General features: G+C 41.2%; 4 protein-coding genes and 1 non-coding gene across 11 annotated transcripts in view; 1 reads left to right on the top strand and 4 right to left on the bottom strand.

Annotated features, from left to right (window-relative positions):
* Positions 1–802: 802 nt before the first annotated feature.
* Positions 803–12638, bottom strand: Rbm23 (RNA binding motif protein 23). Of its 5 annotated transcripts, XM_048798833.1 has the most exons (15): positions 12440–12638; positions 10305–10374; positions 7209–7284; positions 6534–6646; positions 5999–6046; positions 5570–5749; positions 5095–5148; positions 4677–4794; positions 4432–4584; positions 4213–4350; positions 3113–3178; positions 1427–1622; positions 1228–1344; positions 1047–1131; positions 803–962 (listed from the first exon to the last, which is right to left on the bottom strand). In XM_048798833.1, exons 3-15 carry the CDS (start codon positions 7272–7274, stop codon positions 959–961), a joined length of 1338 nt encoding a protein of 445 aa, XP_048654790.1. In that variant the 5' UTR covers positions 7275–7284; positions 10305–10374; positions 12440–12638; the 3' UTR covers positions 803–958. The 5 variants fall into 5 exon arrangements, with proteins under 5 accessions (XP_048654790.1, XP_015348312.1, XP_015348328.1 ...); XM_015492826.2 differs by lacking the exon at positions 10305–10374; XM_015492842.2 differs by lacking the exons at positions 7209–7284; positions 10305–10374; positions 12440–12638 and adding an exon at positions 6207–6365 and having other exon boundaries at positions 6534–7202.
* Positions 12639–14134: 1496 nt separating this feature from the next.
* Prmt5 (protein arginine methyltransferase 5) lies at positions 14135–22316 on the bottom strand. Of its 2 annotated transcripts, XM_015492813.2 has the most exons (17): positions 22121–22316; positions 21399–21517; positions 21014–21099; positions 20698–20832; positions 19857–19969; positions 19663–19712; positions 19299–19462; positions 18691–18852; positions 18442–18519; positions 18291–18349; positions 18086–18208; positions 17822–17997; positions 16864–16973; positions 16555–16648; positions 16280–16396; positions 15854–15918; positions 14135–14690 (listed from the first exon to the last, which is right to left on the bottom strand). In XM_015492813.2, the coding sequence occupies exons 1-17, from the start codon at positions 22228–22230 to the stop codon at positions 14538–14540; spliced, it is 1914 nt and encodes a 637-aa protein (XP_015348299.1). In that variant the 5' UTR covers positions 22231–22316; the 3' UTR covers positions 14135–14537. The 2 variants fall into 2 exon arrangements, with proteins under 2 accessions (XP_015348299.1, XP_015348305.1); XM_015492819.2 differs by lacking the exon at positions 21399–21517 and having other exon boundaries at positions 22121–22264.
* A 270-nt stretch (positions 22317–22586) lies between these two features.
* Trnar-acg lies at positions 22587–22659 on the top strand. Its single transcript has one exon. It is a non-coding gene; the product is annotated as a tRNA-Arg (tRNA).
* Positions 22660–40194: 17535 nt separating this feature from the next.
* Positions 40195–50061, bottom strand: Haus4 (HAUS augmin like complex subunit 4). 2 transcript variants are annotated; one of them, XM_015492789.2, is made up of 10 exons: positions 49711–50061; positions 48040–48116; positions 45185–45327; positions 44965–45096; positions 44412–44546; positions 42345–42441; positions 41511–41656; positions 41243–41373; positions 40817–40885; positions 40195–40673 (listed from the first exon to the last, which is right to left on the bottom strand). In XM_015492789.2, exons 2-10 carry the CDS (start codon positions 48092–48094, stop codon positions 40490–40492), a joined length of 1092 nt encoding a protein of 363 aa, XP_015348275.1. In that variant the 5' UTR covers positions 48095–48116; positions 49711–50061; the 3' UTR covers positions 40195–40489. The 2 variants fall into 2 exon arrangements, with proteins under 2 accessions (XP_015348275.1, XP_015348282.1); XM_015492796.2 differs by having other exon boundaries at positions 49892–50055.
* Positions 50062–60430: 10369 nt separating this feature from the next.
* Ajuba (ajuba LIM protein) overlaps positions 60431–61516 on the bottom strand; it is a 10168-nt gene continuing 9082 nt past the window's right edge. Inside the window, exon 8 of the mRNA XM_015492779.2 lies at positions 60431–61516. This exon is cut by the window's right edge and continues 311 nt beyond it. The gene's annotated coding sequence lies outside the window, so the exon portion shown is untranslated.

Here is a 61516-nt window from a genome sequence, read left to right as displayed (position 1 = left end):
ATATATATATATATATATATATATATATATATATATATATATATATATATATATATATATATTTATATATATATATTTATATAATTTTTTCTTTTATATGTACATAGACACAAGGATATAAAATCAAGTGAGAAGGGCTCACCCATACTCAGGTAGGGGATGGGAGTGGCTTTAACCACCAAGGTTGAAACATCAGTAGAGGCACATAGGAAGTGGTGGAAAATAGCAGCCTCCCCTCCATCCTCACACCCTAGGCCAAAGGGAGGACTTGAGAAGAAGGACAAGTGTACAAAGGAAGATGGGAAGGTATCCCACCTTTTACTTAAACTCCTGAAAGCCCCTGAGGCTTCATCCCAATTGCCTGGCAGGATAGATCACTACTGTGCCTCCCAATAAGATGATGAGCCTACAGTAGTAGTTCTGGCTTCAAGCTATAATTAAGCTGAGGCCTGAGCCAGGTGTCATAATGTACATGTCCATATCCATGCTATCTGCCAGGGTCCTTAAAGCAAAAGTCCAGCACCTTCAAAGTGCACCCCGTAACTCCAATGTCCTCTATATTCAGAGATCCTGTGATAGTTTATAGGGTAAAAATACAGGAAGAGAGGTTAGGTCCTATAGTTAATGCCCTATGGCCTTCCCAATGGAGGAAGAATCATTCAGAAGTGATGGGAAAGGGAAAGAAGGTGGTCTTGGTAAAAGATACACAAAGACAAAAGTGTTCAATGCAGGTGTAGATTGTTCTCTTCAACTGGGGGCTTTGCTCAGCAAAGTCCATTCCCAGTGGGGCATGGGCAGGAGCTCTTCTTGTTGTCTTAAGAGTGGCCCCAAGTTCCTCCGGAATCAATGTCCATGCCCTCAGGATGGCTTGGTCCACAAATGGAAGACAGGGCAGTAGAAGGAGAAGAGAGTGGCAGGACCCAGAGGGTACAGAGAGGTAGTGCGCTGTGCCACTGATTTACCTGTGACAAGGAAAAGAGGTAAATGAGAAGCCCAAAGAAAAGAGAATAACCAAACAATAAAATGAGCTAAGCCTTGAGACTCACATGGTTTGGGGGGTAAAGAGGCTGGAAAGCTGGAAGCACTGGGATGCAATTGCCTGGGAGGCAAGGTTCAAAGCCGGACTCAGAGCTAAAACAAAGACATGTAGAGTAATTTGAGTGAGCAAAAAGCATTCCTTTCTTCCAAGCACCAACCCTTCATTCCCTTTTCCAAGCCTATGTCTACCAGTCAGAGCTGCTGGGTTCAGGGCCCCCAAAGGAACTGCTCCATTCAGTTGTAAGGCAGCAGCTTGGGCAGCAGCAGCAGCAGCAGCAGCTGTGGTTGGCAGCTGGATTCTTGAGCCTAAAAGAAGAAGAGGTGGGATTAAGTACCAATCCTTGATCTAAAATTCAACCCTGTGTTCTCCACCCAGCAGATACTCTACCTTCTGCCAGTTTGGCCACAAGCTGCAAACGTCCACCTGCTGATCCCAGATCCAGCTCTTGATCCCCATCAGGAAAAGTGATGTCTGTGCCACCATCCAGCCGCTCAGTCACTTGGCCAACCCTCATAGGTCGACCAGCAAGTTCAAAACCATTCAACTGTTCCAGGGCCCGCCGGGCACACTCAGAGTCAGAGAACTACAAGAAACCCAGGCTGTGTCAGTCAACTCCTGGTCAGACATGTTCTCAAAGCCCCACTTAACATTCCCTGGTCCCGCTATCACAGGAAACTTACATATTCACTATAGTACAAAATTTTCTTTCCCAGGGAATGTAACCTAAGATCCCCACTGCCTCAAAATTATCGTCTGAAAAAGACTGAGTGGCAACCACTTTTCAATATTCCAGCTCCATTAAGATATCTACCAATGCAAAAAGTATATCACCTGTAAGGAATCTAGCCTGACAGGCTGTTTTACAAATGGGCATGTAAAATGGAAGTAAAGTCTTCTCAGTTTTTCATTCATCCCTCAGGCTTAGTAAGTTTTAGTTCTCAATCAAGTACTAGGAATCCGGGACTCCAGAGCCCAGACTCTGGGACTCCAGAGCCCAAGCCTAGGAAGAAACACACTGTGGTATTGAGAGAAGACAGTATCCTCATCCCTACCCAGTGCTGGCAATTAAATGATGGGCAGACAGTCTCTGCTCTTTAGTCCTTTTTTATCAGCCGCACCCGCAGTACCCAGTTTGAAGATTCCCAGTTGGCTGTTGGTATGTCAAGGCTGTTGACCAAAAGGCAGCAACAGAAGCCTTTCCATGTGTGAGTCACACAGAATTAGAAATGGTTACTTGCCACTAAGGAATCATCAACACCACAGCTGGCTTTGTTTACTCTGGTATTCCTTGCTGTAGGGCCTGGCATGTGGTACTGACAGTACCTAGGTGGTGGTGTAGGTGGCTTGCTTTTACTGGATACTTCTAAGGTGAGCAATTCCCATGACAGAACACAACCTACTGCTCTCTGCCCTGTAGGCAACTGTGAGGGCATACACTGTCTGGATTAAGCCCAGAAAATACCAGTTTCTATCCAATTTTGTGGCTGGCAGCCAGTTCTCAAACTGGAGTCACAAGAGGCTGGAAGAACCAGTTATAGGAAGTAGAAACAATTTTGTTGGGAGAGTCAGGAAAAGGCTGCCCATTACTAGGGCAGCCTCACTATTCTTCCTACAGTGTTGTTCCTATAGTGGTGTTGTTCTCAATGGAGAAACTGCTTCAAATGAGGTAGTGCCAGGGGGAAGTATTAACTTCCTATTCCCATCCTTATCATAAGAATGCACTGATTCTATAAATCTGTCTTTAAACACCCATGCCTAACCTCCCTCATGCCCCCAACCTTTTAGCTGCAGCCTGGAAACATTACTATTACCCAAAGAGCAAGATGCAGCACCAGGGAAGCTGGTTGAAATTCCTGGACACCCCCATACCAAGGCCACTGACACAGTGTAGGAGCAAAGCCAAGATCTCAAGCAATGCACTCATCTCAAGGGGCAGAAGGCTAGTCCAAGCTTCAGGCACCAGGATTTATGGGTCACTTAGTTCCTAAAGGAGGAGGATGAAGCTAAGCTGCAAAATCAGACAAGTGGAAAAACCCAAAGAAAAATTTAAAAACTAGAAGACAAGAGACTCACCGTAATAAAACCATAACCTTTAGAACGGCCTGTATCTGAGTCTTTCATCAGGATAATATTGTCAATCTGCAGAGGAACAGGAAGGAATTATTAATTATATTTTCAGTAGCCCACAATCTTTCATCTCTCTTACTCAAATTATTCTAAATACCTCTCTCTACTTCCGGATAACAAATTATATCTTCCCAAATCACCTCCTTTTTTTTTAGTCATCAATGAACCTTTATTTTATTTATAAGCAATGCTGAGATCGAACCCAGTGCCTCACACATGCTAGACAAGCGCTCTCCCACTGAGCTACAACCCCAGCCCCCCAAACCTTCTTTTAAAAAGAGACAAAGGCAGGGTGTGATGGTGTGCACCTGTAATTCCAGTGACTTGGGAGGCTGAGGCAGGAGGATTGTGAGTTCAAGGGCAGCCACAACAACTTAGTCCCTCAGTCACTTAGCAAGAACCTATCTCAAAAAACTTAAAAAGGGTTGAGGGGCTGAGGCTGTGGCTCAGTGGTAGAGCATTTGCCTAGCACGTGTGAGGCACTGGGTTTGATTCTCAGCACCACATATAAAAAATGAATAAAATAAAGGTCCACCAACATCTAAAAAATAAATAAATAAATAGGATTGAGAATACAGACCAGCAGTAAAGTGCCCCTGGGTTCAAACCCCAGTATCAAAAAAGACAAAGGCCATCTTTTTCAAAAACACTTTTTCTAACTAATCTTACTTAATCTGGACCCTCTTATTTGATTTTATTGTGCCTGACTTGGTTTTCTACTGATCACCATGATTAGAGATAGAACCTAACTTTCATGCCATGGACCCATTTGCCAAGGACATATGCAATGAGTTAATCATAATTAGACAGAAGAGCAGTACATGCACCTACTCCACATTTTTCTCCTTCTTTCTTTCTATCTTTTTTTTTTTTAAGTTGTAGATGGACACAATATCTTTATTTCATTTATTTATTTTATTTTTATGTAGTGCCAAGGATCGAACCCAGGGCCTTGAACATGGGAGGCGAGCACTCTACCACTGAGCCATAACTCCAGCCCCATCCACATTTTTCAATCCCCTTCACAAGTTTTCCTTTCTACTCACCTTGCCAAAAGGCTCAAAGATGCCCCGGAGCATGTCCTCAGTGATATTAAAGTGCAGGGAGCCCACATAGAGGCGCATTGGTCCACCAGTACCCTTCTGCAGATTGTTGGCCATGGCTGCCAATCGGTTTTTCTCAGCCTAAAAAAGCAGAAATACATGATGGGTTGTGTTCCACTTTCCTACCCACCTTTTATTATGTCACCTTCTTAACCTGCTCACCTGTGAGGCCTGTACAATGATAGGTACTCCCAGAAGTCGTTGCCCAGTCAGCCCAATGGCCAATGGCACAGACTGCATTTCACAGAATTCCACATACGCAATGCCTTTAGAACGACGTGAGTTCCGATCTGAGATGATACGCACATCACGAACCTATCCCGGGACACAAAGAAAATCCTGCTGAGACTAAAGGTAGATAGATAGAAGATAAATTACTCAGAGGAACACTGAGTTGGGAAGGTTACCTTGCCAACAGCAGAAAAAAAGTCCTCCAGGTCTCGAGGCCGGATACGGGCAGCTAATTGCATACAGAAAACTGTGCGGGCATCACGCTCCTCAGGGCTCAGATTATCAATTGGCTGCCTAAAACATAAAACATGTTGAGACTGCTCCTCTCAATCCTTTTTTTTTTAATATTTATTTATTTATTTATTTTAGTTTTAGGCGGACACAACATCTTTGTATGTGGTGCTGAGGATCGAACCCGGGCCGCACGCATGCCAGGCGAGCGCGCTACCATTTGAGCCACATCCCCAGCCCTCCTCTCAATCCTTGGTTACTATTCTCCAGTTAACCCTCAAGTAAAACACATTCCTATAGTTTGGCTCTACCAACATTTTATTCATATTTCACAATCCCTAAAAGTGCTCATTATTAACCTACCTGACCGGGCTCTTCTCTTTGAAATGAGGGCTCTTACTATGTCCATACCTACGTCTAGAAACAGAGAAAAACAAAAATAAAACTTTATTCAATGCTGGGTCTTTCATTATGAGAAAACCAGATTCCAGCACCTCATCTCATATATGAACTAGTAATATAGGTTGAGCACACCTAATCTGAAAATTGAGGATTGCAGTCAAAACATAGGCATACTAAAATGCATTAAAGTTACCACCAATCCCATAGTATCTCATTATGTATATGTAAATATTACAAAATTGAAAACAATCCAGGATCCAAAATACTGCTGGTATCAAGCCATTTCACCTAGGTGTACTCAACCTGTACCATCCCTCCAGTGACTGTGCAACCTGCCTATCACAGTGGGTGATAAGCACCCTCAGGCAGGATCCACAGTACACTTGTTGTAGCCAGAGTAAGACAGAAGGGTGACATTGTTTAGAAATGGTGATACCCAGTGGGAAGAGGAGGACTCCTATAGCGCACACGATCTTCACGTCGCCGGTCTCGACTTCGCGACTCACTATTATGTCGCCGATCCCAGCTACGGCTGCGGCTGCGGTGATGACGCTGCCGATCTCGACTTCGGCTGCGACTATTTCTCCGTCTATGCCGATCCCGTTCTCGGCTACGACTACAGATAAAAATAACCTCTTCTGAACTTTAACCTATAGCCTTCCATGCTATCTTCCCATTTTAACAATTCCCCAAATCTGGGCTGGGGTTGTGGTTCAGTGGCAGAGCACTTGCCTAGCATCTGTGAGGCACTGGGTTTGATTCTCAGCACCACATATAAATAAATGAATAAGGTCCATCAACATGTTTAGAAAAAAAAAAAAAAAAAAACAATTCCCCAAACCCAACAGTTCCCAAAATCACACACCTGCGCTTTCTATCCCTGCTTCTACTATGACTCCGACTCCTCTTCTTCCTGTGAAAGAGCAGAAATTCTTACTACTGAGAAAGTTTTATTATCTTTCCCAAGGAAAAAGAATTAGAATAAGGACAGAGTGAAACAGAAAGCACCAAAAGACCAAAGCCCAGAAGATGATCTGGCAGTAGTTCACAGTAACTGCACAACACCAACTTACACAGAGCCCTGATTGCTGTCAGTCATCTGAAGTGGCCAATTTCCCCCCAAAGCCAAGCAAAAGCTGGTGTTTCCAAATCAGGGGTCCTCTTGCTATTTTATTCAAATGAAATATATCGATGCTAGGACTGATCCACAAATCTACACTGGAAAGCGAAGACTAGAAGATCATTAAACCAACTCACCAATGTTCCCATGACCCAGTGGAGCCATTACTAAATGTCAGCAGTCTTAAGAGCCATCGCCTCCCTATTCTGGCCGTTTCTCCAATGGATGCCGTTGTTTCCCTTCCCCAAGTTGCCAACCCGTTTCTTCACCCCACACTCACTTGCTTGTCTCCCCAGTGGTGGTGCTCACACTGGTACCACTGCCACTGTTGCCGGTGTTGCTGGTGGTATTGCTAGGACTGTCCTTTTTAACCTCTTTCCTTTGCTGCTCATCCTGAGGAGTTCGCCAGGAAAATATCACAAGGTACAAGGTGGCAGACACACAGATTCCATTGGGCAAAAAGAACAAAGGTGGACAAGGAAGAAATCAAAAGCTCTCGATTATCTAGCCAGTTTTGGAGCACCTGGATCTCCTAACAAGGGGAATAATAGAGGAAGCAAGGAAACTACCAAAAAGGAAGAGATCAGAATGACAGACTTTGATGTCAAATGTCAGCTACCTAACATCTGTTTCACTGACATTATGTCCCAGGAGAGTGAGAAACTGGCGCTGGTCTGAGGTTCACTGACTTTCTACTGTCACTGAGAGTTACCAGCAAAGCACATGATACCACCACCACATTATGTGCCCACCCCTGGCTTTCAGGGTCCTCACTAAAAGAATGGTCCTTGAGTACAGGTCCCCAGCAAAGATTACGAAAGACTATGCCTTTTAAGAATAGTCACTGAGCATAATAAACAAGCAGGGAAAGAAGATTCACAAAATGTTTCAACCGATGATCCACAACTGCTCTTTCTTATTAACCCAATTCCAGGAGTGAGGTGGGGAATATTACCTCCTCTTTTTTATAGGGAGCTTCCAGCATGGCCTCAATCACTATATCAAAGTCATCAGATGCCATCGTGTCAGATCTGAGGAGAAGATATTAAAACATAAAAATCTGATTTATATTTTTCCTTCCCTTCTAGCACCACATTCCTTTCCCCCTCCAAGAAACAGACTTCAGGAATACAGTTCTTTTTCTTAAAAATTTAAAAGGATCTTACCAGCTATTGTTTATCCTACATTTATTTTTACACCCTACAGATCTAAACTAGTTATGCTTTGTGGCTTAGAAACAGTCAAGGGTCTATACCACAATGTTAAGGAAAATAAGTCAAATTCAGAAGGCTAAAGGTCATATATTTTCTCTCATACTGGGGAAAAGGAAAAGAAAGGTAGGGGCGGATCTCTTGAAAATCAAAAGGAGATCTGTAGAAGAAAGGGACCGATGTTTGGTAGGGTGCTGAGGAGTGACACTGGCCAAATTATATTGTTATATTGTGTATCTTGTGCATGTATGAACATGTAACAAATCCTACCAATATGTACCACTAAATATGGGGAAAAAAAGAAATGGTCATGGGTCTAGAAGGAAACTGAATACCCAGGTAGAGACAAAATACAATATAACCCTTATTCTGTGAAGAGAAAACACTGTCAAATGTTTGTTTCATTTTGGGGGTACTGGGGACTAAACCCCAGGGTATTCTACTACTGAGCTATATCCCAAGTCCTATTTTATTTTATTTAAGACAGGGTCTCACTAAATTGTCCAGTCTAGCACTGAACTTATGATCCTTCTGCCTCAGCATCCCAAGCAGCTGGGATTCCAGGCATGTACCACCACACCTAGCGGAAAATATTGGTACTCAAAATTACTATTCACTTTACAAGGGACATTAGGCTTCCATTCTACTGTTCAAAATTCCCACCTGGCTAACTGGCTTAAATTTATAATGTAAAAAGAGACTAATAGGGGCTGTGGCTGTGGCTGTGGCTCAGTGGCAGAGCACTTGCCTAGCACATGTGAGACACTGGGTTCAATCCTTAGCACCACATAAAAATAAAGGCATGTTATCCATCTACAACTATAAAAAGTTTTAAAAAAGATACTAATAAACTTAAATCATAAAAATAGGCACACATTTCCAATAAAAAAGTAAAGGCGCAAGACCAAAAATCAGAAGCAAGACAAGGCAAAACCAGAATGATGCAAATGTGCCTTAAGCTCTTCCGCACATGACCCAAACATCAATAATTAGGGCCTCATCACTAAGCATTTTCAGTGCAACATAAACTAGAGTTTAAGCAAGTCAGAAATATATTATGATTAAGTCAGGCATAATAGCACACATCTATAATGTCAGTGACTAGGGAGGCTGAGGCAGAAGGATCGGCAAGTTCAAGGCAAACCTCAGCAACTCAGGCCCTAAACAGGACTTTGGCTCAAAATAAAAAATTAAAAAATAGATGGGGATATAGCTCAGTGGTAAAGCATCATTTGGTTCAATCCTTAGTACCCACCCCAAAATACATATATGTGCATACGTGTTTGTGTGTGTGTGTGTGTATTTTTTTCTTTCTTTCTTTTTTTTTTTTTAGTTAAAATCGCTTAACCAATTCCACTTTGAAGCCTTTCTGTCTGGAAGACATGGAAAAAGTGCTCACATCCCCCAAGCTTTCACATCTAGCATCTGTCTTCACTCAGGTTGTTTATCAGAGGTCTTTCAAATCAGAAAAGCAAAGATACCAAACAACATTAATATTAAAAATTATTGCTTTGGAATTATTGGATGAATCTACATGGATGATTCACAAAATAATGATGCTGAGTAAAAGAAATCAGACCAAAACACTGAATAATTCCATTTACATAAAATTCTAGAAAATTCAGACAAATCTACAGTCACAAAAAGCAGATCAGTGGTTGTGTAGGTACAGGAGCAGGTGAAGAAGGGCTGGAAGGAAAAGATTTTAAGAGGGCATAAGAAAACGTCTGGGAGTAATGTTTTATGGGTGTTTACACATAATAAGACCCAACCAACTGCACATTAATGTCTACAGTTTTACTGTAGACATGTAATTACTTATACATCAATGATACTGTAAAAAGAAAACTAACCTGAGGAATTTCTATCAAAATCACTTTCCATATCCACAAAAGCTTTATCTTCCTTAAAGCAGGTAATGCACAATCCAACAGTACTATTCTGATTGCCCTCAAAGCCCATACCCTACATTGATGCTTCAGTATGTGTAATGATTATACCTACCTACCTCATATGAATTGTGATTTCTAGGCACTGTTTTAAGTATATTATAGAGATAAGAATCTTAGAAGAAGATGAAAGAGGATGAAAATCAAACCAAAATCAAATAGGTGTCTAAAACCCAGTGAATTAAACTCTCATAACAGCACCTAATGATTATTTAGCAATCAAAGGTAATATATGCTGCAGATAATATCTGACCCATTCACAGATTTTTTTTTAATGAGATTTTTTTCAACTGTATAAAGTCAAAATAGCTCAAATAAAGGGGTTACTTCTTGATTACAGAGGTCTTCTGACTCCAAATCTAACAATTATATCAGGTTACCTCTTTCGTTTGGTTTAAACTTAAAAGAAATAAAAAACAAAACAGCATACTGAAATATTTAGTTTTAAATATAGATCACTGAACATAAATGTTCTGATAGGTTTATCAAAACAGTCCCATTTGTCACACCTTCACAGCTTCTATATCTGTGGCTATACAGTATATGTTTCAAAATATCACAAACTACACTAATGACAACATGTATTATCTGGCCCACTGTGGAAAAATGGGTCTAAAAATAAGTTCTCGACCTTAAAATCATTTTTCAGTTACTTTGCCTGCCAAATCTACAAAATTTTTTTTTAATATTTATTTTTAATTGTAGTTGGATACAATACCTTTATTTTATTTATTTATTTTTATGTGGTGCTGAGGATCAAACCCAGGGCCCCCCATGTGCTAGGTGAGCACTATACCACTGAGCCACAACCCCAGCCCCAAATCTATACAAATTTTCTAAGTGTTAAAAACTCTTGGGCTGGGGATGTGGCTCAAGCGGTAGCATGCTCACCTGGCATGTGTGCGGCCCGGGTTCGATCCTCAGCACCACATACAAACAAAGATGTTGTGTCCGCCAAATACTAAAAAATAAATATTAAAATTCTCTCACTCTCTCTTTAAAAAAAAAAAAAAAGATTAAAAAAAAAACTCTTCTTTACAATCCGCTTTTTCCTCTCTAAATTAAATGCTTTTAATTTCAAGAACTGCTATCATTGAGTGGAATCATAAAGCACAGGTAACAAAACATACAAAAACTTTCAGTTAGGGGGCTGGGTGTAATACAATGTGCTTAGAATTTTAGCATGCTGGAGGCCCTGGTTCAATCCCCAGCACCAAAAGAAAAACAAAAACAAACAACAAAAACCCCAGAAATTTCCACCAAAGTTGATAATCCTCTCCAAATGAACTCTATGTATGAAATTTTCATCCCGAAACACATCTAAGTACGGACATATTGTCATGTGCCATATAAAGTTGATTCTGTCAATGGACCATATATAAGACATGGACCATAAGATTATGCTGTTTAATAACAGTAGGGGCTGGGGTTGTGGCTTAGTGGTAGAGTACTTGCCTAGCATGTGTGGGGTACTGGGTTTGATTCTCAGTACCACATAAAATAAATAAAGGTCCATTGACAACTAAAAATATTTTTTAAAAAATAACATAGTAGCCCTCCTAGTTTGTGAAAGTACACTCTGATATTTTAAATGGGAGGAAATTGCCTAATAACACATTTCTCAGAACATACCCCATTGTTAGGCAATGTATGACTGTAGAACATGTTAATGTGAAACTGGCAGTCTCTCTGGGTTGTGTCTTTTTAGATGTCCTAAAAGCAACAAGGTGCCAAATATACATTTTTAGTTTGGTAGTTTTCCAATTCTATATCCCAGTTTATGGGTCAAGGTGCACTCAATCCCATCCATATATACACACCAGTGTATGCTTCCATCTCTGATCAAAAAACTACATCAGAAGCTTACAACCACTGCTGTGCTTGAACTTTGTAAACACCACTGTTGAAGGGGCAGAGAAGAACCACTATTCAGGAAGAATACACCAAATCCTGGAGTCACTGGACTGATGGAAGCACCATTTCCTGGATTAAATCACTGAGGCGGCATAAACAACTCCAAAACGAAAGGCAGGTTAATTAATAACAAGAATTAGACAAAAAGGACTACCCTCCCCATGTTGTGTAATGATCCAAAATTGCTCTTTTAAAAATGGTCCTATAGGGCTGGGGCTGGGTTCAGCGGTAGAGCGCTCGCCTAGCTTGTGCGAGACCCTGGGTTCGATCCTCAACACCACAAAAAAAAATAAAATAAAATAAAAAATAAAATAAAATAAAGGTATTGTGTCCAACTACAACTAAAAAACTTTTAAAAATAAAAAATGGTCCTGTAAGGGCTGGGGTTGTAGTTCAGTGGTAGAGCACTTGCCTAGCATGTGTGAAGCGCTAGGTTCCATCCTCAGCACCACATAAAAATAAATAAAAAAATAAAAAAGGTATTGTGTCCATCTGCAACAAAAAATAAAATAAAATAAAATGGTCCCATAAGTAACTTGTACCATCGTTGCAAATGCCAGCGTCCCAGTGCTCCAACCTCATGAGGTCTCACCATAAGCCTAGAGAATGTGTGTAGTCGAAAGTTAAAAGCTCACAGAGGCCAACACATTAAACATAAGTTTTCAAGGAACTGGGAATTGAGGAAGAAATCTCAATCCCCTTATCTCTGAGTGGTGGCACCAGGCACCAATGGTAGAAAGATTATATGGGTCTTCTCAGACTGCGGAGGGTCAAAGCTCCCTCCCCAGAATGAGCGACCTTAAGTGCCACGGCAGCGAGGTCCGGAAAAGCGATGTCACTGGCATCCTTGAAGCCGCATCTTTACCGGTATAAGTTACAACCATGAGATGCCGATATCTAAAGTCACGCCAGTGGGCTACATTTAGATAGTGAACGTTTCCAGAACAAAATAAACAAAAAGTTGGGTTTTCTGTTTTTGTTTTTTTAATTTTAAGTTTGCCTGATTTGCTCATGACGCCATTTTCTGCCTGTGACGTCAGGGGGAGGCGCCGCACAGCAACGTCACACATAGGTGACGTAGCGGCGGGGGACACAGTTTCGGGGTTTCTCACCAGTTCCGGGTCCCCGCAGGGGGGTCCCGGTTCTCTCCGTTCCTTTAGGTGTGTGTGGGGCGCGAAGCTCAGCTATATCCTACGGTCTCCGCTAAAAAAGCAGCACAGCAGTCAGACCTGCTCCTCTTCCCGCAAAATGGCGGCACCTCCGCTATCTTCCAGAACCTTCCGCAATCTGCGCATGCGCCGGAAACAGGCGCTGGACCTCATCTCTCTGGTTTCGCGGCAACAGTCCAAAGTGAGGGTTTTCATTGGCTAAAACTCTTAAGTACGGGTGGAGCGAAACGTAAATGTCTCTTAGCAACCATCAAGTTACCACTGATTGGCCAGCTTCTGAGAGACTCAAGGAAAGTGAAAACCCTTTTCGTAGTTGCCTTCACTCTCTCATTGGCTAAGTGACTTGCGGAAGGTGGGGAAACCAGGTCCAGAACAAGAGGGAAGGGCCCACCTGTCCCATTCTGGGTACTAGCACGGACTGGGCCAAAGCGGCGGGCGGAGCCAACGTGGAGGGACAGAGGGTGGAAGGATGTCCTTGGCAGTCTCTACTGATTTGCGAGTGTCTGTCCTCCCAGAGACTGTTTTGTGGAGAGTAATTGTGTTGTTTTCTCATGGGGGATGTAGGCCTGCACACCCCCTTTCTCAGGCGGCTTTTTACCCAACACCTCCTGACTCGGGTACTTGGGACCTGTGAAACGTAGTCGTGCGAGATTTGTCTGCCATGTTCTGCGTAGTCCCACACATTCAATTCAAATCATTGCTGGCCCCCGCCCCCCCACCACCTCCCACCACAAGGTAAGTTTGAGACTGTTTCTCAGTATATTTCCTTGGATTCAGTAGTATTTTGCCCTCTGACCAGGGATAACTGAGCCTACTCACACTTTCCAAGGGCTTCGACACAATGGCTGCCTAACATAGCTGGTATAATCAGCTGGTTATATCGCGGAGTCAGAGGACCTGATGAGTTCTGATTCAACCCCTTTCAAATCCAGGGACGCTTTACCACTTAGATACATCCTCAGCTCTTTGAGCCAGTCTCTCTTAAATTGCTGAGGCTGGCTCTCAGCTTGGGATTCTCCTGCCTCAACTTCCAGGTCGCTATGATTACAGGCAGGTGCCAATAAGCTTGGCTAGATTTGATTTGGATATTTAATGTCATTGCATTTATTTTTTCTTCTTCAAAATGGAAAAAAATGGACTAACGATCCCAGGTCTTCAAACTGATTTTATTTAAAAAAAATAAAAAATAACTTCTTGCTGAAGATACCTAGAGCTAGGCTTTCAGTGTCTCTTCTCCCAAGAGGTAACAAAAGGAGCTGGCAATGCAGCAGCTCAGGAAGGCAGAAGCCTTCATGTTTTTCCAAGGTGGTGAACTATGCCTCCTCCCCAGAGAAAAACCTAACCCCAGGTCTTAGTGGCAAGAACTCCCTGTAGCTAATCAGAAAGGACTATATGTAGGAGTCCAAATGTAACCACTTAGCATTTGAGGGTTTTGTTATTTCTTGTGGTGCCAGGGATGGAACTCAGGGCTTCATGTACTCTAGACAAATGCTCCACTGAGCTCCACCCCCAGCTCTCACTCAGCTTCTTTAGTGGAGAATAAAGCTAGACCCCTTTGGATCTTAGGATAATGGGACAGATCTGATTATGCCTGCATCTGAGTGAGGTATGGGAAAACAGAGGCTGGGGGTAGGAGGGTAGAGCAGGAAAGGGCCATAACTTCACTTTATTTGTACTTCCTCTTACACAAAACCATCAAAACAGGAATAGAGAAGGCAGGGAAGAGCTGAAAATTTGTTTAATCCACATGTTCTCAGGGCTATTCCACGAAGCTCTTGAAGCCGAATGCTTGTTGATGTAACTTCAGATCCAGCACTACTAATTTCACACACCCTGGTCTGACGTCTTCACAGATTGGTGACTTGGGCTCTGCAATTTTTAATCCCTTGCCCACCTTGATATAAAGTAGGTAAACAAATGGAAATGCTCCTCTGATGGACAAAGAATTCGTAGATGTACTGCACCCACAGATGTACGGCACCTTCTGTGCTATAGGAGAACCCAGAGCTGCTTCCAAGGCTCTAGACTCTTGCACACAGGGCTAGAGGCCAATAGTATATGAGCGACCTGTGGGGTTGTGAATAGCAGAACAGACTGGTGCTGTCACAGCCCACTCATACCACACCTTCTTGGAATTGCTGCATCTCCAGAAACGCACACAGATGGTCTGGCCTTCACGCACCGTAATGGGCTGCTGTAAGAAGAAAGAAAAGAAGGTTCAGGGTAGAGCTAATGAATTTTAAGTGGCAATGTATCAGGGTAGGTGTGGTAAATGACACAGTAAGCCATTCCAATCCTCATAAAACTTATTTGAAATCTATCAGAATACAGAACAATTGAACATTGAATAAACAATTACCAGTGGAGATATTGAATAAATAAAGGTTGGATGAGTGCTGTGAATGTGTACAGGGTGCCAGAAAGCATCTATGAAAGAATGCTACTGGGCACAGTGGTATACAATGTACACCTGTAAGGCTCAGAAGGCTGAGATAGGATAGCAAGTTCAAGGCCAGCCTGGGCAATTTAGTGAGACTCTGTCTAAAAATAAAAAGGGCAGGGGACATAGCTCAGCAATAGAGTGCCCCTGGGTTCAATCCCCAGTACTTAAAAAAAAAAAAAAAAAAAAAGGGGGGGGTGGTAATAACCTAGGAGGCCAGGGAGTTTTATCTGACACATGAAATATTCAAGTAGATCTGAAAGATGGGTGAAAAGATGAGCAAGGCAAAGAAAAGAGATGTGAAAACCTGTACATAGGGCTGAGGCAGTGGAAGCCAGGGAACAGCAGCTGAAAAGGTAGCCAAAAACTAAATCATACCAACTCTTACAAGCAGTTTCAGATTCTGACCTTTATCCTATAGGGCAGTAAAAAGGCATTTAAGTGTTTTAAACAGGAGAACAATAAAATCAGATTTGAGTTTTTAAAACATGACTCTTGCTTTAAGGTAGAGAATAAAAGAGAAGCCAGAGTAGATGCGGGAAGGCCAGGTTGAAGGGTACTGCAGATAACCCTACGAGGACCTACGAGGACCAGAACAACACAACATAGGTCATAGCAAATATCATCCTGAGAAAAGGAAAGAAGCAAGCACCAATGGCAGAAATTACTCCTTAACCTAGTCTCCCCCCTCCCCAAATGCCTCCCAGGACTGGGAATTAAACCTAGCGAACTCTACCACTGAGTTAATATCCCCAGCCTCCCAGCCTCTTTTTTTTTTTTTTTTTTAAAGAGGGTTTCACTAAGATGCCAAGACTGTCTTGAACTTGCAGTCCTCCAGCCTCAGCACCCCGAGTTACTAGGATTACAGGTATGCCCCACTATACGTGGCCCTACAAAGTTTTAACAGCAATTCCTACCTTAATGGGGAATAGGATGGGAAACCACGAGAACATCCCAGGAGAGTGAGTCTCTGGACGAATACCTGTGCCAACAAAATAAAGAAAACAATTGATATATACATGACTATGCCTTTTGCTGAAGTTGAAAAGTGTCTCTTCTATGATCATGGAAACAAGTAATCAAAGATTTCCACTGACTCTGGGGATTACTATGAATCTAAATGAGACATGTAGGGCTGGGGATGTGGCTCAAACGGTAGCGCGCTCGCCTGGCATGCATGCGGCCCGGGTTCGATCCTCAGCACCACAAACAAAGATGTTGTGTCCGCCGAAAATTAAAAAATAAATATTAAAAAATTCTCTCTCTCTCACTCTAAAAAAAAGAGACATGTACACAAACTCCCCAGACAGCACAACCTAATACCCTAGTCCCCAGACACTCACTCAGAGTGATGTCCTGATAAAGCACAGTCTCAAAGTAGCCTGCAAACCCATGTAGCACAGTGTTCACTTCCACAGGAAACTCCAAGGTACAGTAACGGTTGTTGTCAATCATAGGATCTGATAGGAAAGATTATGGGGGTGATGAGGAGTCAGAAGTCCTGGAAAACTTGGACTAAAGCATGAGAAGACCCAGAAGGGAAACCTAGATAGGGCAGACTTAAGAGAGCAAGTGGAGAAAGCAGGAGGGTGGGTGAGCTAACCATGCAGGAACCTACCTCTGTTGGGATGGCTGAAGGTGAAACAGGGCTGGGGCGCAGACAGCTGGTGAAAGTTGTGCAGCCGTACCACATAAGGCATCTCAAACTGGGCCTGTCCCAAGTGAGAGAGAGAAAGCAAGAGCTGGAGAAGACAAGAGACCCCTACTTCCCTGGGGAAAAAGGCTAAAGACCCAGGGACACAGAAAAAGATAAGTTTTACTTCAACCACTTTCCTCCATCCCCAACTTCTCTTTCATCACTTCATCTTTTCCATTGGAAGAAAACAGTACTAAAGAGTATCACTTCCAGAAGAGAATAGTTTTTTACCTCGGGGTCACGGTCCTTTTCCCGACAGGCTCGGACTTCATTGTACAGCTTGGAGGAGGAGATGGGAGCCAAAAAAGAGGTGTACTCCCCAGGGATGCTCACACCATCATCTGCACAGCAGGAAGGTCAAAGTAGGTAAATGGTATATATCTACACTAATCAAAGGTTCAAACTTCCCACATCAAAACTCATAGAAGGGTGCCATTGCCATGACAGGAAGACAGCTTGATACTGTCACATTCACAGACTGGCCTATTCCTAACTTATCATCATGAGGGATTCTATTTCTAGGTTAATTCATAGAGTCACAGATTAAAATTGAAGAAACCTAAGATACAGTCATGCATTAATAACAAGTTCTGAGATGTACTACTGGGTGATTTTTGTCATTGTGTGAATGTGATAGAGCGTACTTACACAAACTAAGATGGCTATGAAATCACTAGGTGACATAATCTTATGAGACTACCTCATCTATGCAATCCTTGTTGATGGAAACATTATGTGATACATGACTATATTTTTAGGTTGTGGTTGTGAACTTTTGGGGAGTCACAAAGTTCCACAAAAATTCCTGATGATGGGCTGAGGTAGAGTGCTTGCCTCACATGCACGAGGACCTGGGTTCAATCCCCAGCACCACAAAAACAAACAACAACAACAACAAAAATTCCTGATGAAATCAAGCCCAATGTACATATTATACCATATCTCAAAGGAGTCCATTGACCTCAGGTAAAGAATCTCTACTCTATAGTCTACTACTCTTATTTTACAAATCTCTCAGAGAGATGATTTTATTTGCTAAGGGCACATAGGCAGTGAGTAGTAGCTCACTCATATGGATCAAATCATGATTTGATCCAAGTCCAACCACCTTCCCCTAAATTCTGCAATGTTCTCCAGGTTGCTGCCCCACCCACCATCAAACACCTCATACAACCCAATTTGGAGGCACCTTTCAGAAAGTGCTGTGCTCCATCCAGGCACTCAGGTGACAGTTCATTGTCAGCAAAGGAACCCAGAAGCTCACTGACAATGATGTCTGCTTTCTCTGGAGCCACCCATTCCCGCATGTCTGATGAGACTACTGTCACTTGGCTTCCCCATTCTTCAAACTGCCAGTTCTCTAGCCTGAAACAAGAGATGATGCCAGTGATGATAGTTCTTACGGAAACCTGCCAACAGGAACAAACTTCCCAGCAAGCAGGATGCTACTCACGTCACCACAGCATTTGGGTTCTTCTCCACAGCGTACAGCTTTATCCGCCGGTCAGCCTGCTTGGCTGCCCGCAGGGAAGCATTCACCAGGGGACCCCGGCCTGCTCCCAGCACCATTAGAACCCTAAGGAAGGAGAAGAGTCAAGCAGATTTGGCATATAGAGAAAAGGCGCGAAAGAACCTGGGACTGCAGGGAGAACACTCACTGGACGTTGGTATCCTTCTCCTCTTCCAGTACTCGGTCTAGCAGACATTTATAGATGGCCTGGGAGAAGAAGAGAAGACCTCATGGCTATAATCCCATCCTCACCGAGGTCATCCAGGCCCTGTGCTTTCCAACCTGGGCCCACACTGTACCTGCTGGTACTGGGAGTATTTGATAGGATCCTTTTCAAATACTTCATATGTCTGAGATTCTAGATTATCCATTAGTGGCTGACAAATGAGAGGAAAAAGACAAAGTAAGTTAGCCAGTTTCTGGCAAGATGATGCACCCAAACATCAAAAACTTCCCATTGTCTCATGAGTTTTGGTAGGATTTGGAGGTATCTAGTATTAAGATATTTTCTACCCCACCACCTGCCTGTCAATGCATCTCAAACCCACCTGGAGTGGGGACTGCAGATAGTCTTCATAGCCCTTGGCAAAGAGTTCATAGGCATTGGGTGGAGGGCGGTTCTGGCTTAAGTATTCCAAGTACTGGAGGTAAGAGCAAAACTCCTTCTCTGAGTGGTGGTTGGTGCCTGTGATGATGAACTGCACCTCCAACTATGAGAGAAGTCAGATCATTAGATACAGCCATCAAACCAAGATTCTGGGATATTGTGGTTTATGGCCAAAGAGCCCTATTATGAAATAAGGACAGACCAACAGTCCTCAAATATCTGCCCTAATACCAACAAAAGAAGCAAAATCATCAATAAAATTACAAAGCCATTTTATAGTATATTAAGTATCATACTGGCTCAAAGGGCCACATGGATCCTTGCTGTGTAACTTCCTAAATGAAAATTTCTGCAAAGTTCTCATGAGGTCTTGCTCCTTTTGAAAAGTTTCTGGGGTTCTTACTGACATTTGTCCTTTTTTTTTTTTTTCTTAACTGAAATTATTCTCCAGAAACCAGAGAAGAAAACAGCCCCATAGGGGTTGGGGGAGAGGGAAAGCAGCGTACATATATAGTCAAGCTAGACCACCTCTAGATCTGTTTCACCCACCTTGAGGAGCCGGAATATCAACCTCTGGTGCACCTTAGAAAGAACAGGAAATCCCTTCTTGTTGGTCAGGAAAATGCTAGTAGGGAGAATGGCTGCTTTGATGGGCTCCCCAAGCCAGCGATCAATGACATGATTAGAGGGCAGGTCAGCCCCAATTTCAAGAGCTACACAAGGGAAGAAAGAGACCTATCAACCACTGCCAGTCAAAAGCCTTTCCTTGCTCCTTTGTACAGGATTTGTTTCCTTTTCACAAGTACAAGGCAGATTGAGGCACAGGGAAAGTAATCAAAATGCTCAGTATACATGATAATGTTGACTTTTATTCTCAGGAGGTCATACCATCCCAGGATCCTTATGGACTTACCTACTGCAATCCTCTTGCTATAGTCACATAAAGTCCGGAAGTTGTGCCACCTGTCCAGAGTCAAATACAGAAAAATACTATCAAATGCATATGGCCTACCGATCACCATAGCTCAAGGAGAACTCTTATTAGTTCCACCCCGTACTTCCTCTCATCCTGTACTTTGCCCTGATACAGCAGCAAAGGAGACATACCACATCCAAGTCTTCTCCTCTCCACTGTACTCTTCTGTGTGTGTAGTTGGTGCATTCTCAATTATATCATCTCTCAGGTCCTCTGGTGCCACCAAGGGTACCCGCATCCAGAACTGCACATGAACAGGTAGCCTTTTAGAACTTTGTTTTGAATTAATCATGTCCAGAAAGTTTCCCCCAATTAAAAAGATTCAGATTGCAAATTAATCCCCTTGTAAGCCTTTCCCAATTTATGATTATGTCTGTATCTTGTACATATATTAAAATATTTAGTTGTAGATAGACACAATACCTTTATTTTGGTTAGTTTTTTTTTTTTAATGTGGTGCTGGGGATCAAACCCAATGCCTTGTGCATGCTAGGCAAGCGTTCTACCTCTGTGCCACAACTCCAGCCTGTATCTTGTACATATTCTTTTTTTTTTCTTCAATATTTCTTAGCTGTTGATAGACTTTAATTTATTTATTTATTTTATATGTGGTGCTGAGAATCGAACCCAGTGCCTCACACTTGCTAGGCAAGTGCGCTACCACTGAGCCACAGCCCCCGTATTCTTATATGTACAAAAATCTGCCTTGTCTTTTATTTATGGAAATGATTAACTATAGGCTTCTATATTATTTTAAGGACTGGAGATCAAATCTAGGGCCTTGCAAATGCTAGGCAAGCAGCTGACCACTAAGCTACACCCCCGGCCCTATATATTCTTTGATAGGGGTTAGGGAGAGCAACTGACATTTCAAATCTGCCCAGTACACCACTGAACAGCTGGGCACTGGAAGGTACTTAGTACAGCCTGACTGGCATGATATGAAGCAAGAAAAGAGCCCCACAGCCATACCATGGAGGAATGGTGGCCAGTGTGGATGTGGTTGGTCAAAACTCTGGCCAGGTTTGTATTATCTTCCTGATTAAGGGGCAGCAGGAAAGCTGGAAGACCCAGATATGCCCCAAAATTCAGCTCCTGTAACATAGCCTAGAATGGAGATCAAGAGTAAAAGGTTAAGAGATAACAACCAAATAGTTTTTATTGTACTGTATCTGTTGATTTACCTTGATATGCCAGGCTATGGGGTGAGGGATTACTCTCCCTTCCCAGCTTCATGAGAGACCTACTAATCTTTAGAAAGATTCTGTGGAGAGTTCAAAAGTCTTACCGCCTCAGAGTTCCTGCGGATCTTCTCCACTTTGGAGTCTGGATGAATCCATGGGGAAAGCTTTCCCACAATTAGCGTATTCCAGTCTGCACTCCCCCATCCAAGAAAGACAAAGACTAAATAAGGTTCAGCACTTTTTCAATTTCTAGTTCTTAGCAGGGAACAGAGTAGAGATGAGAGAGTTTTGCTATCATAGATATGGGATAGCCTGATGCAGAATAGGGAACTAAGGCTTTTAGCAAGCAGACAAGGAGAAAACAAGAGTTCTCTATATCCCAGGACTAACCAATATATCCAAGTCAGAAAAGGAAGAGTCTGAGGGCCCTGATAAAGCATAAGTTGTCACTGCCTCTAATAATTAAAGGACATAGGGGATGGTCCCTACCCCTTCCTGACAGCAGTAGGTCTGATCGTGTCTGGGGGCCAGGCCGATTCTTAGCAGGTTCCTGAGTGAACTCCCTCTTGAAACGCGGGTGGAAGACAGGCATGCAGAGGAAATCAAACCTACAACCACGACAGACCCAGAATCATCATGTAATGTGAACAGCAGTGCCCAGAGATCCAAGTAACTGGGTTTAGACTATCATGCTTTTGCACAGCCTTTGCAGCTGCCATCATTCACCCCTCTGGGTTGCTGAGTTCAGCCCACCTTGGGGCTGCATTGTGCCTCAACTTTCCCAGAAACACAAACAAGGAAAAGATGAATAAGAAGAAAAGATGGAAATCTACGCAAAGCAGCATTCTTTCTTTCCTGATGTCACTGGCCTTCCAGGACTATCACGTTCAGATTTGCCCCAGTACTGCCCATGCCTCCCCACTAAAGATTAACCTCTTCTCTCCCTTACCCCTAACACTTCCTCCCACTCCCAAACAATAATCTCAACCTCCCTAGATTGACTGTGCGCCCTTTTTGAGTTTCCCCAACAACTCCCCCGACTTTTGGATTCAGTGACCCTCCACCCCATAAGTTTCTTTCCTCGCGTTCCTGGGGTCGAGGATTCTCCCCTCAAGTAGTAATGGTTTCTCATGCCCTCATCCCCGATAGAGTCTGCCCTCCTCAGTCCCCGAGTTCGGACCCCGCATTCCACTCGGAGGTCCGGCCCTCACCCCTGCTTGGCCACAGCCCCCAATGTGTCAGCTATTTCGGGGACGCAATTCAGGTCCCTCCCGCTGGACACGCGGCTCCCACCAGCACCACCGACCGCCATCGCCGCCATCTTTTCCCTCGCGCTGTCCACGCCGGGATTCCTTGATACTAGTAGCCAATCACAAAGCGGAAAAAGGTCCCCAGGAGGCGGGACGAGTCGCCTTAACAACCAGAGCGTCGTCCACGGCTCCCGAGCAGGAGGCGGAGGGGTGGAGGGGACGGCTCCTCCCGCCAATCCGCGGGCTGCACAGTGACGTGCGGCGTGGCTCCCGTAGATCCACCAATCTCAGCTTCTCGTGGGTGACGAGCTCCAGTCTCCCAGAATGCCTCATGTATCCGTAGAACCCCACTATGAGACTACACGTCCCATGAAACCCTGCAGTGTAAGCTTGAAGTGTCATCACTGAGCCTAGCGCGGTTGTCTCGGGGCCAGTGGCGCAATGGATAACGCGTCTGACTACGGATCAGAAGATTCCAGGTTCGACTCCTGGCTGGCTCGTTGGGACTGGTACTCCTTTATTGCAACCCTATGCACCCGTTCTTTCTCTTTTATCATTCCTTCATTATCTTCTTACGCTCTGATTTTCATGTCTCAAATTGGTGAGCTCTCCCTGGCACTTCTTTCAAAGGTGTTTCTTGTATCATTACTTAAGTCCATCTGAACACAGAAAACGAGTTTAGTGGCTGGAACAATTAAATTAGAATTTGCACCTTTAATGTGCTTCATTTTAAAACAGACTGCGGTAAATTAGCCACTAATTCCTAGTGATTCTCTGTCTCGAACACAAGATGTAAATAAATACCTAAACACACAACACACGCGCACGCATACACACACACACACACACACTTACACTTCAAGATAAAGAAAGGGAATCCATGGCAAAGGATTACAGTGCACAAGATTTGTGGAACTACCTGGAGGGGACTCGGGTTTTTTTCCATGTGAATAGCTGCTAGAGACACAGAAAAGGAGGAAAAGAATGAATCTAGGAAAGACCTAGAGAGGATAATGGAGCACCTGAAGGCAGGGAGCCCCACAGGTGTTGAGGGCCCGTAGTGGGGGTTGCAGAGGAGAATACGTACAGGAGTCCCTACACAGGAATTGCTGATAGAATTCAGGGGCTGGCTAGCGGGGAGCCCAGAGAAAGAAGTCAGGGGGATGCCCAGGTTTCTGCACAGTAACACAGGCAAGAAACTAGAGTACTGTTTTAGGGAGAATCAGGGTTTGGGTTTGGATATGCTGAATTGAACGTCTAGGGGGCGCTGTGTAATACAGAGTTGCATGAACAGTGATCTGAATCAGACAAGATTTGGAAGTCTTCAGAGGAAAAGCAGTTTGAAGCCATAAGAGTGGATGATCATCGTGGCCCCGGAGGGGGAGGGGGGCGGGAACAGAGCCCTGTGAAACACAGAAAGGGTGTGGAAAGGATATGCTTTGAGGATATCTATGTAAGTGCCCCAAGAGGATGAAAGTTAGAAAACCAAATAACTAAATGTACTACAAAGGGGTTGGAGGTGCTTTTGTCCCATTTTAAAATTATTATTATATTGTTGTTACCATATCTTTTTCTGCTCCAGGATTCCATGAAGGATACTATGTTACATTTAGTTGTCATGTCTCCTTAGGCTTCTATTGGCTTTGACAATTTCTCAGCTGTCCCTTTTTTTTGATGATAGTTTTGATGTGTACTGGTGAGGTATATTGTAAGATGCCCCTCTTTCGTAGTTTATTTTATGTTTTTCTCATGATTAGACTGGGGTTGTCTGTTTTTAGGAAGGAAGATCAGATAGGTAAAGTGCCATTTTCATTACATCATATCAAAGTACTTGGATAGTAATCACCATGATTTATGACTTGTTGAGGGCCACAGCCCAGTCCGGATGATGCATGGCATCTTGCCAGAAGGGAGTGGTTGAGAGGTGAAGCCAGCGAGCCATTGAGATGTTGATGGTTATGTTAAGCTGTGTATTAAATTATATATAGACCCCTGCTGTCTGCCTTGGGCTCCCCCTACTGCCTGCTACTTTGGAGTTCTCGCACGGATTCCTGGGGAGTTCACCTTGGTTGGTGAAGTTCCCGTGGAGGGAGTTCTGGTTGGTGTGTGGTGTTCCTGGAAGGGCCTCCTGGGTGGCGTTTTGGGGAGTTCGGAAATAAAGTTTGTTCCTGCTTGAGTGGCTTGGTTATTTGTGCCCAGCCAGACTCTGACAATTACTGTTGATGTTAACTTTTATCACCTGGCAGAAGTAGAGTTTGTCAGCTTTCTCCACTGCAAAGTGATTCTCTCCTTCCCACTTGCCTAACCCCAACTTTCCATACTGTAGTCTTTGGAAGGAAGTTACTATGTATGTCCCATATCTAAGGAAAGGGGAGTTATGTTCCTCTCCTTTAGGGTGGAGTGTCTACAGAATATATTTGGAATTCTTTCCTGAAGGTCTTTCCAGTAGGTAGTTGCCCACAGGAAGTGGATGAGTGCTCTGTGGACGTGTTAACAAGTCAAAAGGAGTTGATGAGGAGGCTTGCTGCATGTTTGCCAGAGTTTTGCCCAACCCAATTCTACATTCATAGAAGACTTATTACATGTTGTTTCTTCTTCAGATGCTAATTATCTGGGTTGTGGACCATCTGTGCTTCTGGCAGCTCACTTCTGATGTCAAACTGGTGGCTCTGTTGGTTGTTAGTACCCATTCCTGTGAGAGGAAAAGAAGGAAATCTATGAAACAGTTATGTCAGTTTTTCTACCAGTTAAAATAATTTTCAAAAGGATTTGTCTTAAAAAAAGAAAGAGCCAGGCTGGGGCTGTAGCTCAGTGGCAGAGTGCTTGCCTAAAGCATGTGTGAGCCATTGGGTTCAATCCTCAGCATCACAAAAAAAATAAACAAAATAAAGGCATTCTGCCCATCTACAAAAAAAAAAAAAAAGTTTAACTGACAAAGTAAGTTTACATGGGCTGAATTTCATTTGTCTGTGTTGTCTTTGTTTTTTCATTCAAAATGGCCTCAGCCATGTGGCAAGCATCATGCTGAACAGTTCACAGTAATTCCAAACCACATTACTCCCATTCTTTGCTACAGAGCTTTCGTAAGCTATTAAAAAAAAAAAAAAGTATGTAAGTGTGGGTTTGCCTATCTGAGCTGTAGAGAAGCAAGAAGGGAAAGACCGAAAAAGAAACAGAATCTCTTATAGGACTTGGCTGCATGTACTAGGCTTTAAGTCAAAGTTGGTGACATTGATCTTATGCTCTGCTTCCGTCTGCTCTGCCCTCCACACTGAACTCTGAAGCATGTGAATTACTGTTGTAAAATGTAGGCCTTTGCTGGGATGAAGATTCACACAGAGGGCAAATGCTTTGGTTACTTTTTCCAGTAGGAGCCAGTGACCAACAGGCCAGACAGCATTAGAGATTTTTTGGAAGGGAAGGAGTACTTTATTCTCAGACAATTCTCCCACCAAGCCCGCCAGTATTCCTTGCCTTCACGCCCAGTTCTATCTGATCCCCATTTTTTGGGTCTTTGTGTAAATACCCCCAGTCCATTGTAAAGCCTCTTTTCATCTTTTGTTGTGCTCACCTTCTCTCTCAGTACTTGCCTCTCCACCAGACCCACCTCTGTTCACCTAGCTCACCTCAGTGCCTGTCCAGCCCCCCACACTCTTCCACAACACAGTAACAGCAGGTTTGACCCTCCTACTGCTCCAAATTGCTTCTTCACAATCAAAGCTGTCCTCTAGCTACAAAGTGGCAGAGTTACTGAGGCAAAATAATCTGTGCCAATTTGCATTTTCTTCCTTGTCATCTCTATTATATGGTATTTATCTGTCAAAATGAATAGAAAAAGCAGGCACTGTTCTGAACATAGAAAAAGATGGAAAACTACCCAATTTATTTATGAAACCAGAACATTCCTAATATCAAAACCTATCAGAATAGCACCCCAAAAAAGCTATTGGCCAGTCTCACTTATGGATATAAATGTAAAAATCCTAAAATATTTAGAATTAATACAAAATTTAATAATGTATTAACATAATAATTATATAACACGACCAATTAGGATTTACCCCAGGACTTAATGCAGGTTAGGTGTAAAGAAATTTATATAATGGGACAAAAATAAACAAGGCAAGTATGGTGGTGCACATCTGTAATCCAAGCTACTCGGAGGCTGAGGAGATAGGAAGATTATGAGTTTGAGACCAGCCTTAGCAACTTAGTGAGACTCTATTTCAAATAAAAAATAAAAGGGTTTGGGAATGTAATTCAATGATAGTGTGTCCTTCAATCACCAGTACTACCAAAAAAAAAAAAATTGATCCTTTTTAATAGCCAAAGAATAAAGCATATTAAGTCAGTTTTATTTTCTAAAAACATTCTTTTAAAAAATATATTCTTTAGTTGCCAATGGATTTTTTACTTTATTTCTTTATTTATATGTGGTGCTAAGGATCAAACCCAGGGCCTCACACATGCCAGGCAAGCGCTCTACTACTAAGCCACAATCCCAGTCCTATAAACATTCTTAATAGTCTGAATATTTGAATATTCTTCATATATACATATATCTATATAAACTCAACAACTCAGGTAAAGATGAAATAAGAATGTCTAGTCTCATAACTAAATAATCTTACTATTCTGAAAAGTTCAATACAATGAGACTGGAAATAGAAAAAAGAAGTTATAAATTTTGGAATGGGAGAAGTAAATTTATCATTGTTTGCAGATGATATGATTGAATGTATAGAAAAATCTGTGAGAATCAATTTTTAAGTGATGAGAATAATACAATGCAGAGAGGTCAGGTGATGCAGACAAATGTGAATCTGTAGCCTTCTTATATACCAAGAAAAACTTAGAAGACATAATTAATAAAAATATCCAGAATGGGAATGTAGCTCAGTGGTAAAGCATTTGCCCAGCATGTGTAAGGCCCCAGGTTTGAACCCCAGCAATGTAAAATAAATAAATGAAATGATCCCAGTAACATCTTAGCTAGGGGTATTGCCTGTGGAGTGGATGAGTTTAAAGCCTTGTTCATCCATGTACTAACCAAGTGAATGTAGCCTCTGGCTTCACTTTCCTCATTCATAAAATAGGAATGTAAATAGTAATTCTTATCTCAAAAAAATTGTTATAAAGATGAAATTATTAATATAGTGAAGTTTTTAGATTCTACTCTGCACATGGTAAACTTTCAATATACGTTAGCTATTGTTACTAGGATTTTCCCTATCCACAATGATAAAAGTAACATCAAGATGAAATACTTAGTTGTAACTTTCTGAAAAAAATGTTAGGAACCTATATAAGCAAAATTACAAAATTTTGCTGAAAGATATAATAGAAGTCTGAAAAAATGGAGAAATAAACCTTATTCTTAGAAAAAAAATGAATCCTATAAAGATGTCAGTGCTTACTGAAGTAATTTCTCACTTTTACAACATTCAATCATGATTTTAATGGAATCTTTTGTTACTTGATAAAAATAATTTTACTCTTCATCTGCAATAAAATCAGACAAGAAAAGCAAAGAAATCTCAAAAAGAGAGAGGGAAATCTCAAATTTTTAGCTCTTTACCTCAAACACTGTGAAACAAATAATATACAAACAAATAAACAGTTACTGTAGTTGGTAAAAAATAGAATAAAAGAGCCAAACTTATCTCAAAAAAAAAAAAAATTTAAAAAAGACTGGGGATGTAGCTCAGTGGTAAACGCACCTAAGTTCAATTCCCTAGCACACACACAAACACACAGAAAGCCATTAAATGACAAAGATTACAAATTGTACAAGCAGAATTACCTCAACTATGGAAAAAAATCATCTTTTCTCTCAATTTTCAATATTGAGCATGATAAAATATTATAGACAGCATTTTTAAAGTATGTATTACACTTATGCTCTCTTTTTTGGCAGTACTAGGCATGAAACCCAGAGCCTCATATATGCTACGCAAATGCGCTCTACCACTGAACTACATCCCAAGTCCTTTTTTCTGTTGTTCTTTTTAGTCAAGTCCTTTTTAAAATTTGCTTTTGAGTCAAGATCTCACTACTCACTAAGTTGCCCAGACTGACTTCGAACTTGGGATTTTCCTGCATGAGTGGGTGAGTGGCTAGAATTACAGGCATGCACTATTGTGCTGTTTCTTTCTAGTTTACATCCCTTCTTTCAAAGGTCTACCCAATGCCCTTCTCTATAGGCTTCTGTAGCTGTCCAAGCTTCAGCAGTTACTCTCATATCATAGCAATAATATGGTAGTCCTCCTAGCCAGATTAATATTTATTAAGCTCTACTCATACAAGAACTTTAAACATATTATCTCAATCCTCAAGATTAAATTGTGAAGTAGGAATTATAAATATACTCATTTTGTAGACGAGAAAAATGAAGTGTGTCTTGAACAAATTAATGCTTCAATTAAATGGAAGACCATAATAAGAAATCTGGTTCTTCTGATTCTCAGAGAATTTATTTTTCTTTTATGATAGCATTTGCCAATGTGGTCCAAGGACCAAAATATGCATTAATACCTCCTATGTGAATATATGAGGCAAGATTCTCTTTATTTGCTTCTGCCTAAGCTGCATATCTCCACAAAGAGAAGCAGATATGAGAATCTAGCTGCTTCTATTAAGGCAGATATCAAAGAGATTTGCTAAAATATGAAACAATTCCACTCTCTTCTCTCTCTCTTTTGGAAAATTGTTATTTTTATTAAAATGTGTTATTTATGTTAGCATGCAATGGACTTTTTTTTTAAGAGAGAGGGAGACAGAGAATTTTTTAATATTTATTTTTTATTTTTTGGTGGACAAAACATCTTTATTTTATTTTTATGTGGTGCTGAGGATCAAACCCAGCGCCCTGTGCATGTCAGGCGAGCACGCTACCACTTGAGCCACATCCCCAGCCCCAACATGCAATGGACTTTTAAAAACAAATGAAATTTTTTTTTTTTAACCAGGGATTGAACTCACAGGCACTGACTACCAAGCCAAATTACCAGCCCTATTTTGTATTTTATTTAGAGACAGAGTCTCACCAAGTTGCTTAGTGTTTCACTGTTGCTGAGGTTGACTTTGAACACAGGATCCTCCTGTCTCAGCCTCCCGAGCTGCTGGGGTTATAGGCATGCGCCACTGCACCCTGCTAATGAATAAATATTTTAAGTATTCTAGCTTTAATTTTTAATGTAGGAAATATCTATAGATAAAACTTATAAAAACAAAAGCTCTTGGGAGGCTGGGGCTCAGAGGTAGCACACATGCTCGGCAGGTATGAGGCATTGGGTTCTATTCTCAGTACCACATACAAATAAAATAAATAAAGGGCTATCAACAACTAAAAAAAAAAAAAAAAAGCTCTCTCTCTTTTTTTTTAACTGATAAAATTTTTTATTTCACTTTTGAGTTTTTACATTTTTTCCTGATTATTCTGTGTAAGGTGAAACTAGAACTGTTTAAAAGACATACACAAATCTAGTACATCAATAACCGGGGATTTTTCTTTTTTGCTATACTATTTTCACAACCACAGGTGTGCTTGCTAGGCAATATAACCATCACAGAAGCAAACATTAGGCAGAATACTGGTAAGGAAAACAAAGCAGAGAGCTACCAGATATACAGACAGCTTGGTTCCACATTCTCTACTGCATTTTCAAGTGCCAAGTATTAACTGCACATTTTTGTTCAGCTAGAAAGAAAAGGATTTTATTTTTAGTTTTTTTTTTTTTTTTTGGTTTGTTTTAAATCAGTGCATGAATTTTTCTTTTCTCATTTTAGCAGATGGACAAACAGATGAACTCTACAGCTATATGGAATGTTAAGGGTAAGGGGTGATACTGTGAGACTGATAGGCCTGGCTATTCTAGATTCTCTCCTTTGCAGTCAACTTCCAGGCATTATAGGGTCTTGTGTAGACATGTCTGATAACTGAGCTGGATGAGTACACTTTGGAGATCTGGTGATAGGCACTAACAAGCATTATCAGGGTTCGTTGTAATAAAGGGATAAATCATTAAAAAATACTTTTTTGATTCAGATTGTGGTATAACTGAAGAGCAACAATTGTGCTGAGAACTGGAGGAAGACAGGGATATGGTGTGAGAAGCTCTTCTCAACTCTGAAGCAAGCGTTACTCACCAAAATGCTCACCACTGTCTTGCGCTCCCTGCCCACATGGCATAAAAAGTAAACAAAAGATACAGATTTCCAAAGGACTCTTTAGAGTCCTAAAAAATCATTAGGAGAGTAAAGCAGTCCTGAGACCAAAACAATTGAGAACATCTGCTTTACAACCACCTGCCTCCAACTTCCAATATTTTAGATAGGTCAAATGTGCTTCTTAACATAGTGATGGCTATTCAAGTTTGCCTGGTAAGTGCCCTAAAGAAGTTGTAACAAAGTGTTTGTGGGGACTTAAACAGTAGTGAGAACTTTTCTAACTGGAATGATAATGGCAAAGCAGAATTTGAGATGGGTCTGAAAGGTGATAGGATTTTATGAGAAGAGTTCCCTCTAGAAACAAGCACAGGAAAGCATGAAGTGGTAAATGGGCCCATCACAGATTTTAGTGTGCTAGTGGGGTGGGTCCATCAGGGATTTTAGTGTGCAAGCAGGGTGGAAGATTGGAAAACGGGACTACACCTTGAAGGCTTGAATCCATAGCTAAACCGTGTGAACTGTTTGGTATGTAATGGGGAGATCTGAAGAATGGTTTTTAAGGGGTTTTTGTTGTTTTGGGTACTGGGAATTGAACCCAGAGGTATTTTATCACTGAGCTACATCCTAGCCCTTTTTAAAATTTTGAGACAGGACCTAAATTGCTGAGGTTGGTTTCAAACTTGGGATCCTCCTGCTTCAGCTTCCCAAGTTGCTGGAATTACAGGTGTGCATTATTGTGCCTGACTGACCTGAGTATTTTGATCAGAGAAATGACAAAATGAAGTTAAAATTATAAAATACTTATGAAAAGAAAACCAAAGTCATCATGAAAGTTGAGGTGGCAGTGATAACCATATTAGGTGGGAAGAGAGGCAGTCAGGACAATTTGCAGGGACCCAAAATGAGGACCTGAGTAGGTTGGGGCAGTGGAGGGGAAAGATGGCCATTGGCTTTTCTAGCTCATCTCTTAGGGATGTAGGTCTAGGACACTGGCGAAGTCTTCTGGTTCAGGGACTGGCCACACTTTGCCAGCTCAATGCTTCCATTTGTTAGCAGGTTCTATGTAACTTCAAGTCCCCCGGTATTTCACTAGAGACCAGTATTTAGGTTGCACTGTCAATGTACATGGAAGGATGGTGCTTTCCAGTGGTATAGGGGTATTCATCTGATGTATGGAGCCATCCCTTCCATCCATCAGGAAACCCGGAAGGCCAAATCCATACATATGATGTTGCTTTGAGGGTGTATGTTTGGATCCAAGGCATCAGAGGGTCTTTAGGGCTGCAGATTCTAGAGCCAGACTTCCTGGGTTCATGCCAGAGCTTTTCAATTTACCATCTTTGTGTCTTTCTACACCTTACTGATCTTTCTGCACCTTACTTAGTTTTCCCTATTGTAATGGAAGACAGTAATACTATTTAATTTCAAAAGTTTACTAATATAATTAAATGACCTACTACATGCGGAATGCTTAGAAATCATATCTTATATCTAATAAAGTTTCAAAGCCATCCCTCAGTACTGGGAATCAAACTCAGGGCCTCACATTTGCTAGGTAAATGCTTTACCATTGAGCTATATTCCCAGCCCTTTTTGTTTTATTTGAAACAGGGCCTTGCTAAGTTGACTAGGCTGACCTTTACCTTCAAGTCCTCCTGCCTCAGCCTCCCAAGTAGCTGGGGTTACGGGCATGTGCCATCACACCAGGCTTCAAAATCCTTGTTTTATGGAGAGGAATTACAACCATGGATTTTTCCTGTCCCCAGTGTAACCATTCTCTCTGGTGACCTAACTCAGATCCCTCGTTCAGTGTCCATTTTAAACAAGTTAGAGCTAGATAAAAACTGAAATACTCATTTGACAGTGAATTTAATATGTTGACTTGGCCAGTCTATTACAGTGCCCAGATTGTATAGATTCAGCTTGACATGATTGCTGCCATCTTGAAGTTTAACTGCCATGATTGTCCCGAAGTGCTTCTAGTCTGATTTTCATGTATAGTTTCCCAGAAAACTATAAATAGACAAAGCCATTAGAGTGGTATATGGAGCTTTACAATCAGACCCTGGCTCCAGGAATGTACCTGACTGATATTAGCTTAAGATAAACTAGGTACATTCCAGCTGGGATGAAATCGCTTTTGTCCTAACCCATACATACACCCCTTTTTCTCACCCAAATGGCAGGGATCCAGTTGGCCTTGTTGCCACCCGGGACCCTGATTTAATTAGGAAGTCCCCCTGATAAATTGCACTCTGCTATCCTTGATCTATCTTGATCTATCTGTCCCTCCAGTTTCACAGCACCTTGAAGACAGTCCTCTGACACTAAGACTGGATTGTTCCAGAACACAAATATTTCATCAAACATTTATCTAGATGTTGCAATGAAGGTGTACTATAGATGAAGTTAACACCTGCAATCAGTTGACTTTAGTAAAAGAGATTACCCTTGATAATGTGGGTGGGTTTCATCCAATCAGTTAAGGCCTTTTGGGGGGTGCAAGGGGTAATAGCAATTGAATCCAGGGGTACTTTACTAGTGAGCTACACCCCCCAATCTTTTTTATTATTTTTTTAGATGGGGCCTCTCTAAGTTGCTGAGAGTAGCCTCGAATTTGTGATCCTTTTGCCTCAGCCTCCAGAGTCACTGGGATTATAAGCATATGCCACTGCACCCAGCCAGTTAAGGCCTTTTAAGAGCAAACTGAGTGTTCCTGAAGAAGAAATTCTGCCTCAAGATTGCAGCATCAGGGGCTGGGGATGTGGCTCAAGTGGTAGCGCGCTCGCCTGGCATGCGCGCGGCCCGGGTTCGATCCTCAGCACCACATACAAACAAAGATGTTGTGTTTGCCGAGAACTGAAAAATAAATATTAAAAAAAAAAAAAAAAGATTGCAGCATCACTTCTGCCTGTCTCTAGCCTGCCAGCCTGTCCTACAGATTTCAGACTTTCCAGCCCTCACAATCATGTGAGCCCAATCCATATCAAGTTCAATTCCTGAGAACCTTGACCTAACTCTCTGGATAACCCTTTTCTAAACCCTAAGTAGTTTATTTGCTTTTGGTTACACGTTCTTTCTTCAGCCAGGCTTTGTACATTTAGGTCTTTCTAAACTTCAGCTGCATTTTCCTGACACCAGACTTTAGCACTTAGGCAGGACCTTATCCATTCAATACAAACCATCTTTTAGGGTAAACTATTTCTTTTTTAAAAAATATTTTTAGTTGTAGATGGACACAATACCTTTATTTTGTTTATTTAGTTTTATGTAGTGCTGGGGATCTAACCCAAGGCCTCACATGCTATGGAAGCACTCTGCCACTGAGCTACAACCCCAGCCCCCTTAGGGTAAACTATTTCTACAATTGATAATCTAGTCCATTATGTGTTGACTCCTTTACCTCCACTATTTCAAAGTATAAGGAAACCTATTGGTTCCTTGAACAAACTTAGTCTAAATCCTTCAAAATAGGTAAGAAGCAAGCCTTCCTGTATGAGGAACAGCACAGAATGGCTGGACCCCAGGAATTCCGCTCTTCTTTGGAGATGTCCAGATTGGCCTCTAGGGGGCGCTGAGTTCCCAATATATCGTGGCAGGGTCATTTCTCAGCGTACCTCCACAATGAGCCTTCCTTGAGTACACAAGCAGATTTTGTTTGTCCAAGAAGCCCAGAGTTTCCTCATCCAGAGCAATCCTACTCCAAGTTCTGTAGGTGATTTCCTCCACTCTCATCCAAGGGAAAGATCAAGACTTATCAGATGTGGTAAGAGGCAAGTGAAGGGTATGACTTTGAAAGAGTAAAGAGGCAGGACCTGTAATAAGTGTATGTATACACATTTATATATTTTTTAAAATATATATATTTATATATACTCAACAAAGCATATTTGCAATTGGGAAATCTGGAAACAATCTAAATATCTATCATGAAGAGAATGGTTAAATTATGATGCAACCATACTCTGATGATCATGTTCACTACTATCTGGCACTATACATACCAAATCACTCTGGTTACTCTGAGGAGGTAGGCTGGGCTGGGGTAATGGGATGTGTGCTGGGGGTGGTGAGTGTGAGCATGTGTGGTCCAATGTTTTTCTATCATATATACTTCTATTTTTTCTTTCTTACAAGGCATATGTTTTTGTTTTTAAGCTGATAAAGATTTTTTAATAATAGTTGGTACAGAATTGTTGCAGAAAAATGTTTCATTTTCTTGAAGACATTAAAAATAGGCTGGGCACGTTGGCACATGCCTGTAATCCCAGTGGTTTGGGAGGCTGAGACAGGAGGATTGAAAGTTCAAAGCCAGCCTCAGCAATGGCGGGGTACTAAGCAACTCGGTAAGATCCTGTCCCTAAGTAAAATAAAAAATAGGACTGGGGATGTGGCTCAGTGGTAGAGTGTCCCTGAGTTCAATCTCCAGTACCAAAAACAAAACAAAACAAAAATATATTAAAAATAGCTCACTGTCCATCTCCATGCTGTTTTAGGGAGATAGAGTGGGAATCACTGCTTGTAAACCATTTTGTTTTCTCATCCAGTTGGAAATCTAAACATGCTTAAACCCCAGCTCTCATGTCTCAATTGAAACTATAAAAGATCTTACTTAAATTTCTGTCACATTAACACTTTAAATGAAATTTTTACAGGTGGGGTGGCGCATGCCTATAATCCCAGCAACGTGGTTCAAGGCCAGCCTCAGCAAGTTCAAGGCCAAACTGGGCAATTTAGCAAGTGTGGTGAGCCGTTTTAATTAGACCGTGGCCGCCATTAGAAGATGGCGCCGGCTTCCACTGCGGCCTGTGATAAACAACTCCTAATATGGAGAATTGGCACGCAATCCCTTACCACCCTATGAGAAAGGTCCACGTGGCAGCTTAAGATTGGTATGCTGGAGGCTTTATTAGGCTGTGCTTGGGCGCTCGGCGACGGGTCACTAGAAGATGATACTTGAATCAAGGCCTGAATAAACTGCTGAGAGAAGAATCCTGTGTCGTGTTTTCCCTTGCCGGCGAGGGGTCGCGGCAATTGGTGGCCCGTACGGGGAATTATATTCCTCGAACCCAGGATCCAGAACTTTCAGCAGTCAGGGTGGTGCACCAGGTAAGTTCCCAGGTAAAGTGGGAATCCGCAAGCAAATAGCGGGGCGCTCTCTCTGTAAATAAAGAGAGAGCGGAAAAAAGGACGCTCCCCTGTAAATAAAGAGAGAGCGGGGCTTTTGTACTTTCACTTTCTTTATAGCTCTAAAAACATTATGGGCGCTACCTCTTCAAGCCCAATTTTGTTGGCCCTGGACGGGTTGTTACGTTCAAGAGGACTTGGGGTAAAGCAGAGCACTTTGCAGATGTTTTTGAGAGAAGCTGATATAGCAGCTCCTTGGTTTGCCTTTTCAGGGAGTCTTACGATTCCTAGCTGGGATAAGTTAGGGAAGGATCTGGATTTCGCTCATGAGCAAGGNCACCACATACCAACAAAGATGTTGTGTCTGCCGATAACTAAAAAAATAAATAAATATTTAAAAAATATATATATATAAAGGGCTGGTGATATAACTCAGTTGTAAAGTATCCCTGGGAGGGAGGGAGGGAGGAAGGAAGGAAGGAAGGTCTTTCTTTGGTACATAATTTACCAATTCCTAATTCTGTGCCTTTTCACATACCACTCCTTCCTCTTTGTCTTTGTTGCTTTTTCCAAAATTCCATCCCATACTTGCTTCTATAAAGCTTGAACCAAATCTGCTTTTCATACCAAGGTTCTACCTTATAATTCCCGATTCGCTTCTCTTTGTTCACAACACGTTTAGCTCTACTTCCTGTTACTTTATATTCTTGGACTGTTTTTGTGTGTCTGCTATTGTCTATAGGTTATAAAATTGAAGACAAGGCCCATTTCTTTATTGTTGTTGTTATTGTCATTATTATTATTCCAAATGCCAAAACCTAGTTTGCTTCAGGACAAGCACCTAATTAAATGAATGTCATAATAAATATCAGGAAGATCTATTTTGAATTTTAATATTTATTTTTTTAGTTTTCGGTGGACACAACATCTTTGTTTGTATGTGGTGCTGAGGATCGAACCTGGGCCGCACGCATGCCAGGTGAGCGCGCTACTGCTTGAGCCACATCCCCAGCCCAGGAAGATCTATTTTGAGATTTTCAAATTTCATTTCTAGATGCTACAACCAAGAGAAAACATACCTTTATAAATTAAAGAGATCCCATTAGTAGTAATCTGGCAATTACCACCTAACCAAGCAATCAAACTCAGCATAATTAATAGTGACATATTTTGGCCTGATGTGGCTTCAGTGATGTGAAGTATGTAATAGCATCTGTTAAGTACTTTTTGCAAAGATCTTTTATCCAAATCTAATCAAGCCTAAAGACCTAACTCTAATTTTTAGGAAATACAGGCTTATATCTCTGTCCCATACAAAAAATATTTTTTTCACAGTACTGGGGATTGAACTCAAGGACATTCTACCAATGAGTCACATCCCCAAATCTTTCTACTTTTTTCGTTTTGGGAGTGTATAGTGTGTGTGTGTGTGTGTGTGTGTGACATTGATAGGTCTTTATTTTGTTCATTTATTTATATGCAGTGCTAAGAATCAAACCCAGTATCTCACACATGCTAGCATGCCAGGCAAGCACTCTACCACTGAGCCACTACCCCAGCCCCTATTTTGTTTTGTTTTTGAATCAGAGTCTTGTTAAGTTACTTAGGCTGTCCTTGAACTTGTGATCCTCCTGCCTCCTCCTCCTGAGTAACTGGGATTATATATGTGCATCACCATGCCCAGCTGTCCAATAGAACTTTCTGCAATGATGTAAATGTCCTATATCTTCACTGTCAATAAAGTACCAACCAACCTACTAGAAATTTAATTTTATTTCATTTTAATTAAGTTATTTTTATTATCATCATCATTATATGTGTGTTACTAGGGAGTCACACCAAGGGACTCATGCATGCCAGGCAAGCACTCTACCACTAAACCACATCCCCAGCCCAACCCCAAGCCATTTTTAAAATTTCTTATATTTTGAAATAGGTTCTCACCATATGACCCAGCTATACCACGCCTCAGTATTTATCCTAAAAAAATTATAAAGTTGGGCTGGGGATATAGCTCAGTCGGTAAAGTGTTTGCCTTGCATGCACAAGACCATGGGTTCAATCCCCAGCACCACATACACACACAAAAAAGAAATCCTACTGCAAGGTTGTATCTCATACCAATAAAATCAGAATTTTGGGGGTTGTGGCTCAGTGGTAGCATGTTTGCCTAGCATGTGTGAGGCACTGGGTCCAATCCTCAGAACCACATAAAAAATAAACAAAATAAAGGTGTCAATTTAAAAAAAATTATAAAGTCATCATACTACAGTGATACATGCATACTCACATTTATAGCAGCACAATTCACAACAGCTAAACTGTGGAACCAGCCTAGGTGTCCATCACTGGATGAATGGATAAAGAAAATGTGGTATACAGACCAAATGGAATTTTATTCAGCCATAAATAAAAATGAAATCATGTCATTTGCAGGAAAATGGATGGAACTTGAGAACATTATGTTAAACAAAATAAGCCAAACTCAAAAGGTTAAAGACTGTATGTTTTCTCTCATATGTGGAAGCTAGAAAGGAAAAAGGTAAAGAAAAGTTGGGGGAAAAAATCTCATGAAAATTTAAGGGAGATCAGTAGAATACAGGAAAGTGACTAGGTTTAGGGAGTAGGGAAGGGAAAGGGAAAATACTAGGGAATGATATTGGCTAAATTATATTATGTTGTATTCATGTACAAATATGTAACAACAAGTCCCACCATTATGTACAATTATAATGCAACAATAAAAAATGTAGGGAAAAAAATAAAATTCACATACGTCTGATCTAGAAAAAAAAAAAAAAAAGAAATAGGATCTTACTAAATTGCCCAGGCTGACCACAAGCCTCCTACCTCATCCTCCCAAACAGCTAGGATTATAGGTTTGTGTTATCACACCTACCTGATAAATGAATTTTTTTTAAAATCTTTATTTATTTATTTTTTTAAGAGAGAGTGGGAGAGAGAGAGAGAGAATTTTTTAATATTTATTTTTTAGTTCTCAGCGGACACAACATCTTTGTTTGTATGTGGTGCTGAGGATCGAACCCGGGCCGCACGCATGCCAGGCGAGCGCGCTACCGCTTGAGCCACATCCCCAGCCCAGATAAATGAATTTTATAGAGAGAAAGGGAGAAGGGAGATAAGAAGGAAAGGAGGGAGAAAAGCAAAATACTGGCAATTGCTAAATATAGATTAAGAGTACATTGCTGGGCACAGTGGTGCACGCCTGTAATCCCAGTGGCTCAGGAGGATGAGACAGGAGGATCGGGAGTTCAAAGCCAGCCTCAGCAACAGCGAGGTACTAAGCAACTCAGTGAGACCCTGTCTCAAAATCAGAAAGGTTAGGATGTAGCTTGGTGATAAAAGTACCACTGGTTTTAATCCTCTTGCAAAAAATAATTTTTTTAATTAAAAAAAATAATAAAAGGGACTGGGGCTGTGGCTCAGAGGTAAAGCACTCACCTAGCATGCATGAGACACTGGGTTCGATCCTCAGCACCACATAAATATAAAATAAAGATATTCTGTCCACCTATAACTAAAAAATAAATATTAAAAAAAAATTCACTGGTAGCCAGACACAGTAGTACACACCTGTAATCCCAGTGACACAGGAGGCTGAGGTAGGAGGATTGCAAATTCAAGGCCAGCCTTAGCAACTTAGTGAGATTTTGTCTCAACATAAAAAGAAATCAAAAAGGCTGGGGAGGTAGCTCAGTGGTAGTGCTTCCGAGTTCAATTCTCAGTACCAAAAAGAAAAAGTTCACTGGTACTCATCCTTCTATTCTTTCAACTTTTCTATAGGTTCAAAAACTTCCCCCCAAAAAAGTTGGGGGGGACATTATAAAATTAAGCAATATTGACTCTAAGTTTTTTTCATTATCTATTTGTTCATTTTTTGTGGGGATCAAAATTTGTGTATAAAAAAATAGTGGTAAACACCATTTATAGAAATATGTAAGTTGACTTCAAGACCTTAATTTTTCCCACGCCAAGGCAGACCATCATTTCACCTCAATAGAAGAATGCCTGAACCAGTCTCCCCAAAAATTGGTGGGGAAGCTAAGTAGGTTCTTTAATTCAGAAGGTCAGAGGCCTTTTGCTTTTGTTCCCATTCCCTAATTTCAATGCCAGTCAAACCCATCTACCTTGCTGTAAGGTAGAACTTGGTTCCTCAGGGTAATCTCTTCCCACCCCTGCTTTTGGAGAGACATATGGCCCTCAAACCACAACCAGAAAGAACCAGGAGCACAAGTGGCTTGTGTCCTTCTATAACTGAGTTGAATGCCTGACTGCTTTATAGTAACTTTCCTACCGTTAGCCACAGTGACAGAATTGTTTCCTATCTATCTCAGCACCTAGCACTCCTCTGAAGATTATTGTTCATCAAGAGCAAGCCCAGATTTAATCCACTTCTGCTTATCCAGAATGAAGCCTCTAAGACTCAATGAGGGCAGGCTGGCACTTCTACCTCCTATTTGTATAAGCATTATAGATCTGGCTCTATTTGGATTTCCTCAGTTCTTCCTCCTTATCCACACAGTCTTTTTTTTTTTAATTGGTTTCTTGATTATTTATGATAATTACGAATTTATTTTTTTATTTGTGGTACTGGTGTTTGAACCCTGGGCCTTGTGCATGTTAGGCAAGCACTCTACCAACTGAGCCATATCCCCAGCCCTCCACACAGACTTTGATGTTCTTTTTCCATCTTTACTCAGGGAAAATGACTAAAATCCTAAGATATAACATCATCATTTTATTCATGAAATAATCAAACACAACACAGGACTGACACTGACAAACAGCTATGCATAAAATTATATAAATCTGCTTGCTACATTTTCCAAAAAAGACCCAGTCATTGTAAACAAGGGAAATAAATCAGGAGGGTGCCTAAAGGACTGCAGTGTTTTCAGCAAGTGCCCCCTACCCCCTTATAGTGAAGGAAGCCCCAGGTGGAGGTGGTCCCTTCAGCAGAAATAGGAGGCAGCAGTGGTGTGCGTAAATCATGCTTCCTGGCTCTGCAGACACTCAGTGGTAGGCCTTGTTGAATTCCTGGAGGGCCCAGCGCTTGTTCTCAGTTGCCTGCTTGAGCTGGGTGTACTCTTTTACCAGCCTGTCAAACTCCTCCCCAAGGACCTCATAGGTATTCAGAACCTGTCGAGATTTCTCCATGTCCTGCTCTTGTAGGCGAATGGCTCCCTCTAAACGGTCCCTAAGAGCCCAGGAAAAGAAGGTTCAATATAAGGATGCTTGTCCTCAGAAAGTAGACAAGAAAAGGAACATGCTAAAATGAACAAGTCAGGAGGGAGTGGGAACAAGCTGTGGATAACTATACAGATTCCTGGGAGTTCTCACCTAATGAGACGATGAACTTCCACTTTCTCAGCAGTGTAAGTGTCAGACAAAATCTTTAGCTCCTCCATCCTGACAGAGGAAAGAAAGAAATGTCATGTGGAAGATCCCTGACAGGATCAGAGTTAAGAATGAACACAGTGCCTACCCACAGTCAAGATGCAGGCTAAACAATGATGGGATAAACAAGGTTACTCTGAATCCTTGAGCAACTGATCTTACAGTAATGCACCTATTTCATAAGTCTGTAAAATAAAAGACTCAAGAATATTAAAAAGCTTTTGGGTACTCCAAAGGCTAATGCTGCTGTGCAGCATTTATTGGATATCCACAAAATGTTAGGCATGATAAAAAAAAGAGATAAGGATGAGAGATGGAGGAGTGGGGTATAAGACAGTATCCCTTAGATCCACAAGACTCACAGCTTACCTCAGCTTAAGGATCATGGCACTGCACTTGATTTCCAGGTACTGGGCATTGATGCGGTCTAGCTCAGACTGAGTCTTCAGTCGGTGCTCTTGAAGAAGCCTCTGCAGCAAAGCGAGGCAGCGGAGAAGTACCTGATCCCCCAAGAGTAAGCAGAAGAGGTGTAAGAACAGAGAGTAGAAAGGAGGGCAAATCAAATCCTTGACTTGCCTAAATGTGCTGTGGAGTCAGAGTAAAGGAAAGTGGAGACTGTCACATTGCCTCCACACACCTGAGAGTAGGTGGCACTCTTTTTCTCCAACAGTACCAGCTGCTCCTTCTGCTGGTTCTTAGCATCCTGGCACTGCTGCTTCTCACCCACTAGGACCTCTGCCAGTTTCCATACCTTTGCTGCCTTCAGGGTTTCACTGTCAGCATCTGGGCAAAGAGATAAAGAGCTGGTGAAATTCTAATTGCTACTGCCCTCTGTAAGGCTTTATTCGATGTCCCTGTACTACATCTAGCTCTGAAGTCCAACTTCCCGGGTTTTCTTCTGATGCCTGGTTCTCATAGTCAGGTTCTCTTCACTCTTACTTTGGATTCCTGGTGTGTGTGTGTGTGTGTGTGTGTGTGTGTATGTTTGTGTGTAACTAGGGACTGAACCCAGGGACGCTCTACCACTGAGCTACATCCCCAGCCCTTTATATTTTTTATTTTGAGACAGGGTCTCACTAAGTTGCCCCGGCTGGCTCCAAATTTGCAATCCTCCAGCCTCGAACACCCAAATCTCTGGGTTACAGGTATGTACCACAGTTTTACACTGGCCCTGAATTCTTAAGCCACAGAGCAGGGGGGAAAAGATAAGAGAACACCTATAGGCCTGACCTCTCCTCCCTTTGCCTTTGTGATCCTCCTGAGGAGAGAACTCATCTCTTCCTGCAGCAGGAGAACACTTCCACTTGTCACCTTGCTAAATCAAAGGAGTCCTTACAAAAACATTTATTTTTATTCCACCAGAAACAAACACATAGGTATCTCTGATACTTAAAAATACATTATTCTCAAAAAACAGTAGACCATGAACCCTGAAGGCCAGTTGTGAGCAGAACAGAGGACCAGCACTCACCTGAGTTGGGGTCATGGTAGCAGAGTAGAGTGAAACATTTCCTCTTGAGCTGTTCTTCCACTTCCAGCTGGAGACGAGCTTTCATCTGCACAAAATCCTATAACCACCAAAGCAAAAGGTGGTGCAAACAGACTGTTAGAACTAGGGAATATCACCAATGAATATGTGATGATACAACCTTAATATTAACCACAGAAAACATGTCAAGAGCCATCAGAGAAGTGAGTTGTGGCGGAGCACACCTGTAATCCCAGCTACTTAGGATGTAGAACAATCACAAATTTAAGTTCATCCTATGCAAATTAACAAGATCCTATCTCAAAATTAAAAAAAAAAAATTTAAAGAAACATCAGGGAGACTCATTTTTAGTTTATCAAATCAGCAAAAGGAGGGAATGGGTTGTAGCTCAGTGAGAACTTGTCTAACATACACAAGGCCCTAGATTTAATCCCCAGCATCATAAAAAGAAGAAACAAGTAAAAAGACCGTCAAGATCTGATGTTGGGGGTATAGGGATATGGCACGCGCTCGCCTGGCTTGCGTGAGGCATTGGGTTCAATCCTCAGCACCTCATAAAAATACAATAAAGATATTGTGTCCACCTAAAACTAATATATATATATATTTTTTTTTTCCCATTGTTGGTGAAAATATGGGAACTAGGAATACTAGAAACACCTTTCTGAAGAATAGTGTGGCAGTATGTACCAATGTGTTCTGTGTATGTATGTATGTTCTGATCTAGTGATACCACTTTCAGCACAAATGTTAGGGAAATAAAATATATACAAAGGCAAAGACACATTAACTAGCATGTTCATCTCACTATAATTTCTAACAGCAAAAATATGGAAATAACCTTAATACCCATCAATAAGGTTAAACAAATTATGGTATATCCATATAATGGAGTCCTAGCAGTGATTTAAACTAATGGTATAAGAACATATGGGGGTTGGGGATACAGCTCAGTTGGTAGAGTGCTTGCCTTGCATGCACAAGGCCCTGGGTTCAACCCCCAGCACCACAAAAAAAAGAACATATGGGCTGGGGTTGTGGCTCAGTAGCAGAGCACTTGCCTTGCACATGTGAGGCACTGGGTTTGATCCTCAGCACTACGTAAAAATAAATAAACAAAATAAAAATATTGTGCATGTCTATAACTAAAAACAAACAAACAAACATAGCACTAGGGTTGGGATTATGGCTCAGTGGTAGAGCACTCACCTGGCATATGTGAGGCACTGGGTTCAATCCTCAGCACCACATAAAAATAAATAAATAAAGGTAAAGGTATTATATTCATCTACAACTAAAAAAAAAGAAATCTTTTTTTAAAAAAAGAACAGCGGGGCTGGGGATGTGGCTCAAGCGGTAGCGCGCTCGCCTGGCTTGCCTGCGGCCCAGGTTCGATCCTCAGCACCACATACAAACAAAGATGTTGTGTCTGCCAAAAACTAAAAAATAAATATTAAAAAATTCTCTTTAAAAAAAAAAAAAAAAAAAGAACATAGCACTATGTGCCTAGATGTGCCTAGACACTATGCTAAGAGTGCTATCGCAGGTATGTATCATCCTATTTATTTATTTATTTATTTGATGATGGGAATTGAACTCAGGGGTGTTCAACCATTGAGCCACATCCCCAACCTTTTATTATTTTTATTTTGAGGCAGGTTCTCACTAAAGGAGGATCACTAATTACTGAGGCTGGCTTTGAACTTGCGATCCTCCTGCCTCAGCCTCCCAAGTCTCTGGGAGCCTCATTCTATTTCTTGATTTGAAAAAAAATCCACAATGTATTACACCAAAACAGATTATACTATCTATGTATGCACAGAAGGTATAATATTATTTATATCAAGCTTTTATAATAATAGTATGTTTTCAGATGTAGTATTCCATCTTTTATTTGCTTCTATGTAATGTTTTTCTTATTCTTTGAGTTTGCCCACCATAGATATGTATTATTTTGGCAAAAACAATTAAGCTTAACAAAAAATCTTAAAGATATGGGGAAAATAAAACACTTTGCTTCTTTGTTCCCAGTATTCTTTCCTCCCAACCTCTGAGGGTGGCATGAGCTCCAGAAGGTCCGCCTTCTCCAGCCCTAGCAATGGAGGTATCTCCTTCTCCTGGCTAGGACCTAAGAGGTGTGTCAGTTCAGTCACAAGGAGCCGCTGTTCAAGGGTCTCATGAAACTGAGAAAGAGAGAATAGAAAGCAAAAAGAGGTGACTATAAAACATCTCCTACTCCATCTGTTCCATCCCCATGAACCAGTTCTCATACTTTCAGAGTTCTCTTCAGCTGTCATCCCCTTCAGCTGCAAATGCCTTCTGTCAATCCATTTCAAAACCTTGATAACACACTCTTTTCCCCAATAACTACAGTCCATTTTTGTTTTTCTTTTTTAAGGTAGAGACAGAGGTGTTTTTAGAAAGTGGATACACATTCAAGGAAGACTGTGAGCTATCTCAAGAGTGACAACCCATTTTGTTTTTAATAACCCATTCCTCAAAGCTCTTCTTTGCCCTAGATCACATCATCAAAGCAAGCCACATTTGGCCTGGTCATTTCTATAGTTGGTAATGCACCTTATCTCATCTCTTTGGCCTCACCTTTTTGTCCTCAGATGTTAAATTTGTGTCTTGTGTCTTCACATAGTAGTCCACAAGCAGTTCTTGAATGACTCTCTGTAAAATCTCAGACCTCAACCATGTTGTCTTATGCAGTCGAATTTCCTTCCATGCCTAGAAAACCAAAAATATCCCAGATAGAAACCACTCTCTTGAAAGAACTTTCCCTTCCTCCAGTCATCCCTTCTCTCAGGGCCCTTACCTGAGCCTGCTCCTTTGCCAGGAGGAGACTTAAGCCACTCTCATCCATATGCTGTGAGAGACTCAGCAGCAGCTTACTGAAGTAGGGGTTCTGTAACAGGTCCTCTTCCCTCAGGTTACAAGGAGGAAACTGCTTGCTACACACTTAAGGCACAGGGACAAAAAAAGCAAAAAGGTAAGGATGCTTAGTTTATATAACTGAACATAATACTTCCAAAACACCTTGGTTTTTTAGAAAAGTTTCTAAATCTCATGGATTTAAAAGGAAAAACTAACAAATTAGAAACTAGAAATAATACTCAAAGTAATATTTATTTTATATCCAAAGATGTAAAATGAAACTCATTTCTTTCTTTCTTTTTCTTTTTTTTTCTTTTTTTTTTTTTTTGTGGTACTGGGGAATGAACCCAGGGGCATTTTACTCCTGAGCTACACCCCTAGCCCTTATTTTTTATTTTAAGACAGGGTATCGTATTGCTAAGTTGTTGAGGCTGTCCTTGAACTTCTCATCCTTTTGCTTCAGGTTCCTGAGTCACTGGGATCACAGGCATACGCCACTATGCCTGTGGATAAAACTCATTTCAAAGGGAAATGAGTACCCAATAAAGTTAAGGACTTAGATAATGGAAATGCGCAGGCTAGGGATATAGCTCAGTGGTAGAGTACATGCTTAGTATGCATGAGGCCCTGAGTTTGATCCCCAGATCCCAAACACACAAAAAGAAAGGCAGGAAGAGAGGGAAGAAAATGAAAATGCATTTGGTAAAGATGGGACAAAAAGAATCAACAAGTGTGGCATGGTGGCACAAGCCTGTAATACCAGCAGCTCAGGAGGCTAAGGCAGGAGGATCACAAGTTCTAGGCCAGCCTCAGCAACTTGGTGAAACCCTGTCTCATAAAAAAAAGAAGGTTGGGCTGGGGATATAATTCACTTGGTAGAGTGCTTGCCTTGCATGCACAAGGCTCTGGGTTCAATTCCCAGCACCACAAAAATAATAATAACAGTAAAAGACATTTTAGGGGCTGGGATGTAGCTCAGTGGCAGAACATGTGTCCAGCATATGTGAGGCACTGGGTTCAATCCTTAGCACCACAAAAAATAACAAAAAAACCTTAAAAAACACAATACATTTTAATAGAGATCACCCAGTACCCCAAATTCATTCAGAATTACTAGAGTTCTTGAACAAAAGAGAAAAACATACATTCTAAAATTCCAACTTGACTGTGATTTCTAGTCATATAAGCAAGCCTAAGAAAAGATACACCTTTATAGTATGTAAAAAAATTAACAAATTCTAATTATTTTAAGTAGAACTGAGTAATAATGCATGTAGACACAGAAGAGCACAAGCATGAGAAAAAGTGAAGGAAATTAGGATTCTCTAGTTATTCCATATAGTCAGAGCTTTTTTTCCATCTCTTTTCTGGGTGCTCTCTGCTGGAATCTTCTACATCTACTTACCAAACACTTTCATTCTTTGGACCATCATACCTAAGGTTCTTTTAGAGAATAATAAGTTTGAATCTTAGTATCTCTTTCCCTTCTTCCTCTCCCCCTCTCTCCCTCTTCCCCCATCCCTTCCTCCTCTAAAATATTGAAGGATTCAATATGGAAATAGTAAAAATATAGGAAATTCAAGTTCTTGGAGAATTTAAGAAATACAAGATTCAAGATATGGAAAGAACTCAAGATACAGAAGGAGCTGAGACTTTCTGTGTGTGATGGGGACACTAGAGATTGAACCCAGGGGTGCTTTACTACTGAGCTATATCCCCATCCCTTTTTATTTTTTATTTAAGGCAGTATCTCATCAATTTTCTCAGGGCCTCACTGAATTGCTGAGGCTGGCTTTGAACTTGCAATCCTCCTGCTTCAGCTTCCTGAGTCACTGGGATTACAGGTATATGTCATTGCCCCAGCAGGAGCTGAGATTTTGAAGAATAAGATGTGAGAAAATTCGTTGGGAGTGAGTCTGGGGTTGTGACTCTGTGGTAGAGTGTTAACCTAGCATGCATGAGGCACTGGGTTCAATCCTCAGCACCACATAAATATAAAATAAAGACATTGTGCCAACCTAAAAAAATATATATTAAGAAAAAAATTCGTTGGGAGTGGTGGCACACGCCTGTAATCCCAGTGGCTCGGGAAGCTGAGGCAAGAGGATCATGAGTTCAAAAGCCAGCCTCAGCAATTTAGCTAGGCCCTAAGCAACTCAATGAGACCCTGTCTCTAAATAAAATATAAAAAAGGGCTAAGGATGTGGCTCAGTGGTTAAGTGTCCCTGGGTTTAATCCCCAATTCAAAAAAAAAAAAAAAAGATATAAGAAAATTCAAGATACAGGTAAGAAGGAAGCCTTCAAAGAATTAGCTAGCCACTCTTATCTTTAAAATATGCTTGCTACTGCACAAGCAGATAGTACACCAACACTTAACAGGAGTTAGGGTAATCTGTTTCCATTAAGAGACTGTTCAAGAATTCCCATGTATCCTAGTTTTCCCAGAAGCTTAGACTTTTGTAATAGAAAACAAACTGATAAGACATTACAGATCCTTTTTATTAGCCGGCAAAGTGGTGCTCGCCTGTAATCCCAGCAACTAAGGAGGCTGAGGCAGGAGGATCTCCAGTTCAAAGCCAGCCTCAGCAGATTAGCAAGGTATTTAGCAACTCAGCAAGACCTCGTCTCTAAATAAAATATTAAAAAGGGCTGGGGATGTTGCTCAGTGGTTAAGCTCCCCTGGGTTCAATCCCTGATACCAAAAAAAAAAAAAAAAAAATCCTCTTTATTAAAGAAGGCAAGAACCTGAACCTCTCTGGGTAAGTCAGCAAACCTTTTGCAAATATCTACCCTTACCTTGTTGAAGTATTTCCATCCCTTGTCCAGGGGAACAGAAATCTCCAGATGCCATTTAATTTTCTTGGGATTTTTATCTGTGTGGAACCAAATGAAAGAAAACAAAAGATGAATAAATAGCTGGCTGCTCCAGATTAAACTACCTTGGCATTGAATTTCTTTTATCCACAAGCTGGAAAGGAACCTCAGGGATGCTACTTACAGAGAGGGGCTATATCACAAATCCAGGGTTCCAAGCTCTTAACACAGTTTCATGGACAGACTTACAAGTGCCAAAATGTTTGGCATTCCAAGCACATAAATGTCTCCACTTGTTCCAAGCTTTCTAAAAAGGAGGAGCTTGTTTCTAAAAAAGAAACTTTCCAATTCACCAAGGTCTAATCAGGAGGATCCCACACCAGCACCATTATTATGTTGAAGTTAAAAAAGAGCTACTGCTTTCCAGTTATGAGTGAACTGGGGAAAGAGGAGAAAATAATCAAAAGTCTGTTTTTTTTTCCCCCCAAATAACTCAGCTACCAAATTCCACAATAATTGTATATGTGTGTGTGTGTGTGTGTGTGTGTGTGTCCATTCATTGAAGAACTGTTGGTAGTTTTTGATCATTAAATTCTAGAATCATCCTTCAGGAATGACAGATCATTTCCACAGTTGCACAACAACTGGTTTTCACATAACAGCATTAGTAAAGAGCACCTGGAGGAAAGAGCATGACAGGAAGACTGACAGGTCAGTGCAGACAGAGTGAGGCAAAGGTATAGTTAATGCAGCAAGATTGGGTCCTGAGCTCCCGCTGTTTTGCCAGAATAATGGAACACACTGAAAAGAATGACCTTAGAGGGGCAGTAAAGATGAGCACTGTTTGGACTCGGAAGACAAAATTCTTCCCTTGACATTATTTTCCATGTTATGTTTTTGCTCCACCTTCTACTCTTGGTGAGGTATCAAACTCCAAAGGGCAGCTGAGTCTCCCAAAGCAAAACAGACATTGAAGGTCATTATGATTTAACACTTCATGTTCACAGAACATTTGGTTTATTCGCTCCTTTTATGAGTAACATCAAAGTAACTACTCATTTGTTTTGTAACATAGTCTACTGGGGGCCGCAGCTAAGAAGGCTTCTAGAATGCTAGTACTTAATCTACAGCTCCACTGTTGCTTCTGTGTGAATTTAAGGGAAATGCTTTTTTTATGCCAAACTTTTTTTCCACCTGCAAAACTGTGATAACGACTCGTGCCTTGGATGAGACTTTTAAGAATTAATAACACCATCGACTTGTCAACAAAAACCACTATTTAGTTAAGCTCAGTATTTTTAACAATTCGGTTTATTGTTAATCTAAGCCAGCAAATAAAAAGTTTTGCAGGCAAATTTCGCACATGGAAATGAGGACCAATCCAAATTTCAACAAGTCAGCTGTTCCCTCCCTAGAGGTTTTTTTATGGGTATTTTTCTTTACCCTTTAAAAATGTTACAGGGCGTGAACGGTGGCGGCAATCAGGCTCGATTCTCCACCCTCTGCACTTAGACGTGTTAAAACGCTGCTACTGGGACCCAAGCATTTAAATGTTCTGACTCAGGCGTCTTTTAAATTCTTAGAGCTGTCTTTACACGCTGCACTGAACGTTAAATTGATTTTACAGGTATTTTCACAAGATGTGACCCTTACAAGGCCCAAGATGAATCAAAATGCAGTACGGGCTCCCCGGCGCCGACTCTCCTTCTGTCTGGGCGACCAAGGATTCCCAAGGGCGAGGGCGGCCTCCGCGGCCGGAGACCGAGGGCTGGCCGGATTGACCCTCTGAGCGCTCCTCTCCCGCAGCGCAGCCCGCCACCCCTCGAAAGCAAACCTGCACACTCTGGGGAAGCTGTAGCTCCCGAGGCAGTGCCGAGGGGGGCTGGGCGGGCTGGCGGACCGCGTCGATACCCAGCCAGCGGGGCTCCGGAACTTCTCACTCGGGCCCCGCGCAGAACCGGGGGGAAGCTAGGTCCGGGAGGACCGCGCGGGAAGGCCGGGTCAAGGGCTGGAGCCCAAAGTGCACGAGAGGCCGCAGGGAGGGGGGCGGGGCCAACTCAAGGCGGGAACGACAGATCCCGCCCCCCTCCTGGCGCGAGTCCTTGGTTTCTAACCGCCGCGAACTCGGGTTGTGGAACTGTCTGCGGAAGAGCGGTCTCAGGAAGGTCGTTTTGTGCCTTCTTGGTACCTTTCCCAGTTTACGGACAAATGTTGGGAAAATGGTATTCATAACTCACATTATTGAAGGCCTACGATGAGTCAGGCGCTATGTCAAACGTTTACTTCCCTCGTCTTGCTTCATTTAGTTCTTACAGCTTCCTACTGGGAAGTTACCATCATACCCATTCTACAGAGGGGAAAACTAAGGCGCGGAGAGGTTAAAGTCAAGGTAGCAGCCCAGAAACCTAAACCTACCACAATGGTCTGCTGAACCTTCCTAGACCTGCCTCCATCCCTCATCCTGCGGGTAGCCCCGCCTGGGGCTTGGCTCACCTCTTGCCTGGCACAACTCTCTGCACTTTGGGTCTGCTCTCCTTTCTCAGGCTCCTTTGCCCTCTGCTTTATCTCTCATTCTTCATTTACCTCTGTCTTAAACCCAGCCTCCACTCCCACCTGCACCCTTTTTGCAAAGTTGACTGGAATCTAATCTAGTTAGGAGATGAATTCTAAAAAATAAAATAATGGGCTGGGAGTGTAGATCAGTGATGAAGTGCTTGCCCAGCATGAGGCCCCAGGTTCAATCTCCAGCACTAGGGAAAAAAAAGAGGAAAAAAAAAATGTATGTGTGTGTGTGTGAGAGTGTGTGTGTGTAAACCACACCAGGGTTATCAACTCTTGCATTAGAGAAGAAGCTGGGTGACCTCTCGGGCAAGGTGTGCTGAGAAATGGAATGTTTCACCTTTTCCTATAGTACCAGCTAGAAAATTCTACCAGTATACATAATGGAGGAATGATGTGGTCCAGTGCAGAAATTTCATATCCTTGGTCAGCTTCTCAGCTGCCTCCTTTGATGTTTAATACTAGAGTGCTGTCATTTTCTAAAGCTTTTAAAAATCATTTATGCTTCTTCAATTCTGTAGTGCAGCATCATTAAATATCAGGCATAATGTCCCTAACAAACAGCACTTGGAACAAAATAGCAAGCATGCTTTGGTGACTGATCAGAAACCTACTGAAATTTCATCTCCCAAATTTGTCGAGTTCTCAAATATGGACTACAAAGCTTTGGCTAAGTAGCTCTGAAGTACTTGGGGAATGAGGAGGCAAAGCATGCAGAAGTCTTGTCTTCAGGTGGCAGGATGCAGAAGACAGTGGTGGGAAACTTTGAATTGGATCAGACCTTTCTCTCAATTGTCTATTCCCTGTCTCTCTCTAACAAGCTGTGTGACCTTGGGCTTCAGGTTTCCTTATCTGTCAAAAGGAGGAAATAACATTTCTAGTTTCTCCAATCTCATAAGTGTTGATGTAATGATCAAATGAGATAATGGCTAGAAAGTGCATTGGAAAGACTACAAAAGTGAGATGTTTTAAATTGACACTTATTAAGCACTTATTATTAAGTGCCTTGGCAGAGACAAAAAAATATATATATATGACTTAGTCTCTGCTCTGAAGAAGTTCATAGTCTTGTTGAGAAGATACACATGAAAAGAAAATAATACAAGGCAGCAAATAGGTGTCAAAAGAGCAGTTTAGATTATAAATACTAGAGAAACTTGAAGAGAATACAGAATTTTTTTCTGCAGAAACAGATAGGAAAGACTGTGAAATAAATCTTAGTTTTGCTAGGCCTGAAAGGAGAGAAAAAATTTGGATCATTTAGAATGGAAGAAACATCCCAGCAAATGGAGGCAGACAAGAAGTATAAACTGCATTTCAGGTCCAAGAGGAGATAGAACCAGCATGAGGGATTTTATGGGCTAGCATAAGACTAAAGTTGAGGCTTATAGACCATCCTGGCAGTTAAAAATGCAGCAAAGTACTGTGAAAAAAAAATCTTACAATCAGACACCATCTTGTGTCCTTGAGCAAAAAAGAATTCTGAGAGAGGCCATAGAATTTTATCTCTCTTCCCCACTTTTCTTTCTGTCTTTCTCCTTTCTATTTTCCAGAACATATTTTTAAGCTTTCTTGAGGTTTTTTGGCAAACGATATTTAAAGTGTACAATTAAATAAATTTTGCTATAATTATACGCCAGTGAACCCATCACTACTCAAGATAGTGAACATATTCATCGCTCTCAAAGTTTCCTTGTGCTGGATGTGGTGGCACATGCCTGTAATCCCAGCAACTGGTTGAAGCTGAGGCAAGAGGATTGCAATTCGAGGCCAGGGTTGACAACTTAAAGAGACGCTTTGCAACTTAGCAAGAACCTGTCTCAAAATAAAAAATAAAAATGACTGGGAATGTAACTTAATGGTAAAGCACCCATAGTTTCAATCCCTGGTAACAAAAAATAATAATTATAAAAAATCAAAATAAAAGTTTATTTATGTCCCTCTGCAATTCCTCCCCAGCTTTTCTACCTTTGGTCAACCTCTGATTTGCTCCCTGCCATTATAAATTAGTTTGTACTTTCTAGATTCTTATAAATATGTACTCCTTTTTGTTGGTTTGTTGTTGTTTTTTTTTCATTCAGCATAATTACTTTTGAGATTCATACATGTTACTAGTATCAATAATTCATTTTTTTAAGTTCATGTCTTTTTTGTTGTTGAGAGGTAATATGAAATCTCCTTTAAAATCTTGATTTGTTTGGGTTTGTATTCAAGGAGGCACTTCCTCTATCACCCCAAGTTATCAATCTCAGGGCATACAGGATAAGAGGCATTTATTTGTTGAAAGAATGAATTTATTTGTTGAAATAATGAATTTTTAAACACTCCCCTCCCCCAGTTCTAATACCTTAAATGGTTTTGTTTCTTCTGTGGAATGCTTGGCCTTTATAGGTCAATCTCCTCATCAGTGTTGTTCATCTCAGCTTCTGGTAAGCCATATGCAAAATATAATCATTCAGCTTCTTAAGTGCTCTTTAATGCTGTGGCCAAGACATGCTCATGCTTTTTTTTTTTTTTTTTTGAGTACTGGGATGCTATACCACTGAGCTATATTCTGACCCTTTTGATTTTTTTGTTTTGAGACAGAGTCTAACTAAATTGATGAGGCTGGCTTTGAACTTGCTATCTTCCTGCCATAGATATGTTCTTAACTGGATGATAAATGTAAATGGGAGTCTGAGAAAAAGTTCACTTAACTTTTCAGACTTGAACAGTTCTTTGTTGCATTGTTTAAAATTACAAAGAAGAGCCTGGAATTCCAGATACTAAGGAGGCTGAGGCAGGAAAATTGCAATTTTGAGACAAGTTTGCCAGACTCTCTCAAAACAAAAACTAAAAAGGGGCTGAAGATGTGGCTCAGTGGTAAAGTACTTTCCCAAATATGGAGGCCCTGGTTCAATCCCCAGCACTGAAAAATAAACAAACAACAACATCAAAAACTAAAAAGGAGGGCTGGGGATGTGGCTCAAGCGCTAGTGCGCTCGCCTGGCATGCGTGCGGCCCGGGTTTGATCCTCAGCACCACATACAAACAAAGATGTTGTGTCCACCGAAAACTAAAAATAAATATTAAAATTCTCTCTCTCTCTCTCTCTCTCTCTCTCTCTCTCTCTCTCTCTCTCTCTCTCTCTCCTTCCCCCCTCTTTAAAACAACAACAACCAAAAAAGCAAAACTAAAAAGGACTGGGATACAGCTTAGTGGTAGAGAACCCCAGTACTGAAAACATAAAATAAAATTACCAAGAAGAATGAAAATTTACAAGGATATTGCAGGCACTCTGTCTCCCACTCCAGGCAGGCAACAAAATAGTGCTCAAGAGAGTGATTCCAGGTGAGTATTTAGTATTCTATTTATTATACTAATGGGAACCTTCAAGTAAGAATATATTTTCACACTAAAAATGGGTTTAAAACAACTGGTTGCAAATCTAGGACATTTAAATAATCTTTGAAACTTGGAATCACAAGTAACTGATCATTTAGGAAAACTTAGGTGAGGCATATAGTATGGTGGTACAGACCTGTAATCCCAGTAATTTGGGAGGCTGAGGCAAGTTCAAAGCCAGCCTCATCAATTTAGTGAGTCCCTGTCTCAAAATAAAAAGGGTTGGGGCTGGGGGCTGGGTATACAGCTTAGTTGGTAGAATGCTTGCCTCCCATGCACAAGGCTCTGGGTTCAATCCCCAGCACCACCAGAAAATAAATAAACAAAGAAAAAATAAAAAGGGCTGGGGATGTAGCTCAGTGGTAAAGTATCTTTGGGTTCAATCCTCCCTTACTATACCACTTTGAAAGTATTTGAATATATTTTGATATTATGGACTGAGAAACTAGTTTCAGGAAGAAAAATTTTTACTTGCAGTCAAAAGATTTCAGAATTATTTTCAAGAGTGGAAAATGAAGGTATTCAGAGTGACAACGATTGATGACTAAGCCAGAAAATTTCATGCCCATTGTTAAGTACATGATTTGAGAAGAAAACAAGAAGATAAAATATGTAATCAACCTATGGCATCAAATGAAAATTTCAGAACAAATGTTCATAATGTGCCATTTTTGCAATTGCTTAACGCTTCAAAGAAGATTTCAAACCCTGCCCTTTGTGTTTTCAAGGGTTGCCTATCTGGTCACAGAAACTTGTTATATAAACTGGTTTTACTTTGAGAACCTACAGAGAACTAGCATATAAACTAGGCCTGATAAGAAATTTTAGATATTAAAAAAAATGAGAAATTTGACTCAAAAATGGGACTGAAACAGTAACAGTTTTTACCAAAGGTATATGAGAGGAATCAGAGAGGAAGACTAGTGTATCATTTTGAAAAGCTAGACAGGAGACACATGTGCAGTTCTTCTTATAACAATAGGGTATGCTGGTATAATTTGAAAGCGTGTGCCAAGCTGATAAAAGTATTTCCCTGGATTTTAAACTGATGGTAACACTGTCTTATACTGAGTTGCATATGGAGATTTTCTCCTTTAAAAATCTATTTTTTTTTTTTTATAGAGACAGGGAGAGAGAGAGAATTTTCTAATATTTATTTTTTTAGTTTTTGGTGGACACAACATCTCTGTTTGTATGTGGTGCTGAGAACCGAACCCGGGCCGCACGCATGCCAGGTGAGCGCGCTACCGCTTGAGCCACATCCCCAGCCCCCTAAAAATCTTATTAGAACCATTGGGAGAAACAGACCATCCAAAGGGCATTTAGAGTTTTATGCCTGGGAAGAACTTAATATTGTGAATTTTGAAATGTCTTCTATGATTAAGTCTTATGGTTAAAAAAAAAAAAAAAAAGCAAAACTTTGAAGAAGTTGGCAATTTAGTATACTTTCTATATTCTATTTACCAAAGATAAATTTTTCTCATCTAATTTACAATATGCAACCAGAGTAGCTCAGGAAATTATTACATCTGGGTTTCCCATGACTGGTAAAAAAAAAAAAAAAAAAAAAGGAAGGCACAGATCATTCTGGAATTGATGTTTTTTTCTTGGGTAGCATTTCAAAACTAATATATTGGTTTCTTTAAATGATTAACAATTGAAGACTGTATAGATAGGGAACTCATCAGAATCATCCAAATCAAGAGTTTATACAATGTGTGAAGGACAGACTTTAGAGTGTGGGTACTGTGACTAGGTAAACTAAGGGAATACATCAAATAAAGAAGTACCCATTAGGACTGGTGTACCCATCAGGGCTAGGATGTAGCTCAGTGGCAGAGTGCTAGCCTAGTATGTGCCATGGCCGTGGGTTCCACCCCGAGTATCATAGACCACCCCCACCCCATACACACAAAAAATGAGGAATGCATGCTGGGTATTAAGGAATTAAAATAAAACTCTTAAAAAAAAAAAAGATCATTCATCATTCAATTCCAGTGGACATCTAGACCTGATGTCTAGTGATGTGTGTGGTCACTCTATAGACGGCAACAGCAAAGCCATTGCTGCCATGTGGTAATGGAAGCCCAGGGTGACATATCTTCTGATTATTCAAAAAACTTTAGAGATGCAGTTCTTCACAAATAATAATCAAATTTTTATATGAAATCTCCCGAATTGTAAATGTTGGCAACAAGTTATTTTATTTGTAATAGCTTATTTTTATTATAGAGGCAATACACATGTATTGCATACAAATAGAAAATGTAGGGTAACAAAAAACATATTCTCATCACTTATATCACTGATAACATCTTAGTGAAAATCCTTTTAGATTTTTTCTTCACAAATAGACATTTTATTTTATTTTTTGGTACTGGGCATTGAACTCAGGGGCACTCAACCACTGAGCCACATTCCCAGTCCTATTTTGTATTTTATTTAGAGGCAGGGTCTCACTGAGTTGCTTAGAACCTTGCCTTTGCTGAGGCTGGCTTTGAACTCCCGATCCTCCTGTCTCAGCCTCCTAAGCCACTGGGATTACAGGCATGCACCACTGTGCCCGGGTAGACATTTTAAAAACAAAATGTGATTATCCTATAAATATGGATTTGGAACTTGCTTGTTAATTATTTCTATTTATTTATTTTTAGTTTTAGGTGGACCCACTATCCCCATTTTACATTTATGTGGTGCTGAGAATCCAACCCAGTGCCCGTGCATGCTAGGCGAGTACTCTACCACTGAGCCACAACCCCAGCCCCTTGTTAATGAATTTGATTGTTCTAGCTCAGTAAATCTTCACCTAATCTAATCCCCTGTCCATATTTCAATGTTTCTAATTGACTCCAAAATATCTTCTATAGTAATTTATTTATACCAATAGGGAATCCAAAACTGTGCATTGAATTGTTAAGCCCCTTAAGTCTCTCAGCAGTTTCAACTTTTTTTTTTTTTTTTCCTGTATTAGGGATTGAACTCAGCACCTTGCACATGCTAGGCAAGCACTATACCACTAAGCTCCATTCCATCCCTTTTTTTCAAATTTTGAGTCAGGGTCTTGCTAAATTGCTCAGATTGCTTTCGAACTGACAACCCTCCTGCCTCAGCATCCTGAATAGCTGGTATTCCAGACATGCACCACCAGGCCCAGCCTCACCTATTTTTTTAAAACACTAATAATTTTTGCCAGAATCAATAATTCTATTGGAGTTCACAAAATGCTTTTTTTCCCCCCTCCAATTCTATCTTTTCTTCTTATCAACTAGGGTTTAATATATATAAAAAAAAATAGGGCTAGGGCTGTAGCTCAGTGGTAGAGCACTTGCCTAGCATGTGTGAGGCACTGGGTTTGATTCTCAGCACCACATAAAAGTAAATAAAGGTCCACCAACAACTAATAAAATATTAAAAAAGAAGATAGACAGGGCTGGGGGTGTAAGCTCAGTGGCAGAGTTGTTAGCATGCACAAAGGCCCTGAGTCCAATATCCAGCACCAAGAATAACAGCAACAATTCTTCCAGTGGTCAAAACTCAATGCATTTGGGGGCAGAATTTAGCCTGATTGCTGTCACCTTCTGATCTACAGTCAAAGCCAGACAAAGTCTCACTCATCAATGCTCTGTACCCTGCGGCATTAGGTCTTTTATTTGTAACAATCAATTACTTTGCACTTGTTGACATGTTGCTTGTAATCTTCTCAAGTCATTTTATGTGTGTCTCCCTGGCTAGACTGTGACCTCCTCAAGGGCAGGGACTGTCTTGCAATATATTTCCCATGCTTTTCCTAAAGTCCTACTAAAGGTACTTCGGCTAGTTAGTCCTAATTAATGAAAAAGCACTGGTAAGAACCCAAAGTTTTCAATATTGTTGCTCGTGTTTCTTGTCTTTCCTGAATTCTCTGTCATAATGAAGTGTGAATCTCATTTACAATGATAAATAAAGCTTTTCTGCTCACTTGTGGAGTCCCTGTGATGGAACATAGGAAGAGAGGGAAATAGTCCTTTATTAGTCTTCAAAAGTTATAGTCTTCATTCAGCTGTGACCTTGGGTAAATCACATCATCACTCAGTTTCTATTTCTTCATTAATAAAATGAGGTAACTGGATTATCTTCTAAAATCAGCCTCTCTTGGTTCTAACCTTCTAAGCCTAACTAGTACCTTTCAGTAGTTATTCCTCCTGACCTGTCCCTCCCTGCTTGTATGGCACCCTGGTTCCCTTCATTTGGGTCAGCACTATCCTTTCCAAGTAAGAATGGAGGTGAAATAACACCTGCAGTAAACAGAATTTGCCTCTGATGATTGTTCTCCTATCACAGTTAGACTGATCTCATCTATAAGTCCCAGTAACAACTTGCTTTTGTTTTCAAGGTCAAGCCTTAGTCCTTTACAACTGGGGCCAAATGCATACGTTCCAAGGTCCTCAATAAGATTGGCACAGCAGAGGCCCAGTCTGCAAAGTAGAAAAGATCAGAGAGGACTGAGATTGGCTAGACCTTTGTGGAGCCTTATCATAAGAGCTCTGAATGACCCCAGCCAGCTCTAGGGTATTTATTGGTGTTTCTAAAACGAAAAACTATTAAATAAAGACATTTTAGCTTACCTGTTTTTTTTCCCCCAATCTTTTATTTCAATACTGTTGCTCTTCTTTTTGTTTATAGGTACAGTCTGAAGGCCTTATCCAACTGGCTTTATGTGCTTAGATATAGCTTTCTCTACCTCCTCCCAGACTGAGGAATCCCCAATCTAATTTATAAATGGAATCTTGGCATTTCCCTAGCCTCAAGAGCTCCAGGTGGTGGAGGGCAGGACAGACAGGTCTCTAAGGACTTAAGCAGAGAGAACCTCCCCAGCCTAGTTCTTGATAATCCACATTTGGGCTCATGGCAACTAGAGGTGTCCAGAGCAAAGTGTTTAACTCTGCTGTCAGACCCTTTCTTCACCTCAGAACTAGTGGCTGCTGATGAAAATTGGGTGGCAAGTTGGCCAAACAGTGTCTACCTTCACACTACCTCATGAATTTTTCACTATCAATTGCAAATATTAAATAGAAAAATTAGGGCTGGGGATGTGGCTCAAGCGCTAGTGCGCTCGCCTGGCATGCGTGCGGCCCGGGTTCGATCCTCAGCACCACATACAAAGATGTTGTGTCCGCTGAAAACTAAAAAATAAATATTTAAAAAAAAAAAAAAAGAAAGAAGAAAAATTAAAGAGGAGCAGTCTCCCAGCAAACAGGAAAAATGGAGGCTCCAGGGTGGGATGCAGGACACACATGGGGAGCCCACCACTGATGATGTGGGGCAGCTGGGGTTATTCTATCACAGCCTGCTCTTCTAAGGTGTTATATCTTCCTTGGGAAGAAAGGAATAGTAGCCTATTGGCAAGAAGTGTCTTAGGGAGTCCCAGGGCTGGGATAGATCAGCACAGACCTAGAAGGAAAAGATCCAGTTAGATTAGGAACAGAGGGAGGCCAAAATCACAACAAGAAACAAAAGGTCAGATGACAGAGCAGTTAAGATCCCCAGAGTAAAAAAAAAAAAAAAAACTGAAGGGACAGATGTAAAGCTACACAAGTTTTTGGTTTTCCCAGGCCTACAGAACAAGTAGTCTAGTTTTAGAAAATTTATCTCTAAGAAGTACATTTCACCCACTAGTACCCTGTTGAATGAACCTGACCTCTCCCCCTCTCACTCAGAGGCCCCTTTTATGGAATTCCCAGGATGACTGGACATCATCTTGGAATAATCCCCAAGTGTGGAATGTCTTTTCCTGAGGAGTCAGCATTTTCAGTATGAGACTAAGTGATAGAGGTTAAGAAAATGGATCTGGCTAGGAATATAGCTCAGTTGGTAGAGTGCTTGCCTCACATGCACAAGGCCCTGTGTTCAATCCCCAGCACTATAAGAGAGAGAAAAAAAAAAAGGTCAATTCATCTACAATTAGTCTAAAATGAATATGTATCAAATCTGCAGCATTTTGAAAGACTTAGCAGATTCACCCTTTTTACTTATTACTGCTATTGTCTGTATGACCTTTAATTGTTAGTAAATAGAGTATGCCTCATGCCTATTCATTTGCTTATGATATATTGGCATTTTAACATTTTAACAGCAGTAGTACAGAAGTCAGACCAAAGCATCAAAGTCCTACTGAACTCCATTCCTTTTTTTGGGCACTGGGGATTGAACCCAGGAGGTGCTTAACCACTGAGCAACATCCCCAGCCCTTTTTATTTTTTGAGACAGGGTCTTGCTAAATTCCTTAGGACCTCAGTTGCTGAGGCCGACCTTGAATTTGGGATCCTCCTGCCTTCCAAGCTGCTGTGATTACAGGTTTGCACCACTGAGCCCAGCTCCATTACATTTTTTCAAGGCATCTAACTATAAAGAAATACTGGACTACGAAACACAAAAAGGGATACACAAAATGTTTGTGTCAATTGTATTTATTGCTAGAAACTTTAAACTTTTTTTTAAAAAAGTGTTTGAAATGTAGATAATATAGCAAAAGACATCCAAGAAATCTCATTTACAAAGTGCTGCAAATTTGATAATTTTATGTAGCTGTTAACTCAGGAGTACTCTTGGATGAACAGATGTAAGTCCTTGAAATACCCAAAGCATGACAAAAAAGAATAGAACATCTAAAAGGATATACAAACACCCAAAAGGGAACTGAGCTTTTGGCAAATTGGTCATTAAATGAACTGAACTTTAAGCATAAATTTTAAGAGCTCTAGCTTTAGGTGAATTCAAGTTTCAGCCAAACGGACTAGAATCAACGTGTTTTGCTCCCTCCTGCTCCCCCCAACCTGAGTTTTGGGGTTGCAGTGTATATAATTTGAGATCCCTCTGAGAGATGGCAGGTCTGGAGCTACTGCTAGAGAACCAAGTATAAGAATGACCTGAGAAGAAGGGAATAACTGTGAGTGTATGCAGGCAAGCATACACACATGTATGAATGCACCCATGTGCACATATACTGGGCTGTAGGGCTCAGTGCACCTAAACCTGGGAGTGTGTAGGGAGAGGGACCAGCCTGAAGCTTCCTAGACATCCCGCCCAATAAGCTACACACAGAGAGACCTGCTCATTACCTCCCCAACTAAGCAGAAGAGCAACCAAGTACAGGCCCACATGAGTCCCTGAGAAACAGGCAATACCGGCAGCAGGGCCACCAGGAGTTGGTCCCCATTCCCAGCAGAGGGATGAGGAGCTTTCCTGGTTCTTAGAAAGAAAAAGGCTAAGAAATAACTTGTTAATAAAGTCCAGGATTTCCACCTCTTCATCCAGATATAGAGATAGGAGACTGTGACCCAAGTCTGAGTGGGTCACAAAAAATGAGGCATTCCCAAGATGTCCTCTCCTCCCATAATCCAGAACATTGCATGACTTATGCACGAACATACACTGGAGATATACATCATAATCAGACGTCCAGAAAGCATGGAACCCGTCTGAGCATATGCAATAGATCAGGATGCACATGTGGGAAGACCAGTCATCCCCACCCTGG

The sequence above is a fragment of the Marmota marmota genome, unplaced genomic scaffold (genome assembly GCF_001458135.2).
Source record: "Marmota marmota marmota unplaced genomic scaffold, marMar, whole genome shotgun sequence".
NCBI classification, from domain to species: Eukaryota; Metazoa; Chordata; class Mammalia; order Rodentia; family Sciuridae; genus Marmota; species Marmota marmota.
This window is presented reverse-complemented; position numbering and strand designations above follow the sequence as displayed.

Bases quoted from the DNA above. Each gene is read 5' to 3' on its own strand.
- Haus4 (XM_015492789.2), bottom strand. From the start codon at position 48,094: ATGGCATCTGGAGATTTCTGTTCCCCTGGACAAGGGATGGAAATACTT. The intron at 45,097-45,184 runs GTAAGGGCCCTG...TTGGTTTTCTAG, and splicing joins TGGCAAAGGAGCAGGCTCAG to GCATGGAAGGAAATTCGACT. The intron at 41,374-41,510 runs GTGTGTGGAGGC...TTGGGGGATCAG, and splicing joins AGAGTGCCACCTACTCTCAG to GTACTTCTCCGCTGCCTCGC.
- Rbm23 (XM_048798833.1), bottom strand. From the start codon at position 7,274: ATGGCATCTGATGACTTTGATATAGTGATTGAGGCCATGCTGGAAGCT. The intron at 1,623-3,112 runs GTGAGTCTCTTG...GGTTTCTTGTAG, and splicing joins AAGGTTATGGTTTTATTACG to TTCTCTGACTCTGAGTGTGC. The intron at 1,132-1,227 runs GTAGACATAGGC...TCTTTGTTTTAG, and splicing joins GAACCCAGCAGCTCTGACTG to CTCTGAGTCCGGCTTTGAAC.
- Prmt5 (XM_015492813.2), bottom strand. From the start codon at position 22,230: ATGGCGGCGATGGCGGTCGGTGGTGCTGGTGGGAGCCGCGTGTCCAGC. The intron at 17,998-18,085 runs GTGAGTAGCATC...CTCTTGTTTCAG, and splicing joins AACCCAAATGCTGTGGTGAC to GCTAGAGAACTGGCAGTTTG. The intron at 15,919-16,279 runs GTGAGTGTCTGG...TTGTTGGCACAG, and splicing joins TTATCAGGACATCACTCTGA to GTATTCGTCCAGAGACTCAC.